The sequence below is a fragment of the Gracilinanus agilis genome, chromosome 2 (assembly GCF_016433145.1).
Source record: "Gracilinanus agilis isolate LMUSP501 chromosome 2, AgileGrace, whole genome shotgun sequence".
NCBI classification, from domain to species: Eukaryota; Metazoa; Chordata; class Mammalia; order Didelphimorphia; family Didelphidae; genus Gracilinanus; species Gracilinanus agilis.
In genome coordinates, this window is record NC_058131.1 from 378,602,100 (window position 1) to 378,668,105 (window position 66,006).

The following is a 66,006-nucleotide window of genomic DNA, read 5'->3' on the forward strand; positions in this document are numbered from 1 at the left end:
ACTGCTAGTGTTTCTAGTACTATGTTGAATAATAGAGGTGATAATGGGCATCCTTGTTTCACTCCTGATCTTATTGGGAAGGCTTCTAATTTATCCCCATTGCATATGATGTTTGTTGATGGTTTTAGATATATACTGTTTATTGTTTTTAGGAAAGGTCCTCCTATTGCTATACTTTTCAGTGTTTTCAATAGGAATGGATGCTGTATTTTTTATCTCACAGCCTACAACAAGATAAATTCAGAATGGGTGAATGACTTGAATATAAAGAAGGAAACTATAAGAAAATTAGCTGAACATAGAATAGTATACCTGTCAGATCTATGGGAAAGGGAAAATTTTAAAACCAAACAAGAGTTAGAGAAAATTACAAAATGTAAATTAAATGGTTTTGATTATATTAAACTAAAAAGCTTTTGTACAAATAAAAACAATGTAGCCAAAATCAGAAGGGAAACAACAAATTGGGAAAAGATTTTTATAACAAAAAGCTCTCACAGGGGTCTAATTACTCAAATATACAAGGAGTTAAAGCAATTGTATAAAAAAATCAAGCCATTCCCCAATTGATAAATGGGCAAGAGACATGAATAGGCAATTTTCTGGTAAAGAAATCAAAAGTATCAATAAGCACATGAGAAAGTGTTCTAAATCTCTAATAATTAGAAAAATGCAAATCAAAACAACTCTGAAGTATCACTTCACACCTAACAGATTGGCTAAAATGAAAGAAGGGGAAAGTAATGAATGCTGGAGGGGATGTGGCAAAATTGGGACATTATTGCATTGCTGGTGGAGTTGTGAACAGATCCAAACATTCTGGCTGGCAATTTGGAACTATGCTCAAAGGGCTATAAAAGAATGCCTGCCCTTTGATCCAGCCATACCATTGTTGGGTTTGTACACCAAAGAGATCATAGATAAACAGACTTGTATGAAAATATTTATAGCTGGGCTTTTTGTAGTGGCAAAAACCTGAAGAAGGAGAGTATGTCCTTCAATTGGGGAATGGCTGAACAAATTGTGCTATATGCTGGTGATGGAATACTATTGTGCTAAAAGGAATAATAAACTGGAGGCATTCCATGTGAACTGGAAAGACTTCCAGGAATTGATGCAGAGCGAAAGGAGCAGAGCCAGAAGAACACTGTACACAGAGACTGATATACTATGGTAAAATAGAATGTAATGGACTTCTGTACTAGCAGCAATGCAATGACACAGGACAGTTATGAGGAACTTATGGTAAAGAACACTACCCACATTCAGAGGAAGAACTGCAGGAGAGGAAACATAGAAGAAAAACAACTGCTTGAACGCATGGGTTGAGGCAGACAAGATTGGGGATGTAGACTCGAAACTACTACACCAATGCAACTAACAACAATTGGGAAATAGGTCTTGATCAATGACACATGTTAAAACCAGTGAAATGTGCATCGGCCATGGGTGGGGGGATTATGGGGGGTGAAGGGGAAAGTAGGAGCATGAATCATATAACCACGTTAAAAATGAATATTAATAAATGTTTAAAAAATACATTAGTGTACCTGTCCTATCAAAAGCTATTATCCAAAAACTTCTGCTTTTCTCTTCCATCTGTTATATATCTAAAATATATGAAGTGAAAATTTACAGTTGTTTTAATTATTATTTTTATTAAAGAATATGAACGTTTTCATATAATTTTGGATAGTTTACATCTCTTCATCTCATAATTTTGTTTATATCTTGAGACAATTATATTGCACTTTTATATTTGATGGATATAAGATCTCTATAAGAAATAGGATATGATTGTTTATACTGACTTTCTTCTTTACAAAATATATTTATTTTGCTTGGCCGCAGGCTTTTTTTCTTTAAAAATTTACACAGAATTGCACATATTATATTTATATCTAGGATCATTTTTGTTGTTTTTTGGTATAATGCATAATTTTAGAAATATGATTTGGTAACCTATTGTTAATATGTTATCCAATATTTTATAATAATATTTATTGGTCAGTAGTTTTATTTCACTACTTTATGTATCTTGTCTTAGTATGAGGGCAGCTAGATGGATAGAGTGCTCGATCTAGAGTCAGGAAGACCTGAGATCAAATCTGGAATTAGTCATTTACTAGCTATTGGCCTTGGGCAGTCACTTATCCCATTTCCCTCAATCCAATGGAGAAGGAATTGGCAAACTACTTTTTGTACCCTTGCCAAGAAAATCCCCAAAAGTGTTTTGAAGAGTTAGACATGATTGAACAGCAATAATCATAGGTATCATGACCATATTTCTTTTTAAGAAAGAAGTTAATAGGAAGTTTTCTAGCTTATCCCCATTAGAAGTAAAACTTGCTATAGATTTTACGGAGATTCTTTGTATCATTATAAGACTATGTTGTCTATTTTTTGTAAACTCTTACCTTTCATCTTGGAGTCAATACTGTGTATTGGCTCCCAGGCAGAAGAGTGATAAGGGCTAGGCAATGGAGGTTAAGTGGTCCCAGGGTCACACAACTGGGAAGTGGCTGAAGCCAGATTTTAACTTTAGGACCTCCCATCTCTAGGTAGGACTCTCAATCCACTGAGCTTGTCCATTTTTTTAAAGGAATACTGCTGTATTTTGCCAGACTTTTATTTTATATTAATTGATATAATATGATTTGTGTTACTTTTGTTATAAATTATGTCATAGTTTTCCTTATATTAAACCTTCCCTGCATTCCTAATATAAATCATATTTGGTCTCAATATACTCCAGTCTTAGTGCTATATTGTTGTATATAGCACTCCTAGCTATTAAATTATTTGGGATTTTTGCTTCGATGTTATTATATTTGTTGAAACAGTGTTTATTTGTGGGAAGGTACCAGTGATCAGTAACCTGCGGGACTCAGTCCTTCCCCACTGACAGGCTTGAGTGAAAAGGGAGGGGCACAATCTAGCTCAGTGCTCCTTTCTCCCCCCTCCCAACAAGCAGTTAGAAATCAGTTGGAAATGGTGGTTGATCTGATACCTTCTGTAGGGAAGGCTAGTCTCCTAAAGATGTTGACTTTTCTCAACTTATTTCCCCACAGGTTTGATTAGGGGAAATTAGGAGAAGCTTGATGTCATTAAATTATCAGGGACAGAAGGAGGATCTGACTTGTATGGGTCACACAGCTGAAGGAATTAAGCTTGAAAATGGTTGTGAGTATTCTCCAAAATAACAGCCAGGCACCACTCCCAAAAGATGAAGGTTTACTGATAAGTGAGGAAGGGAAAGGGAGGGAGGTTTTGTCAAGGATAGAATAAGGTCTGGGAAGCCCTAAACTGTTAGGTTGAAACAGCCCCTCCCCCAAGGAAGGAGAAGGTAGCCTTTATATCTAGCTTGCCCTCAATGCCTATAATTAATCTCTTCTACTGTCTATATAACTAGATAACAATTGTGCTGTTGCTTGAAAGGTCTACTTCAGCTAAACAGGCTAGCTGCTGGGAAGAACCAAAATGGCTTGTGTAGATTTAAGCCACAAAGCCTCCAAAGCAATCAGGAACTGGGATCAGCAAGCAGAGTGATCTGTTCACTTCCAACCCCAAGAACCAACTGCCGCTAACTGTCCCAAACTACCCTCTCCCCCAGAGAACTCTGGGGGGGGGCCTGGAATATGGGGTTGAGGCTTGACCCTGTATCTTGCAGGAATTCCACCCTTCCATCTCTATGTTAAAATGTTCATTAATGAAATTGGTCCATAATTTTTCCTTGTTTTTGTTCTTTTACTTTAGGTATCAGCAATTTATTTGTTTCGTCAAAATAATTTGATCAAACTCCTACTTCGTCATTTCATATAATTTACTCAATATTAGAAATAGTTGATCTTTAAGTCTTTCATAAAATACACTTGTAAATCTGTCTGGCCCCCATGCTGTTTTAGGAAATTCAGTTATAGCCTGTTCAATTTATTTTCTAAAATAGATTTATTGAAATATTTTTCCTTCTCTGATAATCTAGGCAGTTTACATTTTGAGTTATTGTTAAAATTTTTGGCATATTATTGAGAAAAATAACTTCTAATTATTTCTTTAATTGCATATTCCTTGGTTGAAACTAATTTTAGTGTTTCTTAATTATTTGCTCCTTTTCTGTTATAACTTCTTTTTTCAATTTTTATTTTCATAGATTGTGACAATCTATTTTTAATTATACAACCAATCTAATTCTGTTAATTTGAAACTTTCTCTTCCTTTTGTTGTCCTTTTATTGTTAGAATGTCTTTTGTGCTCATTTGCTTTTTAGTTTATTTTTCCTTTTTCTAGTTTATTGTTAGTTTTTTTTTTAACATGATAGCCCAAGTCATTGGTCTCTTATTTCTCTTCTTTTAAATGACGGTGTTTAGAAACGAAAATTACCCCCAAGAACCACTTTTACTATGTCCCTCCCATTTTGGTGTATTGTCTCATTATTACAATTTTCTTTGCTGAAATTATCTATAGTTTCTTTGAATTGTGTTTGGCTTTCCCCCATTCTTCAAGATAATCTTTTTAAATGGAATCATTTTATCATATTTCCATTACTGATGATAACTTTCTCAAGTTTAATTCTAGGACATATTTAATATTCTACTTTTATAATTTTTATATGTATTTAATGCTCAGACACATGCAGTTTTTGTGATGTTATGCAAATCTGATTAATACATATACATATACAATTTACCATTCACATCCAGTAATTTCCATTATTCTAATTTACCTAAGTTTTCTAAAATGATTTTTGGATATTTAACTTATTTTTTATCTATTTTGATAAATGTGGGTTAATATTTTTTATTCACTTGACAGAAGAAATACAAGTAATTGGCAAATGTAAGACCAAAATCTAAGTCTTTGGTTACTATGGAAGACCTCATAAACTTAAAACTGAAATTATTTAACATCTGAATTTAGCATGGTTCAAGTCATGGAAGATCATAGAAGAATGTCAGACCTAAAAGGAGCCATCGGTTCTGCACATATACTCCTCATTTTCTTATTAGGGAGCCAAGGCTTAGAGAATGAATTGCCCAAGATCAGAGGTAAAAAAATGAAGCTAAAGATAAATTTTGATCCAGGTCTTCTCAATCTAAATCCAATCTATTTTTAGTACATTGCAAGTAATCACTGGTGGAATAATTTATTCACTAATAATATGTCTCAAATTATTTTTCATTACCAAAAATAAGTGGAATACCTCCTACTTTCCAAGTTACTTCTTTCAATTCCCCATTTTCCTAAGCTAAGCAATGATCTTCTTATGCCTGGATATGCGTTTTTTGGGGTAGTGGCAGAGAGTCTTGTTGAAATGGTGTAGTTTATCTCCAAATGCTTTCTCATTATTAAGTAGGTGCTTGATAAATGCATGTTACTTTGCATTCCCTTACCTTAGATGTCATTCTGCTTAATCATTTTACTAGAAGCATAACAAAATAAGAGTTTTTTATTTTAAAATTTTGGGGGAAAAAAGAAGATAAAAAGAGACCTTTATAAGCAAAATATAAACTTTTAATGATTTCATTCTTATCACTACCACTTCAATAATTGTAGGCCATAGAATGGAGCATTTTTTCTTAAGGACAATTTAGTAGTATACAGTTGCATTCTTCTTTTGAATAGCGCTTAAGCTATGTACATATACATACATATTTTATGTTGAATGAATAATTCACATATATATACAAATGCCAGACTTTATTGAGGTAAAAGAGCACAACAAAGTTAAAAACTAATGGTTGGTCTGAATGCTGATTTCACAATGCAAGGGAAAGCCATTCTTAGCCAAAATAAAGGTCAACTCCATGCTAATCTTATGTATTGATAAATACTTAGGGATTATTTATTATTTTGGTTTTTTTTAAAAGAACGGCCAAAACTAGCACATTTAAGGGAAAATTTGGAGCTGTTAATATTTCCATACTTTTTATTTTGTTAACAGTGAAAAATAGTCATCAATGATAAACAAAATGTTGCTTTAAATGTCTTTTTTCTGCACCTCAGTTTCACTCCAATCCTCTAAAAAAAGTTAATTTTCTTCATTCTTTACATTTTGCTAGCAATATTATTTAGCATATAATTATCGTCTGCTACCCAAATTATATTTTTTAATTTAATTTGATTTTAAAAATTTGAGTCCCTATCCTCTATTCAATATAAATTATAGATACACTAAGTGTAGATACTAACTGTGAAAGTTATTTTGTCTGACAATCATTCAATGCTACTACTCACTTCCATAGTGTCTTTAGAAAGGTAAACAATCCAGTATACCAAGTTGAATCCTGCAAATGCCACAGGAAAGAGAATTCTGGAATACTGATCTATTTTGCTAGTACCACCAATGGCTGCTGGTGGTGGCAGTGGTGGCGGCATAGGAGACATCAGTTGTGAATTAGGCGTTCTGGTGAAAACAGTTTTGGCCTCTTGTGATTGAAGTTTTGGCAGGGTCAGAGAGTTCACTCGTTTCTTCAGATTAAAATTGGAATGAGGATGCTGTGGAAAAAATATTCAGTGGCTAGTGACATACTTATTAATATTGTGAAAATCTAGTTATTCACTAGGCTTTATGTTATGCCTTTTGCTTATTTTTAAGGCATAGGCAATGCTAAGATTTTCTCTGTAATAATCAAAACAGACAATCAAAACAACTTATCCAAAACAAATATTTCTTCTATTTTTCTCTAGAAAATAACTGACTGCTTACTATTTATTTTTTTTTATCACTTCAAGTTGTGATGATTCAACCTGAGGATTGCTCTCCTGATTGGTAGGTCCTTGACTGGGACTGTCATGTTCTGAGGAGCCTCAGACATGATATTTGCTTCTTTCCTACTTCAATACACTTTCTGGACTGTTTCATCTCCCCATCAGCTGTTTTGAACCACTAACACCCACTAGCTTGTGTATCTGCCATTCTTTATATGTTGTCTTCCTTTACTATAATATAAGCTCAAAGAGAGACCATTTTATTTCTAATTTTTCTATCCATTGTACTCAGAATATGGTAAGTTACTAATAAATTATCTATCATTTATTTATCACTGAATCATTCAATCAAAACACAAATATTTATTGAGCAAATCCTATGTGAAAAGACTAGGCCAAATGAATTGGTAACTACTAATAAGTTGGTGTCTGATTCCACAAAACACTGGAAGCTTTGAGATTTTGTTATTTTTGCCACTTAGACATGTGTAGCTAGTTAGGATTTAAGAGATACCATGATGAATTGACTGTATAAAAAATTAGATCTAGGACAACTTCATAAATGTATATTTTTAGTTTTCTTTTATTGTAAAATAACTTATTCCCCCATTTCCATGTTCTGATGGTAGACAGAGAGCCTCAGAACCCCAAACACTATTAATCCATGAAAATGACTCTCTTGTCTCTTGTATGATCTAAAGATAACTTGAGCAACCTTTAAATTTGTTCTCATTCTCTTGAACAAAACTTGTCAGAAGAAGGAAGGTGCACTAGTATAGCCACCTTTCAAGCTAAATATTTAATATATATCCTCCTCCTGAATTCCATGTAAATAGAAACGACCTCCAGGAATTGATGCAGAGTGAAAGGAGCAGAACAAGAAGAATCTCATACACAGAGACAGATACACTGTGGCACAATCGAATATAATGTCCTTCTCTACTAACAGCAATGGAATGATCCAGGACAACTCTGAAGGACTTATTAGAAAGAACACTATCCACATTCAGAAGAACTGTGGGAATAGAAACACAGAAGAAAGACAACTGCTTGATCACATAAGTTGATGGGGATATAACTGGAGATATTGACTCTAAATGATCACCCTAGTGGAAATATCAATAATATGGAAATAGGTCTTGATCAGTGACACATGTAAAACCCAGTGGAATTGGGTGTTGGCTATGAAAGAGGGGTGGCGGAGGGAAGGATAGAATGTGAATCCTGTAACCAGAGAAAAATGGTCTTAATTAATTAATTAATTAATTTAAGGCTTCCAATAACAAATTAATTAATTAATTAACATCCTCCTCCTAAAGTCCTCCTAAACTCACGTGTTACTCTGATAAGTTTCTCTTATCAGACTCTTTTGTGTCTATTATAACATCCTAGAGACATATCCTTGAAGAGGACACATATTTATGGCCCTTAAAATTATATATCTAAGGGGGCAGCTGGGTAGCTCAGTGGATTGAGAGCCAGGCCTAGAGACAGGAGATCCTAGGTTCAAATCCGGCCTCAGACACTTCCCAGCTGTGTGACCCTGGGCAAGTCACTTGACCCCCATTGTCTACCCTTACCAATCTTCCACATATAAGTCAAATACACAGAAGTTAAGGGTTTAAAAAAAATTAAAAAAAAATTATATATCTAAGGCTAGAAGGAAACTAGGAAGCCAACTAGTCTACTACTTTTATTTTATAGAAATGGAATTTAAGTTCCAGAAAAGTCTAATGATTTGCCTAAGATTACAAAGAAATTAAGTGGCAAAGCCATGATCATAACCCACATTGATTGATTCTGAATTGTGTATACTTTCCATTATAACATGTTTCCTCATTGTCACACCATTAGAAAGATCTGAGAAATGTCTGGGATCACAGAGGTTGCTGTTAAGATGAGTATCCTTTAAATAAGAATAGAGACTAGAGAAATGAAGATACATAAGACAGACTGAATTTGAGGGAATAAGAGAATAGTCTGCCTATTTTCAGGCCATCTTTTAACTGCATCTTAACAAAAAATATACTCACCCTCAATAAAAAGAAAAGTGTGTGTGTGGGGGGGACAGCCACAAAAGCAAATACATTTAAGTGTATTTCTAACCTATTTTGTTAAGAAAATAATATTTTCTGTCACTTTCCTGAGGACAGACTGCCACTCTCAACCTTTGTCCTAATATTATTGAATTAATGGTAAATGCTATTGTGGGCCCATTCCAGACCAGTAGTGGGAGTTTTAATTTGTGTGTGTGTGTGTGTGTTTCATAGAGAAGAATATAGGAATCTCATTTGGGGAAGGGTAACATGGGTAAAAAATTGGCTCTAGGAGGAGAAAGAGCTTAAAAATAGGAAATTATCCACAGATATTTCTGAGTAAGAAAACAAAGTTTGGCCATTATCATTCTCCTGATGTTAATAAGCATGAGATAATGACTATTACCCTTTCTCTAAAATGTACTTAAGTCCAAACTGGTGTTTATTTGATTCTCTTACCATATAATTTATTAAATGTACCCTTTTTTCCTTTTCTTCTAACTATAAGAGCTAAAATTGCTTAGCATAAACTGGGTCTTTAATATTCAATTCAAAGCAAGTTCAGGAAGATACTATGTTTCTTCTCTGTTCAGAACCATTGCTACCGAAGCACATTTCCTCACACTAATGATAAGCATACTATTATACTACTATCTTCAATGAATGATCTAATTTCATCTTCACTGTATTTTAAGTCCTAGAAGTTCATTGTCTTAACTAAATATATAGTAGTACTCTCACAAGGCCTCTCCATTGTGCTTGTTTCCCTTGATAAATGTGATTCCAGATGGATGGGAATCATTTGTGAGGAGCTTTGAGATAAAAATTCCAATAGAAAAAAAACTTTGTCAACTTATTTTCCTGCATTATATAGACTGAATTCTACATACTGGTATTCATGGTCTACAATTTAGGTTCTTCTTATCATTTTTTTACACATTTCTTACTAAATATATGTATTCATGTTCCAAGCAAATGATAAGCATAATCCACCTGTATATGTTTTAGTGAAATGACTTTTAAATATCCTTGAATGTTGACAAGAAAGACTTATTAAAAAAGCAACCCAAATATTTCCTTTTCTCTTTCACGATGGATAAAGGAAATCAGTTCATCTCCTGACCCTAAATAGTTCAGATTTTCTTCCTAAATCAACAAGGGCCAGAAGAGGAATTTTAGAAAACATCTTTGCTAACGTTATATCATAGATGAAGGAACCAAGCCCTTGAGAAGTTAAATGAATTGCCTTAGTGAAACCTGCTCTCCTCATGGCCAGTCTAGGTTACTCCCCAAGATGCCCAATTCCTTATTTGCTTTGTGATAAATTTGAATGTTGAAGGCTTTTTCACACTATGAGTGACATGGGCTAACAATCAGATTCTTTGTGTTTTAGGCAGTTTCCCACCCATGCTGTGAAAATCTCTGTGCTGTGCGTGTACTTTAGTGCCCATTTCTCAGCACGTTACTTGAGGCTGAGTTTACCTTTCAGCAGGTCTCTCTCACAACACGTTATACATTCTCCTCACTCTCATAAAATAGACTTGTTTACACACTGGCAGCAGAATCTGCACTTTGTTGCCTGTGGGGTGTATTTCTCACTTGGATAGACCCCATGTCATTCTGGCCTGAAAGCCAGCTGCCACCGGATAAGTTGAGCACCTCCCTGAGTGTTGGTTGGTCTACAATAGCAGAAGGACCTGCAGATTTGGTGACATTTGGACTATAGGTAACAACAGCTATTACAGTTTTTCTCTCTGAACTTTCTTCCTCCTGATGTCTGTCATTCAATTTACTAAAGAGACTTGGCTGCAATTATGAAAATAGGTTTCCTTGTGAAAGCCAAGATTCTCTTTTTAGGAAAAACATTTCTCTCTGTAGGTGAGCCTCTGTTCTAAGCATTCTAGTTCTTTTTCTTATAACCATTTCCTACACTGCTGGATCTTTTTTAGTTATCCTATGCTTTTCTGCTGTAGTTGGTGAGTCAATTCTTCTTCAAACATTCCAGGGTGAACTGATTCAAACCATTAAATCCAGACTTTGAAGTAATCAGCTCACATCCTTAAGCATTTCTTATAGATCTCCTATATAATTAAAAATATGTGGGCATCTTATCTCAATCAGTGAAGGAAAGACTGAAAGTGTCTTGAGGTCAATTATTAATCCATTCTTCCTTTGTTTTTCCAGCAGTTAGGACAATTCTGGAACTTAGAAAATGCTTTTTTGGTTATAGTATTATATTTGTCCAGCAGGTAGGTTTTGACAACTATAAATATATGTGTGTGTGTGTGTGTGTGTGTGTGTGTGTGTGTGTGTATAATAAATGATTGATTGTTTTAAGACCCATATGTTTTATAGCTGGAGAAGCCTTAAAGAAATAAGAACTATGAGAACTGGGTACAAGTTGCAAAGAAGCAAATTTAGGATTAATATAAATATAAAATATTGTCCCTTTGATGTGTGGACATTTTGGTTTCTGATGAGGATGACAGAGAATATTTCTCGAGATAAAATTGATAAAAATTAGATAAGAAGAAACATGGCCTTTCAGATAAAATATTGAGGAGAAACAGATTTTCCTCAACAGTTCATAGATAAGTGCCACTCAGTCAAAGTCCTGAAAGTAATCAAGAAACAGTAATGACATTAGTCTTTATTGCTACAGGGTGTGGTGGTTTATCACCTCATGCTCATGTAACTATTTTTAGATTTTTAAAGCTTAAAAGTGAAAACTGCAAATCAAATAACTGTTTTGATATTATGGTAAGATGATATAAGAACTCCTGACCTCATAACTAACATTAAGGTAGAATTGCTGAGTTTTCCCATCATCAGAGTTAGATGGGTGACTGCTGATTAAGATGCATTCACCTATAGCATTAGAAGTTAGAGAAGAAATTATAGGAAAAACAAACATAAAGAGAAGAAAAGAAAAAACAGATAGTTAATACAAACTTAGTTATCTGAGAAAGGCTCCATGACTTTCATAGTCCCTGAAGCTACTGGAAGTTCATTGGAAGAGATCTGAATCCAGCTTTTATGAGAAAAAACTATATGGACTTAGTGCTATCTAGAAGCTGAGAAAAGAGTTGCCTATGTTGTCTTTAGTGTCTTCTCTTCTTTGATGAAGTGAAATAGAATGGAAAAGATAGACTTTAAATTTGTTTTGCTTTTGGAAGAGACTTGGTTTTCTTGAGAGACACATGGAAAAAGCAGAATCCCCTCCTATGTGCATATCTGAGAAGTGTGGATGTTGCCTGGCTTGAGGAAATATTTAGTCACTGAAAAAGCGTAAATTTTTTTCAGCACACTACCAAGGATGAATAAGTAGCAAAAGGATGCGTCATTTCTTAAATGTCTAAGTGTAGGGGAAAAAAAAACAGCTTTGCCCAGCAGGTGAGTTTTGACAACCATAAAAAAAGCATAAAGAAGAAAAGAGATTTTAGCTAGCATGTGATTAATATTGAGCACTAATCTCTAAATAGACCAAGGTCTTCAAGCTTGCTTTCCAGCAGTATAAATTAACCTAAGTCCATGAATTTTCCTAGTTATGCACCCCTGTCAAGTTTCTGCAAGCGTGTACATAGTCTCTCCCACTATACATTGTGCAGTGGTGGGAGAATATGATCCAAGCTTATAGGTGAAGGAATTCCTGTTCTTGTCTCCTAATAAAGAAATATCATGATTTTTTGCTGCTTCTGCCTTCTATTGAGTGTATTCTAAAATTATTCCTCCTCTTTCCTCATATATGATTTAATGTTCTATGTTTAAAGTTAGTGATGTCAGAGTGACTGATCTTTTGTAAATGGGAAGCATACTGCTGGAGGTTAAGGAAATACAGTAATAAGAATCAGTAGGACTGAACACACACACACACACACACACACACACACACACACACACACGTACGTTATCACTAGTTCCCTGAGAGAAAGTTTTAATTGTAGTCTTGTGGATATGACCAGACCTAATGGTATTAGGTAAATTTGGGTAAGTAAACCAACACAGACAGAGAGGTGTTTTGTTAGGTACCATGATGGTGGGCTACCTTCCTAAAAGGGATAGTTTGGTACTATACAGATAAAAAATGGGGGGGGGGAGGATAAAATTCTTTAAAATTAAAACTCTTTAATAAAAATAGACATATCTCAGATGTAATAGAATTCTTTCCCTGCAAATATTCATTAAAGGGTTCCTAAAAATATTGCAAAGGCAATTAGTTTTGAAGTATTTGTGAGAATATGTAGTCATTGAGGTCCTATGCTTCTACAGTCATTTGCTTCTTCTAGATAAAGAAACCATGGTTACCATTTAATAGCTAATATGAGATTTTAATAAATTTGACCAAGATTACATTTTTTTTCTGTGTAGAGTTCTATGACAGATAAGAATACCAAACTACAGCTAGGAAGATGGCAGCTTAGACACAGCAAAACTCCAGACCTCTGAAAATCCTTCCACACCAATAAAACACAAAGTGCTTTGAGGGGACAGAAAACCAAATCTAACAACAGGACAGAGCTGGATGATCCTCCTGCTGGACTCAGCTCAAGAGGTACTCCAAAAAAAAAAAGCCTGAATTCTTGAACTGTCAAGTTCAAGGGAAAGGAAGAAGTAAGATCCCAGGACCCCACCCCCACCCACTGTGCTAAGTCTCTAGTGGTTCCTGGAATCTCTGGGTGGGCAATGGTGCTAGTCTGGAGGGAATGCCTTGCTGGCACAGCTGTGCCATGCTCAGGGAATTGAACACAGTTGGCAGGGAGGTGGCTGGAGGAGAAATGCAAAGAGGCAGTCAAGTTGTACCCAAAATACTCCATCTTGCCCCTCCCCCCTTTTCTTGATCCAGTTCTGCAGATCAACTCTGCTCTGACTTAATCTTATCAATAGGGCAGATAAGAAGTCTTCAATGGGCAGGGAAGCTCCAACACCCCTTCCCCACAGACTGTACTGAAAGTAGCTGTAAACTTCTGTTGCCAGCTGGGAAGATCTTACCTAAGAGCTCATTAAAACCATCAGCATAACCTAATAAATCAACAGAACAGAGAAGAAGCCCCTTCAGGACAGAATAGCCCAAACCTACAGATCCAGCAAATAATCAGAGGAGCAAGATTACAGTCAATTACAATGAGGAAAGAAGGAAAAAAATATGAGTAAACAACAGAAAAAGTAAAAAAGAAATTACAATTGACAGCTTCTATTTAGGTAATGAAATAGAGGAGGACTGAGGAACACCACATAAAAACACAGAAACTCCAGAGAATTGGATACAGGCTTTGGAAGAACTCAACATTCAATTAACTCAAGAATTCAGAAAACGATTAAGAAAGGTTGAAGACAACTGGGAAAAGAAAATGCATGAAATAAAACAAGAAAATAATGTCTTGAAAGCCAAAATTGACCAGCTTGAAAAAGAAGCAAAGAAGGTGAAAGATGACTTACAAAGAAAATCAGACCAGAAGGAGAAGTATACCAAAAAGCCAGGGATGAAATTCAGTTTTTAAAAATTAGTATCCAGCAACTAGAAGCAAATGACTTCACAAGGTAACAAGAATCTATAAAACAAAATCAAAAAAATGAAAAATTTGAGGAAAATATGAAACACCTCAATGACAAAACCTCAGATCTTGAAAACAGATCAAGAAGAGTCAATTTAAGAATTATTGGACTGCTGGAAGAGGAAGATCATGACAAAAGGAAAAGTCTGGACATCATCCTACAGGAAATTATCCAAGAAAACTGCCCCAACATTCTTGAACAAGAAGGAAAAATAGAGATTAAAAGAATTTAGAGATCACCTCCTACATTTAATTCCCAATTGACAATGCCCAGGAATGTTATAGCCAAATTCAAGAACTACCAAACCAAGGAAAAATATTACAAACTGCTAAGATGAAGTCATTCAGATACCATGGAAACACAGTTAGGATAACATAGGATCTGACTGTATCTACATTGAAGGACCAGAAGGCATGGAATATGATATTCCAGAAAGCAAGGGAACTGTGTCTATAACCAAGAATCAACTAGCCAACAAAACTGACTGTATTCCTGCAGGGGAAAGTGTGATCATTTAATAAAATTGAAGACTTCCAAGCATTCATAAAGAAAAGACCAGATTTAAACAGAAAATTTGATATCCAAACAGAGAACTCAAGAGAATCACCAAAAGGTCATTAAGAGAGGAGAAAAAAAAAAACAAAACAAAACACCAAAATTTTTTAAGGGATCCAATAAGTTCAAATGATTTGTGTTCCTATAAAAAAAGATGGTATTGGTAACTCATAAACATTGTTTTATCATCAGAGTAGCTAAAAGAAGTATACTTAGAAAGAACACTGACAAACTATATAGGATAAAATGTCAAGATATATATATATATATATACACATATATATGTATAAGACATATAAAACTAGAGGTAAAAAAGGGGATAATATTAAGAGAAATGGGAAAAAGGCAAAATGGAGTAAATTTATATTTCACAAAGAAGCGTATGGTGGGAGAGAGGGAGAAAAGCAAATCAGTGGAAGGGTAAAGAGTTTGAAGACAGGAAATACTTAATTCTTATTTGCATTGAAATTGACCCGAAGAGGTAAGAACAATCAGATCTGTTGGGGCAGTGAACTGATTTGTACCCTATAGAGAAGTAGAAGGGTAACAAAAGGACTGGCAAGGAGGGAAGCAATGCTAGGGAGGGAAAGTGTTGGGGGTAGCTTAAAAATACCTTAAAGAAGAATACCAAACTACAGTGAGGTTTATTTGACCTAATACTACTACAATAATTGAGGTAGAATGACAGAGATGCTAACAAGTGTTTCTGAGAATAGCAAGATATCAGACTAAGTATAGTTATTAGTTTAACTAATGGCTCTTTCCATATAAAACACTTGTCTAAAGTCAATAAGTTGATACAACGTTGAGGGAACTCTGCTATATCCATTTGTACATTGCTATTCTTTATGTTCAATCATTCTGTTATATCTAACTCTTCATGATCCCATTGACCATAGCATGCCAATACTAGCTCATGAATTTTCTTGGTAAAGTTATTAGAGTGGTTTGTCTTTACTTCTCAAGTGACTTAAGGCAAACAGAGGTGAAGTTACTTCTCCAGGGTCACACAACTAAGGCAAGATGTGAATTCAGATCTTCCTGACTCCAGGCCCAGAATTCTGTCCCATGTGTTGTTACCACATGTGTGAAAACAGAAGAAATAAAGAAGTCATATACTATGGGTTCAAAATTTTCATTTGATGATACATGTAAAACCCAGTGGAATTCCTTATAGGCTACAGGAGGGGAGAGGAAGGAGGGGAAGGGCAGAACATGAATCATGTAACCATGGGAAAATATTCTAAATTAATTAAAATTTAAAACATTTTAAAAATAAAAAATAAAAATTTTCATTTTAGGGTTGTGCAAATAAATTGTTGAAGTGGTTTCATGGTATTTTAAGAACAACAAGAAACATTAGTACATGGGAAATATGACTCTCTGTTTTCCAGTATCCCTGATGAACATAAATAGAAAAAGATGAGCATATTTATGGTATATATGCCAAATTAACATAAATAAAATTATTCTAAATTCCAAAAGCTTGAATTAAAAAGTGACAAGTTATTATCTCTGCAAACTTGGATGATTCTCTGATTTTCATTTTCTTCATCTCTAAAATAATAGGCCTTGGACTATGAAGTCTATGAAGTTCTTTCCAAAGCTAGATCTTTGATATTATTATCTCACATCAAGAAGTAGAAAATTGGGTAAAGTTCACCAAATTAAATTTAATATGGGTCTGGTACATGCCTAACCCATCTGAGATGGAGTCCTTCAGTGAGGAGTGGTTGGAAGCCTGCTTCTATGGTACTAAAGGAACTGCTTTAGGCTATGGTACATGAATGAACATTTAATAACTTGGGTTGATGGAGCATTCAAAAATGCATTATAGAGGCTTCTGGGTTAAGATGGCGGCAGAATAAAAAGCAGCTGTTTAACCTCTCCTAACTGAAACATATAGGACTCCTCAAAAGGACATAAAAACAAATCCAGATGAATGAAGGGACCCCAAAACAGGGCACAGCATTAAAGGTACGTGGGTTCGAGCCATTTCCATGATATAAGGGGGTGAAATAGCTCTACTAAAACACAAGCTGAGCAACCTCCTTCCCCCCCCTTACCACCTACAGTGCTAAAGCCAGCACCCAAGAGTTAGAGCAAATTTGGGGCACCCATTAAGTCCTTGGTAGCTACCTGGGGTCACCAGGGCCTGTTCCTGAGAGCAGCAAGACTCAAGACCCCAAGAGTCTTCTGAACAAGAGGACTTTGAACACAGACCATGAGCACAGGATCAGTTGCAGCTGCAGACATGGATTCTGAGCACAGGTGCAGACCGTGGGTGGGGACCCAGTGCAGAGGGGTGTATGACTGTGGAAGCAGCTCCCTGAGACTGTTAAAGGAGCTTCAGGTAGAGGAACAAGCAAGGGGACCACCAGGAGGCTTGACCCTGACAACAATTAGACCTGAGACCTCAGGAGCCTAAAGAGCACAGACAGATCCTGGGCGTGAAGATGAAGCTGAGAGGGCACTAGGCTAAAAATGGCAAGCCAGACACAAGAATCCCAGAAGAGAAAGATCAAGAAGAGATCTTTAACACTTGACAGCTTTTACTCAGAAAAAAATCCAGACAACAGAGCAAACAGCAGAGGAGAACAAACAAGTAATCATATCCAAACCTTCCCAAAAAATGAAAACTGTGTCACAAGCTCTTAAAGAGTTCAAATCTAAGATTATAGAAAGATGGTAGAGAACTGGCAAGAAAATAACAGTTTAAAAGTCAGAATTTTGCAATTAGAAAGTGAGGCTCAGAAATCAAATGAATTGATAAGCAAATTGAAGACCAGAAATGACCAACTGGAAGCCTAGAAGAACCAAACAGACCAGATTCAAAAGGAAAACCAAAAGATTACAACCGAGAACCAGTCTCTAAAGGCTAGAATTGGGCAATTAGAAAAAGATGCCCCCAAATCAAAAGAATTGATAAGCAAAGTAGAGACCAAAATCAAACAACTAGAAAATAGGATAGACCAAATCAAAAAGGAAAATCAAAAGAATATAGCAGAAACCCAGTCTCTAAAGCAGGGGTTGGCAATGTATGGCTCTTGAGCCATATCTGGCTCCACCTCCCTACCAGCCAGACTGGGCAGAGCCCCAGGATGTGCCCCAGGGGTCCCTTCAGCCCCTGCCCCATATTCCAGCACCTTCCACCTCCATAATCCTCCTTCCTCAAGTGTTTATGGCTCTCACAGCCAAAAAGGTTGCCAACCATTGCTCTAAAGACAAGAATTGGACAAGTAGAAGCCAATGATCTCTCAAGACAGCAAGAACAAATAAAACAAAGTCAAAAGACTGATAAAATAGAAGGAAACATGAAATATCTCACTGAGAAATTGACAGATCAAGAAAACAGGTCTAGAAGAGATAATATGAGAATCATTGGTCTTCCTGAAAAAAACGGAAATGAATAGAAATTTGGACTCCATACTAAAGGAAATCATTCAGCAAAGTTGCCCTCAAGTTCTACAAGAGGGTAATATAGACATTGAAAGGATCCAAAGATTGCCCTCTACAGTAAACCCTCAAAAGACAACCCCCAGGAATATAATAGTCAAATTCAAGAGCTTCCAAGTAAAAGAAAAAATTTTACAAGGAGCCAGTAAGAGACAATTCAGATATCAAGGAGCACCAAACAGGATCACACAGTATCTGGCAGCCTCCACACTACAAGACCGCAAAGCTTGGAATATGATATTCTGAAAGGCAAGAGAACTGGGCCTACAATCAAGGATCACATACCCATCAAAACTGACTATATACTTCCAGGGGAAAGTATGGGCTTTCAACAAGATAGATTTCCAAGTATTTGCACTGAAAAAGAACAGGACTAAATGAAAAGTTTGATATCCAACCACAAAAACCAAGAGAAACATGAAAAGGTAAATAAGAAACAGAGGGGAAAAAAGAAAACTCTTATTTTTAAATTTGCCTCTTTAAGGCCTTCAGTAAGATCTTAATTATTTGTATTCCTATATGGAGAAATGTTACGTGTAATTCTCTGTGTTAAACTCTATTCACTATTATAGCATCCACTATTATAGTAATTAGAAGAATTATTCACAGGGAGAGGTTGGAGTACTAAATGGTCTAAGATGATAAGGGGGTGGGTGGGAAAGAGGGGGGTGAATAGTAGAGGATACCTAGAGAAACTTGAATGAATAAGAAAAACAGGATATTCTCTTACACACAAAGAGGGCATGGGAAGGAGAGGGGATGAATACTATTATAAGAAGGAGAGAAAGAGAGCATTAAGAGGTAATATTTAAACCTTACTCTCAGTGAAATTAACCCTGAGAGGGAAGAGTAGCGATATCCATTGAGATATAGAACTCTATCTAACCCTATTGAGAAAGTCAGAAGGGATAAACCAAGGGGAGCAGAGGAGGGGGAGGTCAAAAAAGGGAGGGGAGAAAAAGGGAGAGGGAATTCATTAGGCCTTAAAAATAAAAAGAGGGGAATAACAAGGGAGGGGGTAGAAAGGATAGTAAATCAAGGGAGGGGATAAGGGCTACTGGTTTAAAACAAAGTACTGGTTTAAAACGAAATAGCCTAAGAAGAAGGGGTAGAACTAAGAGAGGATACCAAAATGTTGGGGAATACACAACTGATAATTATAACTCTGAATGTGAATGGGATGATTGATTATACTAAATTAAAAAGCTTTTGTACAAACAAAAAGAATGCAACCAAAATCAGAAGGGAAACAACAAATTGGGAAAAAAATCTTTATAACAAAAAACTCTGACAGGGGTCTAATTCCTCAGATACACAAGGAGTTAAATCAATTGTATAAAAAATCAGGCCATTCCCCAGTCAAAATTTGCCAAATGGCAAAAGATATACAAAAATGCACCAAAGAGAAAAACTTCTTTGAAAGACAGAACAGGCCTTTCGGAAAAAGAGGTACAAAAATTCACTGCAAAAAGGAAATCTTTACAAAATAGAATTGGCCAAATGGAAAAGAAAATACAAAAACACTCAAAAGAAATCATGCCTTTAAAAACATTGTGCAATTGGAAGCTAACGACTTCGGAAGTCGTAAAGAAATAATCAGTCAAAATAATGAGAAAATTGAAGAAAGGTGAAATAACTCATGGGAAAAGCAACTGACCTGGGAAGTAAATACAGGAGATCATCTAAAACCTATTGGACTACCAGAAAACCATGATCAAAAAAAGGAGCTTAGATATAATGTTTCAAGAAATTATCAAGGAAAACTAATGTGATATTCTAGAACCAAAGTACAAAAATAGAAATTGAAAGAATCCATCAACCTTCTCATGAAAGAGATCCCAAAAAGATAACTCCTAGAAATATTTAACCAAATTTCAAAGCTTTCAGGTGAAGGCAAAAATGCTGAAAGCAGTAAAAATTAACAATTCAAATATCACAGTCATAGGCAGGAAAGATTTAGCAGCTTCTATATGAAATTCCACAAGATTAAAAGGTCTAGAATATGATATTCCTGAGTGTAAAGGAACTAGAATTTCAATAAAGAATCACTTAGCCAGCAAAACTGAGCACTTCAAGGGAAAATATGGGCATTCAATGAAATAAAGGGCTTTTAAACTTTAATGATGAAAAGACCAGGGCTGAACAAAAAATTTGACTCTCAAATATAAGACTCAAAAGAATCATAAAAAGGTAAACAGGAATAAGAAATCAAAAGACAGTCAATAAGGTTAGACTCTGTACATCCCTACATGGGAAGATGATTTTTGTGACACCAAATAGCTTTGTCATTATTAGAGCAGTAAGGATAGACATAGACAGAGGATGAAGGTGTGAATTGAATATTATGCAATGATATAAACAATAAAATTAAGACACGAGAAAGAGAAATGAATTTGGCAGAACAAGGAAAGGAAAAATAGACTGGGATAAATTGTTGAATGTAAAAAAAGGCATTTGAAAGAGCGTTCATAGTGGAAAGGAAAATGGAGGATGAGGGAGAACCTTACACTCATCAGAATTGACTCAATGAAGGAAGAATATATGCAATAAATTGGGTATAGAAAGTTACCTTACCCTACAGGAAAGTAGGAGGGGATAGGGATAAGAAAAGGAGGGTGTGACTGATAGAAAAGAGGGCAAATTTGGGGAAATTGTCAGAAGCTAAACAGGAGCAAATAGAATGGAAGTTATATATAGTAAACACAACAGGAGAAAAAATTACTAGTCTCTCTAATAAAGACCTCATTTCTCAAATTCATAGAGAAATAGACATATATGGTCAAAGGATATAAACAGGCAGTTCTCAGACAAAATAATTAACTCTCCCTATAGTCATGCAAAAAAGTACTCTGTGCCTATATTATTTAGAGAAATACAAATTAAAACAACAAGAAATTAAAACAAAAATTGGAGGAGATATGGGAAATCAGGGACATGAATTGTAAAGAGATTCAATCTTTCAGGAGAGCAATTTGGACTTTTGCTCAAAGGGCTACAAAACAGCACATACCCTTTGACCTAGCAACACCATCATTAGTTTTGTATTCCAAGAGATTTTTAAAAATCATAGGGAAAATAACTTTTATGTACAGAAATATTTAAAGCAACTCTTTTTAGGAAAGCGAAGATTTGGAAAGCCATGGGATACCCATCAACTGGGTTATGACTGAGTAAGTTATAGCATATGATTATAATGGAATTCTATTGTGCTATAAGAAATGACAAGCTCAGAATAACCTGGAAAGGCATGAACTGAAGCAGAGTGAAGTAAGCAGAACAAGGAGAACACTGTACAGTGACATCAATACTTTGCAATGCATAACTGTGAATAACAGCTATTCTCATCAATACAATGATCCAAAACTAACCCAAAGCACTTGTGATTAAAAATGCAATCCACTTCATACAGAAAAAACTGAGTCTGAATCTAGACCAAAGGAAACTTTTTTCATTCTCTTACTTTTATTTTATATCTGAGTTTCCTTCCATAAAAGGGTTAACATGAAAAAATGTTTTACATGATTACCCCATGTAAAATCTGTATATGAGATTGCTTATGTTTTTCAAGAGAAGTAAGATTTAGAGAATTTGAGACTCAATATTCTTTAAAAATGTTGGAAATGGTTTTTACATGTAATTGGGGGGAAATAAAATAAAAAAGATTAATACAAAAAAGAGTGCTGAGGATAATTACAAAAAAATTAAAATATTCCCTTACAAAATAGCAAAAAAAATGGAGTCAAAAACAATTATTGAAAATATTTCACATAAGGTCCAACTAAATCAGATCATTCTAAGAGAATAGAAGACAACTAATAAACATGAAATGTAAATTAAAAAAACCTAATTCTTTGAGAGATTCTTTTGTAAGTATATTCTCATTAATAATATCATTAAGAGCTTTACATTTGGCTTCTTTACCACCTTATTTAAGGGAGTTGATATGGCTTTCAAATATATCAACTCCAGTAGAATGAAAGGAAGCTCCTTGAGGAAAGAGGTTGTATATTTTTCTTTGTATGCCCATTACTAAGTATCTACTAGGAAGTTAAAATAGGAGAGAAGCCTGAATTTGAACTACTACTAGGAAGTTAAAGAGGTTGTATATTTTTCTTTGTATGCCCATTACTAAAGTTAAAATAGGAGAGAAGCCTGAATTTGAACAAATACACACGGATAAACTTAAGTTGTAAAAACCAAAATGTTATAGTAACCTAAAGCTAGATTTTCAAAATATCTTAAAGAATTATTATAAACAACATCACAAATGTTACTGTTACCAAATAAAGATGACTGAGATAGCAGTATCTATTTACTCAAACCAGGACAGACTGGAAATGAATAGGTTAAAGGGCAAAATAGGGAAACCAACTTTCTCTATATTGTAGTTTAGAAGTTTCCCTTTGATAGTTAGGTCCTCAATTGTAGGGATTACACTTCCATTTTTGACAGCCAAGATCAGAAAGAAAAGAAAAAAAACTGTTTTTTTTAACAATAAGCATTTCTAACAAGGATCATATTTCTCAAATATAGAAGGAACTGAGTTAAATATATAAGAATATAAATCTACCAGGAAGTTGCATACTGGGAACTAAGATGGAGGAGTAATGAAGCCTCTGATCTCCTGAACTCTATGCCCTTTCAGGAAAAGAAAATTAATTGCCTCAAACCAAAGGAAAGTAGGAGGAATACATCTCAATAGTATGAGAAGAGAAAGTGGCCCAGGTAACACAGTATTTGTGGGAAATAACAGAAAGTGGACTAGTCAAGCATGCTGCTACATGTTGCCAGAGGCAACAAAGTTTAAGTGCATGAAGGAGCCCTTATCTGAGGCACTCAGCAAGGGTAAGGGAGGCAAAAAGGGCACAGACTCAAACACTCCCTCATGGCCTAAGGCAATCAAACAGCAGAGTTGGGGACCAGCTTAGCCCACACCATTTACCATGGGTAATAAAGGTGAAGAGGGCATGAAACCAATGTACTTCCATGTGACCTGAGGCAAAGAAGTGGTAGAACAGGGCCTGGCACAGTTTAACCCAATAAACAAGGGTAATGAAGGCAGAAAATGCTCAAAACCAAAGCACTCCCACATAGCCTGTGGCAGGGAGGTAGTAGAGTACCTGAGATAGTGAAGCAGGAGAATGGAAGACCAGTTCAGCCTAAACCACATGATAGCAAAAGTTGAGAGGTCAGCGAATCCAACTCACTCTCTTGTGAACTGCAACATAGAATTTGCAGAGTGCCTGAGGCAACAAAACAGCAGAGTGAAGACCAGAGTAGACCATGAGACAACAGTGGAACTGGCAGCATAAGGTGGAATCTATCTGGACAAAATAGCTACAAGCCTCCAAATGTAAGCCGGTAGGGTCACCCCCTCAATAAACACACTGCATAAAACAAAGGAAGCCAGTCCTACCCTATACAACAGAGAAAAGTATTTTGAAAACTTGGAATAGTGTTACCTCTACCCCAGGAGAAGAGAAGAACCTTAATAGATAGATATCATAATGGAAAAAAACAAATAACTAGGAAAAGTGAGCTAAATACAAAGAAAAATCTTGACCTTAGAAAGTTGCTGTAGTGAAAGAGAAGTCCAAAATGCAAAATCAGAAGAGGACAAGTATGCCAAAAAGGAAATATAGGAAACCTCAAAAAAGAGTCCAGCCCCAAAAGAACCCTTGGAAGAAATTGAAAAGAAGTTAAAAAATTAAATAAGAGAATTGACAGAAAACCTCTACAGCTGGGAGTTGAGGGTGGGTGGTTGGGAGGGAATCACTGAAGAATTAACTCTCTAAATACAGAATAAGCCAAAAGAAAATGGATGCACAAAAACGCACTAAAGAAAAAAAAAACTTCCTAAAGACTAGTATTAGCCAAATGAAAAGGGAAACAAAACAATAACAACAATAATAACTTAAGGAAGAAAATAACTGCTAAAAATTAGAATTGGGCAGATAGAATTTAATGAATCCATAAAACATCAGGAAACAAGAAGACAAAATTAAAAGAATGGGAAAAATAGAAAATATGAAATACCTCATTGTTTTCCAACAACTGATGGGGAAAATATATACAAAAGAAATAATCAAAGAAACAGTGAAATACTTAAAATCCATATTCATCAAAAGAGTCTGGACACCATATAACAGGAAATAATTGGGGGAAATCCTTGAACAAGAGGTAAAAATAGAAATTGAAAGAATTTACCCATAGCTTTCTGAAAGGGATAAAACAAAATATCCCAGTATATTCCACAATTCCAGAACTCCCAGATCAAGGGGAAAGTATGATAAGCAGTTAAAAGGAAACAACTCTCATATGATGGAGCCACAATCTAAATTACAAAGGACAGAACCGCTTCTCTAAAAAAGGACCAGAAGACATCAAATATATTTTGAAAGGGAAAGAATCTAGAACTACCAGCAAGAATCATATACTGAGTAAAACTAAGCATAATCTTCCAGAGGAGAGTGGAAATTACATTTGATAAAATAGAACATGTCAACCAAGAAAAAAAAAACTAAGGGAAAACTCAATGAATAAATTTGACATTCAACAGAATTAAGATACTTAAATTTATCACTAATAGGGTAATGAGAAGAAGTTTACATAGAAGGAAGGAACTGTATAGGATGGCCTGATATAAAAAGAATCAAGGGATGGGGAAAAGGAGCACAAGTGGAGACGAAAAAAGGAAAGATAGAAGACAGCAAATTCTCTCTCATGAGAAATCACAGAAGGTTCAATTCAGTGGAGAAGATGGGGGATGGGCACGCTGGGCAATGCTTGAACCTTACTCTCATTGGAATTAGCTCAAAGTGGGAATAACATCTGTACTCAGTCAGCTATAGAAACATACCTTAACGTATAAGGAAGTAGGAGTTTAGGGGGAATCAACAAAAAGGAGGGTGAATTGCAAGGTGTTGGTGGTCAGAAACAAAATATTTGTGAACTGAGAGAGGTTGAAAGAAGAGAGAAATAAGGGGAAACTTGCCAAGAAAGAAGGGTTTCAAAAATGGAACCAAGATGCAGAAACACACAATTTGCAATTGTTACAATGAATGCAAATAGTATGGACTTAAGCATAAAACAGAAAAGGTTAGCAGCTTGGATTAAAAACCAGAATCACACAATATGCTGTCTATGAGAGACCCATTTAAAGCAGGGAGACAAGACAAAGTAGAAGTAAGGAGCTGTTACAGAATCTACTATGCCTCACTTAAAGTTAACAACAACAAAAAAAAAAAGTATGGGTAGAAATCATAATCTCAAAGCAAAAGAAAATTGATTAAACCAAAAGGGATAAGGAAATTAAATATTAGTAAATGGCAACATAGAAATTAAAATGATATTAATATTAAGCTTATATGCATGAAAATTTAAAGACTCTAAATTCCTAAAGAAAAAGTTACACATGCAACAGAAAGCAATAGATAATAAAATATGTCTAGTAAGGAAATTTGACCTCCCCTCTCAAAAGCAGATAAGTGTAATAAAAAAAACCCAAGACAGGAGCTAAGGTATACAGAACTAAAAATACATTTTTGATATGATAGAACTCTGGAGAAAACTAAATCTGAATAGAAAGGAATATATCATTTTTTCTTGGCAATACATGATATGTTCATAAAACTGACCATATAATGGAGCATAAAACCTCATGACTAAATGCAGGAGAGGAGAAATAGGAAATTCATTTTTCAGATCATAATGCAATAATAATCATACCTAGCAAAAACAGCAGAAATAAAGACTAAAAAGTAATTGGAAACTTAATAATTCTATCCTAAGGAATGAGTGGAGAAAAGCACAATTCAGAACAACAATCAACAATTTCAGTAAAGAAAATTAAAATTAGAAGATAACACACCTAAAATTTTGGCATATACAACCAAAACTGTACTTTGGGGAAAATTAGTATCTATAAATTTTGCATCAATAAAATAGAGGGGGGGCAGCTGGGTAGCTCAGTGGAGTGAGAGTCAGGCCTAGAGACAGGAGGTCCTAGGTTCAAATCCGGCCTAGGACACTTCCCAGCTGTGTGACCCTGGGCAAGTCACTTGACCCCCATTGCCCACCCTTACCAATCTTCCACCTATGAGACAATACACCGAAGTATAAGGGTTTAAAAAAAAAATAAAATAAAATAGAGGAAGAGGAAATCAATGAACTGAATATGCAACTAAAAAAACTAGAAAAAGAAGAAATTAAAATTAATTAAAAACAAAATTGGGATTCTTGAAAATTGAAAGTGATTAATAAAATTTTAAATAAGAAAATCATTGAATTAATAAATAGGGAGCTGAGTTTTTTTTTGAAAAATACTTAGATAAATCATTTCCTAACTTAATTGAAAAAAAAACCAAATTGTCAATATAAAAAATAAAAAGGCAAAATCACAACCAATAAAGAAGAAATGAAAGTAATTATTGGAAATTATTTTTGCCCAACAATATGCCAGTAATTATGACAATCTAATTTAAATAAATAAAAATTTAGAATATAAAATACCCAGGTTTGCAAAAGTGGAATTGGATACTTAAATGAACTCTATCACAGAAAAAGGAATTGCATAAACTTTCATCAAATAATTCCCTAAAAAAAATTCCCAGGACTAGATGGATTCACAAATGAATTCCCATCACACATTCAAAGAGAAATTACCTTGAATATTACATAAAGTATTTTGGAAAATAGAGGAAGAAAGCATCCTTCCAAATTACTTCTATGACACAAAAATGGTACTGATACCTAGGCCAAGAAGAGCTAAAACATAGAAAGAAAATTGTAGATGTATTTTCCTAATGAACATTGATGAAAAAATGTTAAATAAAACACTAACAAGGATATTACAGCATGCTATCACAAGGATTATATACCATGTCCAGATGGGTTTTATGACGGGAATTCAGGGGTAATTCAATATTAGAAAAATTATCTGCACAAATGATTATAACAGAAACTATATAAACTTCTCAATAGATGCAAGAAAACCTTTTGACAAAATACAATACCAATACCTTATGAAAACATTGGAATAATTGAAACTTCATTAAAGTGATGAATGGCATCTTTATAAAACCATCAGTAGGCATTATCTGTATGGGTATAAACTAGAACTTTTCTCAAGAAGAACAGGGGTTAAGCAAAGATGCTCTTAATCACCACTATAAATTAACATTGCATGAGAAATGCTAGCTATAGCAATAAAAGATTAAGAAGAAATTGAAGGAATTAGTATAGGCAATGAGAAAACACAATTATCCCTCTTTTCAGATGACATGATGGTATACACGGAGAAACCATGAGGATCAACCAAAAAATTAATTGAATCAATTAACAACTTCAGCAAAGCTATAGGATACAATATAAACCAAATAAACCATTGGCATTGTTATTTACCACCAACAAAGCCCAACAGGAAAAAAAGTAAATTCCTTTTAAAATAATTGTAGACAATATAAAATACCTAGAGGCATACTTGCCAAAACAAACGCAGCACCTAAACAAACACAATTAAAAATGTTTTTCATACAAAGTTAGACCTAAACAATTGGAAAAAATATCAGTTCCTTACGGATAGACTGAACCAATGTAATAAAAATGAAAATCCTACCTAAATTAATTTACATACTTAGTGCCATACCAATCAAATGAACTGAAGATTATTTCCTAGAGTTAGGAAAACTTAATAAAAATATTCATCTGGAAGTCCAAGAATATTAAGAGAATTAATGGAAAAAATATGAAGGAAGATGTCTTAGTCATACCAAACTATCAAACTATCTTATAAATTAGGAATCATCAAAATAATCTGGTAATCAATACATGATAGCTAATGACCATCTCAACCTAGTGTCTGATGAACCCAGTAATCCAACCTACTGGGGAAAGAACTCATTATTTCACAAAAACTGCTCAGAAAACTGGAAAACAGTGTGGCAGAAACTAGGAATAGATCAACATCTTATATCATACATCAAAGTAATATCAAAATGGATATGTGATCTATCATAAACAAATAAGGGGAACATGGAAAAGTTTACCTGTCACACTTATGGAGAAGGGAAGAATTTATGACCAAACAAGAAATAGAGAAAGACATTATGAAAAATGAAATGGATAATTTGATGGCATTAAATTTAAAAGTTCCTATACAAACAAAATCTAAACAACCGGCCACCATGAGTGCCCGGACACGTGAGGCAGGGACTTCTCGGCCCCAGGTCCTTTGCTGAGAAGCACTTTTACAGATATCTGTTGATCCTTACAACGTTTGGAGGAAAACACTATTGTTATCCCCATTTTAGAGGCGATGCCGAACAGAATGCAACAGAAATAGATGCCTTCTTTAAAAGCAAACCCCTGGACCCAGCAGAACAGTACAAAATGAACCACAAGAGGAGAGGCGTGGCTTTGATTTTCAACCACGAGCGCTTCTTCTGGCACCTGACTTTGCCCGAGAGAGGGGCACACGGGCCGACAGGGACAACCTGAGGCAAAGGCTCTCGGATCTCGGCTTCGAAGTGAGTTATTTTGATGACCTTAAAGCCGAAGACCCGCTGATGACCATTCATATGGTGTCCACCTCTAGTCACATAGATGCTGACTGCTTCCTGTGTGTATTCCTGACTCAAGGGGAAGGAAACCACATCTACGCCTACGACACCAAAATTGATATCCAGAAGCTGACCACCATGTTTAAAGGAGACAAATGCCAGACCTTGGTTGGGAAACCCAAGATATTTGTCATCCAGGCCTGTGGAGGAGACCAGCACGATATTCCGGTCATTCCTCTGGACGTGGTTGATCATCAGTCGGACTAGGTGGACGTCAATGAAATAGAAGTGGACGCTGCCTTGGTCTACACCCTTCCGGCGGAAGCCGACTTCCTCATGTGCTATTCAGTGGTAGAAGGTTATTATTCTCGCCGGGAGACAGTGCATGGTTCCTGGTACATTCAGGATTTGTGTGAGATGCTGGAAAAATACGGCTCCTCTTTAGAGTTTACGGAACTCCTTACCATGGTGAATAGGAAAGTTTCCCAGCACAGAGTGGACTTCTGCAAGGACCCCAACGGCACTGGAAAAAAACAGGTCCCTTGTTTTGCCTCCATGCTGACCAAAAAGCTCTATCTCTTTCCAAAGCCTAAGTAACCTGCAGGCAGCCCCTTTGCCTTTGCTGTACAGGCTATGGGGGGGGTGCTGTCTCCTTTCCTCATTTTTTGTAGTATAATTAACCTCTTAAGATGGGGTCTAGTGCCTTTTAAATTTTTTAATCAGATGCCCAGTTTGGGACAGAATCTCTTCAGCTCAGTAGCGCAATTTTCAAGGGGGATTCTTTAACAGATACTTTTGTTAATCTTCATTTTGAGAGCTTTGGTCTTGCCTTTTGGAATTAGTATGTTGACAACATTCTCAGGGAATTGCCTTCCCTCAAACCCTACCCTAACAAACGTTTATCAATAATAGATCTTGTGAATCAGGAGCCTATCCAGATCATCAGGTGGTTCTGGCTTGTACTTGTAGCATCTTTGCTTCTTCACCAAAACCCATTGAATGAAAAATAAAAAGCAGCCATTCACTAACAAAAAAAAAAAAAAATCTAAACAACCAAGATTAGAAGGGAAACAACAAATTAGGAAGAAAATGTAAAGCAAGTTTCTCTGACAATGGCTTAATCCCTTGAATAAATAGAAAAATATCTTAAACTTATCTGAATACAATACAACAAATTGTGCTATATGTTGTAATAGAATACTGTTGTGCCATTAGAAATGATGAATTGGGGAGTGGGGCAGCCGGTTGGCTCAGTGGATTGAGTCAGGCCTAGAGACAGGAGGTCCTAGGTTCAAATCCGGCCTAGGACACTTCCCAGCTGTGTGGCCCTGGGCAAGTCACTTGATCCCCATTGCCCACCCTTACCACTCTTCCACCAAGGAGCCACTACACAGAAGTAAAGGGTTTAAAAAAATGATGAATAGGATTAATTGAGAAAAATCTATAAATAATTATATAGACTGATGCAAAGTGAAGTGTGTAGAATCAGGAGAATATAGTAACAGTAATATAATACAATGATCAGCTATAAAGGACTAAACTATTACCAGCCAAAGCAAGTTTCCAACATATCCATAGGGATCCCATGACTAAAAATGCTATACACAGCCAAAGAAGAAACTGTTGGAGTCTAATTGCAGATCAGAGTATGCCAGCTTCCACTATTTCTTTTATGAGTTATTATTATTATTATTATTATTATTGTATATGAGGTATGTATCTTCTGTAATGGCAGGAGCAGTACAGAAATATTTATTGCATTAAAGCACTGGCATAATATCTTTGAGATTATTTACTATCATGGGTAGCAAGAAGGGCAGAAGAGAATCTGAATTATAAAATATCAGAAAATAATTGTTAAAAATTGTTTCTATAAGTACTTGAAAAAATTTGAATCTTTCTCCAGTTGATAAATGGTCAAATGATATGAACATACATTTTTTTCCCGATTTAAAAATCAAAATATCTCTAGTCATAGAAAAAAATTCTCCATATCTTATTGATTAAACAAAGCAATTTAAAGTAACTGAGATACTACCTCATATGGAGCAGATTTGTTAGTTCTGACAGTAAAGGAAAAAGATAAATTTTGGAGAGAATATGAGAAATTTGGGACACAAGCACTGATGGAAGAGTTCTGAACTTATCCAACCATTCTGGAGAGCAATTTGGAATTATACTCAAAGGCTTATAAAACTGTGCATACCCTTTGACCTCTCTCCCTTCCTTCCTTCCTTCCTTCTTTCCTTCTTTCCTTCCTTTCTGTCTTCCTTCCTTCCTTGCTTGCTTCCTTCCTTCTTTCCTTCTCCTTCAACTTGCTAGTTATTTGACCTTTGGTTAATAAAGATCTGTGTACGTGAACCCCCAAAGAAAAAAAATATATAATAGCTTTCTAAAATGGAAAGAGAAGTCAATTTCTAAACCATTCTTCTATGTTTCAAATTAGGATCTACCTTCTAAAATACAAAGGAAGACGCTTCAGTCAGTGTTAAAATGGGCTTCTGTCAGAGTGCAGATGAGGGCCCAGCTTGAGACTATCACTGTTTAGAGGAGAATGAACACCCACGGTTTTGAGTTTGCAGAGGGCACACCTGCCACTGAGTGCCATCCTGCCATTTATATTTTTAGAAAATATTTGTTTTTGAGTAATGCCATATTTAAAAAGGCATCCTGCACAAAACTGACCATTATGACTAATATCCCTCAGGGGAAGAAATGGGGCACTTTATGGATGTTTAAAGGGACTTTTTTAAAGTTTTTCTATTCATAGAGAAAACATTACTCAGAAATATGTAGCAATTCCTTAGGCTTAAGAGTTTAAGAGAAAAAGACACTACAGATGCAACCCTCATTAACGGGGCCATCTTTAGAATTTATTTGGCAAGACATTTTGCACTGTATCTTCAAAAATAAACGATCTCAGTTCAAGACATCATATTTTACTTCTGCTACATATATGGCCTTAATAAAATCACATTTACTATCTAACTCTTAGTTTTCTTACCTTTAAAGTGAGGAGAGCGGACTATATATATACATATTATATGTCTATATACATATATACTACGTACACATGTACATTATATACTTGCATGCATAAATACACACAAAACTGTAAAACAATAGATTATTGATCCCCATTCACAAATGAAAAGGTTGAGACCAAGAGTTAGAGGGACTTTTGTTCAAGGTTGAAAAGATTACTTGAGTCTGACAGAACTAAGACTTAAAGCCATATTATCATCTAGCAAGTCATATGCTCTCTATTACTGTACCAGAAAATAGAATCATTTTTTTCAAAATACTGTGAAACAAATCAAATAGTATTTTTAAGGAAATGTAGTTCTGTTAATTTCAAGTTACTCTATTAATTGCTTACTCAGTTGATGCTTAATAAATGTTAAGGATTATGATACAGTCTATAAATAGACATGGACAAGTAAAATGAGAAAAGTTAATGAATAAGTTAACAATTCATCAAAAGTCCATGTCATGTGATTTTTACATTCTGAATATAAAATTCCTGATTCAGTTTCTTAGAAAATTTAATTATTAAGAATCATGTGTATCACATTCAATATTTCCCAATTGATGCAGTAATTTTAAGACTTCACTATTATTAGGTAGCATACGCTCATAGGAGTGGCTGTTTTTAATAGTTCATTAATAAAGTAATGTGCAGTGATAAGACCATTGAACATTTACATGATCTGGAGGCTTAAATCTAACATCTGTTCCTTCATATTTAGATGATCTTAGACAAATACACTGCCCTCTCTACATCTTGGTGTTCTTATCTGTACAATGGAAATAATAATATTTGCACATGTAACCTCACAGGTTTCTTGTGGATGAGAAGATGATAATGTAGTCAAGAGTGAATTGAAGTCTTTGCTGATTTGAAGGACTATTGGTGTGAGATAGTTCATATACTTTCTGATACAGTTGATTTATTGGATATTTTATTGAAATACTTTTATTCTCCTTTTTTTCCCTCTTTTGTTACAAGAGATGGCTACCTAGGATGGGCTGAATGTGATGTTAAAAAAATATCACAGAAAATTTCAAAAATAGCAGTGCTTAATAATTCAAGTTATTATATTACTGAAGGCATACCAAATACTTTGAGCCATCTTTATTATCTCAAAATATTATCTCAAGAAGTATGATGCATTTGTAATTATTTAAGAAAATACTGCTATAGAGTGCATTCAATATGTTTAGATCTTTAAGAAAAAGTTAATTTCTTATTAATCTTTGCTTTTAAATTGAAGGAACATTAAAGAAAATAATAAACACAATTGATTCAATGTTATAACAATTCTATGGGTTCAAAGTGATTCTTAGGCATACCAAGTTATACATATAGTCATACTTATTTAATGACCTGTTGATCTGGACAAGAATAATATGAACTAATTCTTCTCCCTTTCCCTTCTAATCCATCCTATGAAATTTCTAGGTTAACCTTTTATCACTTCCCTGGTCATAATACTTTCCTACTCAAAGACTTTAAGTAGGCTCCCTAAAATATTTATCCTGTCATTCAAAGCATGACATTATAGCTATGAATTATCTCCAATTATGGCCTCTTCAGCTTAGTCTCTTAATACCTCTACTTTATTCACCTCATTCTCCAAATAAACTAGACTGTTCATAATTTCTGTAGCAAGCCCTTCACCTTACTAACTTTGTTGTCTTTGTTGATAATAATTCACTTTCTCCCATCCGTCCATACCTCTGCTTATTCAGTTCTTACCCATATTTTAAGACCCAAACCAAATTCCATCTTCCAAAGACATTTCTGTACTTGTGCCCTTGATTTCAACCAGTTTCTCTTTCAGGAGTTTGTTTTCATTAATTCTTCTCCACTCGCTCTCTTATTTTCAGTTTCTCTTTATCTATTGGCTCCTTCCTAATTACTTATAAACAGCTAAAAATTCCCATTTAAAAATACTTGATATTTCCAATTCCTCAAGATATCTTATATCTTCCATTCAAATCCCTAGAGAGTGGATTTAAGGAGAAAATTTACTTTCATTAGCCTCCATGCCATTGTTTCCCACTCAATCTCAGTCCGCTATAATTTAACTTCTTAACCTTTTCATAGCTTTTTGACACTGTTCATCTCTACCTATCCCTGAATATTAGATCATCAATGATTTATTTTAAATGGAGCTATCATTCATTCTTAAATTATTTTGTTTCAAGATCATCTATATCCCAAACCCTAAGAATGTGTGTATCTCCTGAATCCATCCCAGATCCTTTTAACCTCTCTCTTTATGTCCTCCCAAATGAAGCAATACTATTTCTATACTGATGTCTCCCAAATCTACATATTTAACAGGAAAAGCTCTTCAGAGCTCCACTCTTACATTACCAACTACTTGCTGGGCAATCTCACAGTGGATGTCTCATAGACACTCCAGATTCAACAGTTTAATGGTGAAACACATTATCTTCCTTCTATAATTGCTTCTTTTCCCAACTCCCCTAAACACGGAAGATGTAAAATTCCAGCAATTCCAGTTCATAAATTTGGTGTCATCCTCAACTTTTCACTCCTTCTGATCTTCCATAATCAATGGATTAAATGTAGTCTTGCTAGTTATTCTGCTATAAACGTTATATCTGTCTCCTTTCTACTCACATGGCCACCACTTTCAGTTCAGTCCCTCATCTCTTATTTTGAATTTTGGATGAAACTTCTAAATGTTTTCTCTGCCTCAAGTATCTCTTCTCTCTAGTTCATCCTACATTTCACTACAAAAATGATCTTCCTAAAGTGCAGTTCATACTATGTCACGTTCTTATTTAATAAATTCCAGTGGCTTGCTGTTACCTCAAGGATCAAACAGAGAATCCCATTTGACTTTGAAAGACTTCATAGCTTGACTACTTCCAGCATTTCTATTCTTTTTACAACTTACTTTTTCCTTTCCTCTATGTATCATGTGACCCAGCAACATATGCCTCCTTTCTGTTCTTCACACAAAATACCCTCTCTCTTGACTTCAAGAATTTTCCCTTCAAGTCCTCCATGTCTGGAATAATTTCTCTCTGAAGGTATCTCCTGTCTTCCTTGGTTCCCTTCAAGTCTAAAGTAAAATTCTACCTTCTTTAAGAAGCCATTCCTTGTCCCTAACTAATACTAATACTTTTCCTTCATGACTCATTATTTATACATAGATTTTAGCCTTTTATCTCTTTATTAAACGGTGAACTCCTTGAGCTTAAGAACTAGTTTTTTTCCCCTTTCTTAATGACCTAAGCACTAAGCATAGCCTCCTGGTCCATAATAGTAAAGTCAAATTAAGTCCAATATTAGATTTGGCAGCTAATATTAGTAGATGATTAATAGATTCTTATTAACTAGATTTGTCACAAAAAATATTCCTAAAGCATAATCATGACTTCATTCAAGAAGTTTCAATGGCTCCCAATTCAGTGGTTCTCAGCCAAAAGACAAACCTCTGTGGCATTTTAACCCTTGACAACTTGGTTCCAACACATCTCTCTACACTCATTTCCCATTATTCCCACATATACTGTACACTACCGTCAAACTGGCCTGTAAGCAAGCTATTCTGAAATATTCTGTCTCTTGCTTTCATACCTTTTGCTAGACTATTCCTCATACCTACAGTACCTTTCCTCTTGATTCCCCTTTGGCTCAATTTGCATTTTTCCTTTCATACAAGCCTGTTTTTTTTATTATCATGTATTTTGCATTTCTCTATTTGTATGGAAGTTGTTTTCCCCAAGTAGATTTTAACTGAAGGGAATTTTTTTCTTTCTTTTCTTGCAGGTGTAAAAGGGAATATTTTTGTCCCCAGCATCTGGCACCACTTCTCACATTACTTACTGAATTAAATTGAATTCAATTCAATAAATCTTTATTAAGCACCTACAATATACTAGCCATTGTGTTAAGTGTTGGGGATACAAAAAAGAAGCAAAAGATTGTCCTTGCCCTTAAGGAGCTTTTAATCTAATTTAATTAAATGAAATAAGAGAACCGATCATAGCTTGATAGATCAGAGATTTTTGAGTTTAATAGAGGCTTTTATCTTACTAAGTTTAGTTCTCTCATTACAGAGATAAAAAGCATGAAGCACAAAATTTTAATGACTTGTAAAAATTTACACAGGCACTGAATGCCAGAGTTGAGATTCAATTCTGAAATCTGAATCAGTGTGCCAAAGAAAACAAGAAAACTTATGACTAGGACCTGGACCAAAGCCACAGGGAATCCTGGAAAACTGGGGATGAAAAAATCCTCTCTGTCAAAATTCTTTTAAAGCAGAAAGATATTTAACATAGCCTAGAATGTTCCTCTTTAAGATATTCTTTCTGTTATGAACTTTAACAAAGTGCAAAGGATACTTTAATGATCATTTTCAAGCACAAGTCATTGATAAAAATGACATCCTCTGAACTAAACCCATTTTAAGCATTGGAAAGGCATGCTCTCATATTTAGAATTGACAAGGACATGAAACATCCAAGTGCTTAATGCCAGCTAAATTTCATAATATCAGTTTATTTTTCCAACAGCAAACCTATCAAGTGTTGTTGTTTAGAGGATACTAGTCATTTTTAAAGAAATGTCATGATATTTGGGGGAGTAGAGAATCAGTTTCAGTTTATAATATATCCCTTGTGCTATTTAAAATATAAACAATTACTTTTTCTCATGCATTTTGATAAAACAAATCATGAGGGTTTTCAGTGAACAAATAAAGGATAAATGTTCTATTAAAAAATCTCAGCTCATTTCTTGTTATTCTAAGGGTGGCTCTCTTCCTTAAAATTTGATTTAACCTTTTAGAAACAAAACTTTTTTTTTCTCCATTAAAAAAAATCTTGAAATGGAATAGGACTCTGAAATGCTTCCATTTTTTTCCCAAAGGGAAAGGTTATTCATTTAAAACCAACCAACAAACAAACAAAACAGAATCATAGGATGCCAGAACAGGAAATGACCTTTAGAAATCATTTAGTCCAATCATCTCATTATATAGATAATGTCACTGATGCCAGAAAAAAGGAGAGTGAATTACTTTCATATGCTTTGAAAGTCATTTTCATTAACTTCATTAATAATAATAATAACTCCCAATAAAGTGCAACTATGTCATGATGGGGTGTCAGTGTAAGTGTGTAAATGGAAAATTAGGAGAATGTGAAATGTATGACAGGAATTTTAGTTGTGATGAACCATTACACTGGAGTTAAAGACCATTGAGGAACTTTAAAACAAATGGCTTCTTGAGCTATAGCAATGCCACTAGTTGAGGTGGCCCCCTGATTAATGTGATACAACTGCACCTAAATTATATTATAAAAAACATAGCTATAGTGTCAATATTTGGCAGGCTGTTGCTATACAAAGTTGTAACCATGATCAACTTGACACTAAGGAGAATGGAGTAAGTTCTGAGAAGTTATGTTTTACACAGCCACAAGGTACATGATTAACCACAAGAAGTAAAAAATGACAATACTGCAACTACTGGAAGTGCTTCAGTTCAAATGATTTTGATTACCAATGTATGCAAATGATGAGTGCTCATGAAAAGAGATGAAGACATGAATATTTTATTTTTTCTACAAACTCTGTGATACTATGTAACCAATACTACATATTAACAAAATTAAGAAAAAATCTATTTGTTTATAGGCAAGGGCTTCATATAGATATTTTGCCACTACAACCTTCAGCACCAGTTTACACAATAAAATATTGTGTCCATATTGGGGACCTGAGTTAATCATAAGAAATAATTTTAAGGGGGAGCTAGGAGTCTTAGTGGATAGAATCCCAGATCTGGATATAAGCGGTCTTGGGTTATAATTTGGCCTCAGACATTTTCTAGCTTTGTGATCCTAATCAGTGGCTTAGCTCTTACCAGTCTTTTGCCTTGGCACCAATACTTAATATTGATTCTAAGAGAGAAGGTAAGGTTTTAAAATTTAAAAAAAAATAACAATTCTTCTTTCTAGTTAAGAAGAAATAGGAGATAAAATTGAGGAGTTACTAAAATCTAGAGTGAAAAGAACGTAAGGTCGTTTAAGAACATAATTTCTTTGAAAACATGGTAGAATGAACTAGAACTGAGGAAGACCAGAGTTGAAATCTAACCTCAAGACTGTGTAGTTTTAGGCAAGTCACTTACTCGCTGAAAAAAGTGGAAGAGTTAAATAAGATCAATTTTGGTTGGTTCAAATCCTACAAAGTATCATTAATATCTAGTAGAGATTTTTACCAGCTTCCTCTCATATATAAGACTTGTTCCTTCTTTTTTTAGCAGAGAGCACAATGCAATTGCTATCAAGAGAGCTTATAGCAGTAAACTCTCCAAATATATGCCAATTATATTCTCATGTACTTTATAAAAAATATTTTCAAAATGTATCACAAATCTATACTTATAAGAAAAAATGTATTAACTAAAGAGCAAAAAGACTATATGAAAATATCTCAGAAGCATAAACACAACGTATTCCCTCAAAAATTGTTCAGTAAGTTGCTTCAGAGTTCTGCAGCATTGTCTTTATTGACTACTGCCAACCTTTGGAAACGTATACATGGCTTGTTCATGTACTCCAGATAAATAAAATAAATCCATGTAGAAGGGGAACACAAGAGTATTTGATCTTTATTTCTAAAGTGACTATAATATAATGTACTAGAATATTTTCATGGTATAAAAGTGACAAGCAGGATACTTTTTTTAAAAAATCCTGGAAAGACTTACAATGTAAGTTTACAGTGTTACAGTAAGGTTACAGTTTTTTGGCCTACTGCCCCCTTTCCAGAAAAAATATTACTTAGCCCCCTGGAAATTAATTTTTTAAAAATTTTAGTAGCAAGTAATAGGAAAGATAAATGCACCTGTCGTCATCACTGCCTCCCTGGATCGCTGCAGCACCCACCAGGGGACGGTGGTGCCCACTTTGGGAATCACTGACTTACATGAATTAATGCAAAATGAAATGAGCAGAACCAGGAACACTGTATACAGTAATAGCAATATTGTATAATTATCAGTTGAAAATAATTTACTTATTCCTAGCAATATAATGCTCTTATATAATTGCAAAGAATTCATGATGAAAAATACTATACACCTCAAGATAAAGAACTGAGGGAATGAGATGGTAGATTGAAAGATATTTTTTAATTTTACTTTTCTTTGTTTTTTTTAAAATTTTTGATCTGTATTTTCTTACACATAACTAATATGAAAATAGATTTTACATGACTTCACAGGTGTAAACTAAAATAAATAGCTTGCCTTCCCAATGAAAGTGTAGACAAGGAAAGAATTTGGAACTCAAAAATGTTTTCAATGTTAAAAATTTACATATAATTAGAAAAATAAACTGGTAAGAAATAAATAAAAAACTGGACCCTACCCAAATAACTATTTAAATCAAAACTAACACAAACATGTCAAGAGTTATTGATATGAAATTTGACTTTTTTCAAGAAAACTTTAAGCCCATTATAGTTTTGCCTGGTATTAAATTCACTAAACTTTATCCTAAATAATACTGAATATCACTTCCAAGAGAAAAAATATATCAAACCACAACTTATTAATCACTTTCTGTACAGAGATTATATTAAGGGGCATGACTCCTCCCCTCCCAAAAAATACAAACAAAATCCATTTAGTGGCTCCTTAATTTAGAGGGAATCTTTTTCTGAGGGCTATCACAATGTCATAGAGACTCAATAAATATAAAACTCTAATGTAAACCAAAGAATAATAAAAGCAAAGGGACTTGATATTGAATTCAGCAATCAATTGAACCAATATGATACTTCAAAATAATCTGATCTCCTCCAGGCAAGAAGTGAATATAAAACTATCAAGAGAAAGCCATGTACCAACTAATTGTCAAAGTGGTTACAATGATGGGATTGAAAATTCATTTTCCTAAATTCAAATATGACCTCAGACACTTAACTAGTTATATAATACTTATGGATACTTAGTTTAACTCATTTGCCTCTGTTCCTCATTTGTAATATAAGCTTCAGAAGTAAATGACAAATTGTTCCAGTATCTTTGCCAAAAAAAACCCCAATAGTATCATAAGTTGAACACAACTGAATCAACTGAACAGCAACAACAACATTATGTATTAAGTGACTTATTGGTATCCTATAATCAAGTCAAAAAGGAAATAATATATATGTATATATACATATATTTGAAAGCAATTAATGCTTACTCAATGTGAGATTACACGATCACTGTTGAAATGATAAAATTGATTATCAGACATCTGGAAAGGTTCCTAAGAAAAATCTGTACAATACTAAGAAAATATAGTATCTAAATACCTACAACAACTGCAGAAAAGTTTAGACTTATTTGCTAAAAGGGAGAAAGAAGATCAATAGACATTCTTAGAGTACAAATTTTATAGGCCAAAAACTTGAAAAATAATTTTGGAACAACCAGATGACACTTCACTGAAGTACTCAAGGCTGACAAAAGTTACATACTATTAAATAAGCCAAACATAATCCAAAGTTGTTTACTTCTATGTGGAACCTATTAAATGGCTTCTAGAGTGGAATCAAAACATTTTCCAACAGAAAAAATCTATATAAATTCAGCCTACAATGTAGCAACAAAAAACTCATAAACAAAAGGCTAAGTAATATTGTGTCATTTATGGAACTAGAGAGACTTATTATGACAATTTTTTACCTGGCTATTGTCATCAGAAATTATAAAAGAGTCATTCTTAAGGAGTTTAGTCTTAAAATCAATGGAAATATTCAAAGTGACCCAACATAGCTATCTTTCATGAACTAAATGATGACAAATAACATCACAGATGCATGCCTTAAAATAGCCTAGATAATTCAACCAATAAATTATACTGCAATTAGAACATTATGACAGACATAACTGTTGCCCACTCTTACATAATATGATACTATTCCATAATAATTTAAGAACATCATTTTAATAGTTCTCACTATTTCATATATTCATAAACAAGTCTAATGGAATCAAAAAGCTTTAATTTATAAAGTCTGAGCATAGGAGATCAAAATATATGGAAAAAGACAAAGGTACATATCTTTCCCATCATAATAGACTCTTTCACAGATAAAAAATGCTATTTATAGTTAAATAAAATCACTAGGACATAAAGTCACGTAAGATTACAAAAGAAATTAATTATATTGAAAAACAATCAGTGTAGTTTCTATCTAGAACTTAAGCTCATATTCTAATGATTTTGTTCAATGATAGCAATTATTTTGTTTACCTTTGAAAGAGTCTAAAGAGCATTAAATATAAAACAAAACTTATAGTACAGTGATTTACCTTATGGCCATTGTTATCTGACAACCATTAAAAAAAGGTGAACAGATAATAAAAATTAATAACAATAACTGAAAGAGCACTTTAAGGTTTGTAAAACATTCTATATACTTCATCTCCTTTGATATTATTATTACAACACATAAATTACTACATTCATTTCATAGAGAAAGAAACTGAAGCTCAGTAAAGTTGTGACTTTCTCATAGGCAAAGATGAAGTAAATATCAGAAATTGGATTCAAAGTATACTCTTTCCTGTCTTTAATTCCAATATTCTATTGATTGGTTGTCATATTCTATTATATTTAGTAGCTCAAGTAAAGTGTGAGGGTTCTTGGCCTTGTAATTCTAACTTAGTGATTTACTATAATAACCATTTGCGGTTTTACAAAATAATTACCTTTTTTTGAGGGGGAGGTCAAAAAGAAGAGAATTAAAAATTGTGTCTATGTCTGAAATTATTTGTTATTTAAAAAGCTAATTTAGTCCAGGTGATTACAACTTCAATTTTTTTCTTTCTATCTTTAATAGCTTGAAACTGAACTAAGAGTGTCAATATAATTAATTTTCTTTTTAATTATATATACAAATGTATATATATAATATTTTTTCAAACATTTAAAAGCATTATTCTTAGAAAGGGTCGATAAGCTTCATTAAAGTACTAAAGAGGTTCAACACACACACACACACACACACACACACACACACACACACACACATTTTAAGTGCTCCAGCCTTACAGACTGATAAGCCCTGTTCTCTCATTTAACAGTTATGAGAAATGAAAGAGAGAGAGGTTATATGACTTGTACATGGTCACTCATAAATATTAAGCATCTGAGATAATATTTGAATCCAAGTCTTCTCAACTCCAGGGCTGGTATTCTATCTATTACTCCATGGTGCCTCATTTATTCATTCATAATTTTTATCTCTTTAAAGAATAGCAAAGTTCTATAATATGTTCCTTCTCTTTCTTTTTTCACATGACCTATTCAAGATATATGTATAAAGGATAAAATACTTTGAATAATTGCTGAATAGCAAGAAAATATGTAAAAATGTGAAATTATGTTGGCTAACTTAGAAATTATTGGATTTTGTATAAAACAACCCATTCTCAAAAATTAAATAGTTTGGAAAAATCCATTAGGGATGAAAACTTTATTTTGGTCTCTTAAATCATCTGTGCATAGTCTGGAAAGAGACATTCTTTAAAAGATTTTGTGTGATCATCTACATGAAATTCCCAAAAGCAATCACAGAATCAATGAAGCCTTTTGTAAATAATTTTACTCCTATTTAAAAGTCAGTAATGTAGTTTCCTAGAGTCATGTGGAAATTGTATAGAGCAAAGGCCTTTTTATTACATTGATTCATATTTTATCAGTAGTCAAACATTGTAATGTAATGTAATAGGGAGTCAAATATAAGAATTGCTTCTAAACCAACTCTTCTCATTGGTTTTGGTAAGTAACAACACAGGTAAAATAGAGTGTGGAAGGTAGTTGATTATGTTGAGATAATATTAAAAAAAAAGGAATTGGTAAGAAAGAGTGATGACTTGGGAGAAAGAGCAAAGGAGAGGAAAAATGGAGAAATTACATGAGAGGCACAGAAAGAAGAGTTTGTAAAGTGTAGAGGGGAGTGTCAGAGGGTGGACATTGCCTGAACCTCACTCAAATCTAAATTAGCTCCAAAAGATAAAACACACACACACACACACACACACACACACACACACACACACACAGCAAAACAGACTTAAGAGGAGAAATAAGATAAAAAGAAAGAAAAAGAGGAAGAAATGAAAAAATATGATGGAGAAAAATATACAACTAAGCATTCTATAATTATGAATGTGAATGAATGAACTGATGCATAAAATAAAGCAAATAGAAGAATGGATTGACAACCAAAATCTAACAATATGCTGTTTATAGGAAATACATTTGAAATGAAAAGATACATACTGAGTTAACGTAAGGGGACACAGTAGAAACTATTATACTTCAACTGAAGTTTAAAGAAAGGCAGGGAAAAAGCATCTCCCAAATGACAAATAAGGATATAAACAGATATAGATTTTCAAGTGAAGAAATTAAAACTATCTTTAGTCAGAAAAATGTTTCAAATCACTATTAATTAGATAAATGCAACTCTGAGGTGCCCCTCACACCAATCAGACTAGTAGATATGACAAAAGGAATGTGATCACTGTTGGAGGAGATGCAGAAAAATTGGGATACAAATCCATTGTTATTGGGCCTAGAAATGCTACACCTATTCTGAAGAACAATAGTCAAAGGGCCATAAAAATAAGCACACTCTTTGACTCGGCAATATAACTACTAGATCTGTATCCCAAAGATATCAAAGAAAAGGGAAAAATGACATACTTGTATAAAAATATTTGTAGCAGATCTTTTCTGTTGTAGCAAAGAATTGGAGGCTGAAGGAATGTCCTTGAATTGAATAGTTTGCCATATATGATTGCAATGGAATATTATTTGCCACAAGAAATGATCACCCAGCTAATTACACACACAAAAATCCCTAGAGACATATATATGATGAAAAGTGAAGTGAGCACAACAAGGAGAACTTTATATACAGTAACAATGATCAATAATGCACAATGATCAACTGTGAATGGCAACTGTTGTCAGCAATGCAGGGATCCAGTAAAATTCCAAGGGACTCAGAACAAAAAAGGTCATTGACTGCCATAGAGGAAACTGATGGAGTCTGAATGCATATTGAAGCATACCATTCTTCATTTTATTATCTCCATGATTTTTCTGTGGTATATGTGATATGTATCTCTTTTTATATTATAATAAACTTGGTAATATGTATTGTAGGATAACACATGGATGAACCTTACTATATTATCTGCTGTTCTGGAGATGGGGCAAAGGGTGAAATAGAGGGAGAGAACACTCTACAAAACTACAAATGTCAGGAAATGATTATTGAATATTGTGCTGACATGGAAACTGGAAAAAACTTTTAAAGGCAGGGGTAGCAAAAGCTTAAATAAACTTAATTTTAAAAGGATGAACAAGGAAAGTATATTTTGCTAAAAAGAAATAATATACAATGAAGAAATAGCAATATAAAACATATATGCACCAAACTGCATAGCATTCAATTCTTTTTTTTAAACCCTTACCTTCCGTCTTGGAGTCAATACTGTGTGTTGGCTCCAAGGCAGAAGAGTGGTAAGGGTAGGCAATGGGGGTCAAGTAATTTGCCCAGGGTCACACAGCTAGGAAGTGTCTGAGGCCAGATTTGAACCTAGGACCTCCTGAACATTCAATTCTTAAAGGAAATATTAAATGAGTTACAGGAGGAAATGGTAAAACTATACTATGGGTGAGAAATTCAACTTTCCCCTCTCCGAACTATAAAATAAATAAGAAAGAAGTCAGAAAGATGAATAAAATGCGAAAAAAATTAAATATGATTTCTAGATAAAACTGGGGATAGGAAATAATAGATCCTTTTGTCAGCTATACATGGCACCTTCATAAAATCTTCACATTAAAACATAAGAACTTCACAACCAAATGTAGAAAGCAGGAATATTAAATGAACCCTTTTCAGATCAAAATTAAATAAAATTATATTTAGTAAAAGGTGATTTGGAAACTAAACAATCTAGTCCTGAACAATGAGTGAACAAATCATAGAAACAGTAAATAATTCATTAAGAAGAATGTCAACAATGATAAATCATTCCAAAATTTGTGGGATACTGAAAAAGCACAACTTAGGGGAAATTGTTTTCTTGAAACCTTTATATCAGCAAAATAGAGAAAGAGCAGATTAATGTACTGAGCATGCAACTAAAAAAAAGGAAAGAACAAATTCAAAATCCCAAATTAGACATTAAAATGGAAATCTTTAAAAATTAAAGGAAATATTAAGATAATTTAAAGTTTAAAAAACACTGATTTAAATAAAAATAGGAGATGGTTTTATGAAACAAGCAATAAAATAAATAAACCATTGATTCATTTGATTTTAATAAAGAAAAAATACAATTTACCAGTATCAAAATTGAAAAATGAAATTTAAATTTAAAGGTTTTTAAATGATTTTTTTAAAAATTTATATGTAATTGAGATATAATTGAAATAATTCTAAAAAATATTTCAGTGTTCATCTAGATATTCCAAAAAACTAAAGTAAAAAAATCAGGATATTTTTATGAGTATGAACCAAATGTTTGTACTTTGACTACAATTTTGCTGTATTATGTGTAACCTAATTCTTATATTTTGTTCAATTTAACTTTCTGATATATACCCTCATTCCAGGTCAATCCGTGTTGGCTTCCTTCAGACTGTGAAGATTCAGTCTATTGAACATCACTTGTTTCCTTTAATCCTTTGTAGTTGTGTGTTGCCCTATTTAAAGGAAATATCTAAAGAAAGCCTAAGAACGTCCTTACAAGCCCATCAAGGAACCTAAAATCTGCCAGAAAAATGACAGAGGCAAAATAATTTTGGGAAAAGTAAAATATAGACTTGCTGCCAGGTTTTTCCTCTCTAAAACTGTAGAAGTTTGACTACAATGAAATGAAAAGAAAAGATTGGTGTTTTGCTCACCTCTAACCCTGCTTCAAGATAATACAAAAACTAGAATGCATTACTCTGCCTATCTCTTGCTTTGGAATGTATAATATTAGAAAAATAAAGCATTACCAAAACAATCTCATCCTCCACTGGGACAGTTGTCACTGAAGGTAGGGCTGTCCTGGACACCTTCTGCATTGCTCTCTGGTTCTGAAGGTTGGTAAAGTAGTTGACAGCTGCAAACTCAATAAGGGCAGAGAAGACAAAGGCAAAACACACAGCTATGAACCAATCCATGGCCGTTGCATAAGACACCTTTGGCAAAGAGTGTCGAGCACTTATACTTAAAGTGGTCATGGTTAAAACAGTGGTAATTCCTAAAAAAAAGAAAAAGAAAGAAATGTAAGTTTTTAGAATTGGAGATCCTATAATAAGATAAAATGAGATAATGCTAATGAAAAGCATGAAGGAAGTGCTATATCAATGAATGATATTAGCAGTTATAATGGTGTTTTAAAATGCTATGGTGGGGAGCAGCTGGGTAGCTCAGTGGATTGAGAGCCAGGCCTAGAAACGGGAGGTCCTAGGTTCAAATTGACCTCAGCCACTTCCTAGCTATGTGACCCTGGGCAAGTCACTTGACCCCCATTGCCTATCCTTACCACTCTTCTGCCTTGGAGCCAATACACAGTATTGACTCCAAGATGGAAGGTAAGGGTTTAAAAAAATTTTAAATTAAAAAAAATTTAAATGCTATGCTAGTTATTGATTAAATTGGCAATAATTGTAGAAATTTAAGAACAATTATGTCTTCCTTTAAGTCAATTATTGCTGAAATTTCCTGTGCTTTCTAATCAATATTTAGGAATAGTACCATTCTTAATTTCAAAGAAGAGCAGTGACATCACTGGTGATGTCTTGATTTGTCTGTCAGTTGGATTTTAATGAAGTAGAGTTGCACAAAGACATCAGCCTCATTCTTTCTTCTACAATGTCAAGACAAAAATCAGGATGACTAGTGGTAGCCTGTGATACACTGGATGCCCTTGGGCTCTTTGATGTCTAACAGGGCTCTAAACACTCTACAACGCTTGTTTCAGCCTCATTCAATGGCCAGCCATTGAGCTAGAGAAAGACTTCAGATGCTCAGAATAGGAAATCCCCCAACTCACCTGTAAGTAAACCTAGCCAAAACTCATATGCAGATATGGTTTTACCAAGCTGTGACCACTACACATGCTATACCTTCTCAGAGAAACAGGTGAGAGAGTTGTATAAAAGGTGGATGCCAAAGGTGGATGAAAAGCCATGAAAAGGCTCAGCAAGCCTTTGCATCAGAGAATCCTTCTCAAACACATTCCACAATCCCATACATAGAAGTACATAAAGGTAAAACTATGCCATTCCATTGGACGAGATATCCCTAAATTATTATTCATTGGTTTAAAGTAGCCTTGAAAATAATCATTTGATTTTCATTCATGATGACAAAGGCTCTATTCTAATATAGTTTAAAATATATTAATCACTTTTCTTAAACAACTCTGGGTAGTATGTGCTATTATTATCCCCATTTTACAAAGAAGGAAATTGAAGGAAAGATTAAGTGATTTGCCCTGGGTCACAAAGCTACAGTCTGAGGCTAGATTTGAACTAAGATATCCCTGATTTCAATTCTGGAGTTCTATTTACTACCCCACCTAGATGAAGTATACCTAATAGTGAAAATTTAAAAAGCAACAACAAAAATAACATTTATATGGTTCCTTATACTTTGCAAAGTGTTTTACATATATCTGATCCTTAAAACAAACAAGTGGAGTGTTATTATCCCTATTTTATAGAAAGGGAAACTGAAGCTGAGAAAAGATAATTGACTATTGGTCACATAGCTGATTCCAAGTCTAGTCCCCTTATTGTCTATAGTCAATAAGTAAACAAGATAGGAAAGAAAGGAAGGAAGGAAGGAAGGAAGGAAGGAAGGAAGGAAGGAAGAAAGAAAGAAAGAAAGAAAGAAAGAAAGAAAGAAAGAAAGAAAGAAAGAAAGAAAGAAAGAAAGAAAGAAAGAAAGAAAGGAGGGAGGGAGGGAGGGAGGGAGGGAGGAAGGAAGGAAAGAAAGAAAGAATCCAAACACGGGGAAAACAAAAAATACTTCAAACTGGTGATTTTATTATTAAAGGACTAGTTGAACAACTGAACCTTATGGAAGGAAAGAAAGAATCCAAACACGGGGAAAACAGAAAATACTTCAAACTGGTGATTTTATTATTAAAGGACTAGTTGAACAACTGAACCTCATTTCAGACTATTGGAATATCACTAAATTGTGTAGGTATGGGATGCACATTTTTATTTTACTGAGGAAACCCATACGTTCACGAGTAACAAATCTAAGAACATAGTTTGTAAATTCCCNGGAAATGAGTAAATTGAGGAATTGATAAGTTATTGTGTTTGAGGGAATAGCCATATGCATGTTGAAATCCCGTAGTACAAGGGTAGATACAGGGGAAGAGAGATTGTGATCCAGGCATTAAACTAATTGAGGAAAGAAGGAGAAAGTCTCCAAGTTCAGCAGACAAGAGTTTTTATTGGATGATATTTATTGAATGAACTTCAAAAGAAAAGAATGATGATGTTGTGATAATATTAAGATGTCACTGAATGACGGTGTTAGTAAAATAGCCTGGAAATAGCAATGGTGAGCATTTCTTCCCCAACTATTGAGTCTGGGTGGAGCCAAAAGTGCAACCAGTGAGGGAAAAGGGATCTGGGAAACTGCCTTTAGGAGGGAACCAAGAGTCCAAGAAGATGGAGGTATCGAGAAGTGAAAAGGTCTGAGATGAAATCTTTCTGACTTATGGAGCAAGCATTCTAGAAGGCACAGTGGAAAGGCTGGATTGCTTTTGAATGGAAGTTTTGGAGAGATTGAGGTGAGGTGGATAGGAATAAGAGAGTGGTCACTGGAAGAAAACAGGGTTTGAACATTGGTAATTGGACATTCAGAATCCTGGAATAGAGTAGAAATATGTTAATCATTGAGGTATGAACCTAGGTAGATTGTTATCTAAAGAGTTCCTTCTTTCCTTCCATTCCTCCTTCCATTTTTTACCTCAGACATTTCCTAGCTGTGTGATCCTGGGCTGGTCACTTAGCCCCCATTGCCTAGCCCTTACCATTCTTCTGTTATAGAACTGATACACAGTATTAATTCTAAGTTAGAAAGAAAGAAAGAAAGAAAGAAAGAAAGAAAGAAAGAAAGAAAGAAAGAAAGAAAGAAAGAAAGAAAGAAAGAAAGAAAGAAAGAAAGAAATGGGAAGGAAGGAAGGAAGGAAGGGAGGAAGGAAGGAAGGGAGGAAGGGAGGAAGGGAGGGAGGGAGGAAAAACAAAGATGAAAATTTCAGTCCTTAATTCAGCCATATATCAGCATTATATTATATATCCATTTTAAAATTTGCCAATTTGGAAACCAATAGCACTATTAATGCATGAACTATGACCTTGGAATAATTTATATTATTTTCTTTTGTAGAATGTTAATTATCAGTACTATTATTTAAAGACTTTTTTGGTGGAAATTTATATAAAATGAAGATGAAGTCCACTTTATTTTCTGAGTAACTCAGGTGAATCTAATTGGTATAGTTGAGACTTTTATTTCCATTGAATTCAACAAGGGCTCATCATATACCCATTAAATACTTAGGCACAGATGGAATAAGAAAAATTAATATATGTTACTGAGCCCTTATCTCAAGGAGTTTGTAAGATATTAGTGTAATAATAAGATTAATAATAGCATCTGCTCCCTTATTCCATTAAAAAAAAAAAACTTGTTTCCTTCCATCTTAGGATCAATACTGTATATTGAGCGGTAAAGGCTAGGCAATGGTGGTTAAGTGACTTGTCCAGGATCATACAGCTAGGAAATGTCTGGGATCAGATTTGAATTAAGGACCTCCTTCTCTGATTCTGGTTTTCAAACCATTTAGCCACCCAGCTGCCCCTCAGTTTTCCATTATTGATATCAGGTTACTCCTGGGCCCTGACTCTCTTTTGTACTGGGAAAATCCCATCTGCAAAATTTTTTTAGAGTATGGATTTTCTTTAATTTCTTTGCATTTCAGTTTTAATGTGAAAAAATTCTACTGAGTCACATTCCAAATCATGTGAAGATTTTAATTTTTATAATGAATTTTAATACATCTTATGACAAAACATCAAATTAATAGATCCTCATAGAAAAATCATAGGTTCCCTGAGCTTTGGTTTTTCTCATCTCTAAAATTAAGGGGTGGGACTTTATAAGCCTTATAGTTTATCAAGTTCTTCATCTGTGCCTTGGTTAAAGAGTGACAGGATATTATTTCCTTTTTACTCTAGGATGTCAAAAATAAAGTGACCTTGGGACAAGTATTTGCTCAAATTCTCCATTTTATGGATGACAAAACTGAGTGCCAGAGAGAGTAATTAACTTGCCCAAGGTTACCCAGGTTAGGAGTGAAATCCCCAGGATTCAAACCTAGCTCTTTAAACCCAGGCCAGTGTTTTATATCAAACCATGCTGACATTTAAAAAGTATTATATTTAAGTGATTATATTTGCTTCTCTCAACAAAATCCTTCTCAGTTACAACTTTTTTTCAGTGGTTCTTTTTACCAGTTTTATTATTGAATTAGATTAGGATAAAATCATTCTGGTACCTGTGTTTGCAGCCTTGTAGCTAATGTTATTTAGCTTTCTGATTCAGGTATCCATCAATCAATTTGATTCTATATTGTGTTTTTTAATGAGAAAAATATCATTCATCTATGGACCTGTCAAATGGCATAATAACTATGTATTGTGTTAAATTGAAATGATCCAAATTTGTATAATTTGGACTAATTTCTAACTCAAACAGTTTTCCTTTGTTTTCCTCAAGACAAACTAAGATAAACTTTAGAATTTAACAGGACCTTTGAAGAGTCATCAAGTAAACAAAGAAAAAGAATCTCAGAGATGTCTGTGACTTGCCCAAAAGTACACAGTTCATAAATGAAAGAGAGAAGATTCATTCCTAGGTGATCTAATGCCAGTGATATCTCCATTTCTTGAGGTTTTTAATTACATAGGACTGAGAAGCTTGGAGTTGACAACTGATCACTTTATTTAAAAAAGTAGACATGAAAAATTTTATTATTTTAGGCAACTATTTTAAAAAAATGAAAGAATGGAAAAATTTGGCAGTGTCAAAACTTAAAAGTCCTTATATTCTAAGAAACATGTCAAGACAAGGGCTGTGGTGGAAAGGACACTTATTTTTATTAATAGGAATCTGAATTCAAATTATTCCACCAAAATGTAACCCTGAGCAAGTCTTTATTTCCTTCTGGATTTCTGTACTCTCGTCTGTAAAATGAAGATTAGACTAGGTCATTTTAAAAGTATCTTATATCTCTAAATATTGTGATCGTAAATTCCATTTTTATAATTCCTTTGTGTTCTTAACAGTAACAAAAACAAGAACTGCTCATATCCATTTTCAATTTTAAAAATATTGCTACTTTCATTGACTCATTTGATCAACATATCAACCCTGTAAAGTAGGAAAGACAAGGACTATGATAAGCACTTAAAGTGAAACAAACCTGATGCTATAAACTAGATAAAATATATTCCTCAGGGTCAAATATCTAATTAATCAACAATGAACCAATTTTTCAATAATTTTTCTGAGTAAGGCTGAAAGGACTAAGAAGATATTTCTATAATTTTATGAAAGCAGCATGATAGCTTGTACACAGTAATAGAAATAATAACAAGTCCTACTCATGCCATAGAAACCTTTTTCAACACTGATATTTTATCTTAACTTTAGAAATACTCTCAAGAAATTCTGCAAGCCTAGAAATAAGAATATTGTCAAAGGATAAGAATGTTTGCTATTTAAATTCTATGATGATATATTGTATGGGGTAAAAAAATATACCTTAAATGAACCAACAAATCTACATATGTATACAAATATATTTGATATATATATACACATATATATATGTATATATGTACTTCTTGTAAATAAAGATATTGAAAATCAGTGAATGGTATATGTCTGCCTGTATGCTGACAAATATATAATCACATGAGAAATAGTAGGGAATGTGGGTTAGACTTCTTCAGACACTTAGTCATGTATCCATGGCAAATTCTCTTTGCTCTGAGTCTCAGTTTCTTCCTCTGCAAAATGAGAGGATAATTATACTTACTACTAAACCTCACAGGGTTTTAAGGAAAGCATTTCCCAAACCCTAAAACATTTTTGCCAATGTGACTTGTGATTTTTATTGGGTATTATTATTATTATCATTGTTGCTCTTGCTGCTACTGCTGTTACATGCAATACTACATTAAATCATTTTACACTATCAGATCTTTCTTTTGGAGATAACATCGTACTGCAAAAACATTGAATTCAGAATTAGAATTAGGTTCAGGTATCATTTCTGTAATTAAGTAGTTGCTTGATCTAAAACAAATCACTTCACCAACCAAAAGATTAATTTCCTCATCTAAAAAAGGCAGTGTAACAAATTGAATAGTCCAAAAGATTGGAGTCAGGAAGACCTAGGTTCAGATTCTACCTCTGATTCTTACTAGTTATGAGTAAATTGTCTAACCTTTCTGAGACTTAGTTTCCCAACCTATAAAAATCAGTATAATAATTTCTGTAGTGGCTATCTCACAAGCTTATTTATAAACTCAAATTAAATAATTTGTATGAAGTACTTAGAAAAATTTGTAGTATTCTCAGACTAATTATAGCTTTTCTTGATTATCCCAGGTGCTAGTGCCGTTTCTCTAATAACATACTATGTATTTTTGGTAAAAATATGATATGTAGAGAGTTATATATTCATATGCATATTGTATCCCCTGTTAGAATAGGAGCTCCTCTAGTGCAGAAATTCTTTCATTTTAGCCTTTGTATTCCCTGTGCCTAGCACAGTGTATAGAACACTATAGGTGTTTAATATAAATTTCAATTTGTTTTTTATTTTAATCTCATTCCCTTTCCTTTGTTGATTATATCTGTTAGTCTATCTTGTTTGTAACTGGTTAATTTCATGCTATCTCATGTATTAAAATATGAGTTCCATGAAAGTAAGAACTGTTTTTTGCCTTCCTTTGTATCCTCAGTTCTTAGAATAGTGCCTGACACAAAGAAGGTGCTGGATAAATGCTTATTAATTAACTGATTTGCAGGCTTACACTGAAGATTAAAATGACATGTCAGATGTCTGTGAAAGAAACTCATAAAATCAGTGTTATGGAAATTTAGGTATTATTAAATTTGAGCATTACATTTGTATTTATATGCATTTATATATTTTGAGCATTTAGAAGTAAAATTTATTATTCCAATTTTGGATATTTTATTTATGTTAACCTCATTTTGCTCTTTCAGATGCAACCAATGGATATAACCTACATACTGTCTACCTACAGAGATGAAGTTGCAGAATGGGATGGGATGTTGGGAAGGGGAGGTAAGTATCTAAGAACTATATTCCCCATATTTTGATATGTTACTTGGGACTTTTTTAATCTGAGGGACTTTTAAATTCCATATTCAGAGCTATCTCCATTTGTTGCATTTATTCAAATCCAATTTCATATACAAGTTGGAACCCAGGAAGAACTCCAGCCACCATTCCTTCAGAAACAGTCCTTTAGTTAGTCAAGAACACAATATGGATGAGTTTCATGATGGATGGGCTTCTTCTTTGAATAATAGGAATCAGTTTTTCATTAGTAGATGAAAAAAAGCAAGTTTCATGAATAATTCAATTAAGATATACAAAGACTATGAGATGGTGATGGATAAATGGTATGAGGGCAGAGAGTAAGGCATACCAAAAACAGTTCTAGCAGGCACAGACTCCTTATTAATCCAGAAAGACACCTGAGATAGAATGACCGTCATAATGCAAGGAGTATATATCTGTATCATGAAATATCCCATCTTCCTTTGCAAGTGGAAATAAACTGTCATGATTACATATTCACCTGCAAAGAGACAAGTATGTCAGAATTATTGTTGTTGAGATCATGCAAAATAAGGAAGCTTCAAGTAAATGAAACAGGATTTTAAATTAGTATATTCCAGGAGGGAAAAAGGAAAAAAGAAAAGAACAGGAAAAACTCAATGAAAACTTAGTTATTTGATAGATCAAAGAAGCAAATACATTTATACTTTGAATATTTGTCAGGTACTGACAACAGCAGCATCCTTCAAGGTCAATCCAGACTGTATACATATATACGTAGTAGAAAATTTTAGCAAACCTTTATGGAACTTTCTGGAAGGCAAGTTCAGTAGGGAACAATAAACTAAATGATGTTAACAAAGTAAACTACTGGAAAACTGTGGGCTGGTTACCAGGTGGGGGTTGCCACCTGATGGTTGACTGTACAATATGGTCCAGATTCTTACCTGTGTTGGACTTTATTATTTCACTAGACACAGTCTGCCCAATCAAATCATATTGTAGGAGGCTCGAGGATTCTTGAGGAACTTCTACAGAATAAAGAGGACCCTTTTTCCATGTATAGATGATCTCACTTTTGGGGTAAGCATCTGAATTTTAAAAACAAATTAAACATAGCAATGAATCTTATTACTTTTCTCCTGTCGATAAAGGCAACTTTTGTTTTACTTTGAGTAAGGTAGAATATGCAGTTATAGCAAACAGAGATGCAGTCATTTCATCTGTGTAGCTAAAAGCAGAATGTATCTTAAAAACTGCATCATTATATACACGTGAAAGATGTGGCGAATTAACTGTGTTCTCTAAATCATATTGAGAATCACAAGTAATTGAAAGTTGCATGTGTGTTTCATAGTGATGTCATTTTCTAGTTTTTGAATAAGCTATTTACATACATGAGATTTTTGAGACTTACAACTCCCAAACTTCAAAGGACAAGCATGGCCATCCATGGGAAAATTAACCAGTCTCATGGGACAGTCAGCATTGATGGTTAGTCTAAAACACATTTAAAAAGAAAATGATGTGAAACTGTTAACTAAAATGCCAAGGATGCTGAGAAAATATAGCCTTTTGAATCTTACCTCATCGTGTAGAGAATAGTTCCATTCTGCATGATACGGAAGAGTTTATTTGGGGTTGTCATATTATGAGCTATGGACTTTTTCCCATTCCTAAAAAAAGTATCAGGTGTCCAGATTTTGCTAACCATCAAATTATTCAAACTTAAAATCTTAGAAGGCCCTCTGAACTTCAGCCTCTCATCGGTCCATGTTTGACGAAAGAAAACATCCATTGTATATTCCTGTAATAAGGCAAACAGTCACAGATCTGCCTCCTGATTTGTTGAACGCATTTTATTCACTGCTTTAATTATCAAATCTTATTCCTTTAAGAGATAACTAGAGGATAGCCACTCTTTATGGAAATAACGTTTTCAAAATGTGTTCTTATTGTATTAATATTCTTCCTGTTTCTTGGAATATTTGTTATATTATTAATCCTGCTCACATGCAGTGACACATAAGCTAAAATGAAAAGAATTCTCTTGAGTAAGCAACTTCTCTCTCTCACTCTCTCTCTCTCTCTCTCTCTCTCTCTCTCTCTCTCTCTCTCTCTCCATCTACCCATTCAAATGCCTAACCCCATCCACATCCATATCTACATATTTCTATGTCCACTTCCATCAACATATTTATCTTTATCACTATCACTCTAATGAAGAATCTAACTTAAAATTTCTAAATTTCTATTCTATTCTAGGTTTAGAATATTCTGATTTATCTAATCTCAATATATCTTGTAACTTCTTTTGGCATTTTATCCCCTATTAAACAGGTAAATGACTGTAGTCCCACATTCAGTGATGCCTCCAAAATAGCTAACCTTTGCTTGTCAACTGCCTTACTATATCCAGTTCTAAGTTAGGTTATGTAACTCTTAAAATGCATTATTAACTCCAATGTTCTAATGTCTAGACAAGAGATGGTTTCACTTAAATCTTAAGCTAAAATGATTTCTAACAAATATGTAGCTCTTATGAAAATTTGCCTTCAAAAATTTTTATGCCAAATGCTTTAAAAATAGGTAAGTGTAACATATTAGAACATTTTTACTAAGATAGATAATATTTCTCTTTTTCATAGGACTTTGGGAACTTTTGTAAAGTCTGAGTTAGGGGACAGTGTTGGTTTCTGATTTCCCATCTCCCTTTTGGTTTTTGTCTTTTATTGCCGGAAGTTGTTATTTAAGTTAGACAATATGTAGAACAGATAGGGTCTGAATCTGAATCTAGGGCATAGTGCTGGGATTCAAGAGGACTTATGTGATTTTGGGGGTGGGAGTGGGCAACCAAGTGAAGCATTCAAGGTCTCCCCTTTCACTGCCCCTTCCTCACTCCTCAGCCAGTTGGGTCTTCAATAATAGGATTATAGAAATGCACAGCAATTGAAAACATTAGTAATATTCAACAAATATATACTGGATTTTCATATTATTTTAAAAATTGGTTCTGGATGATGCAAGTACCCCATACTCATGCAAGCAGGCAGTCCCAAAGTGGATAGCTCTGAAATCTCAGATCCTTCTCCTTCCCTGTCTCCAAATGTTGAAGCTAAAGAAGGCAAGTAAAGGAAGATAGCATTGGCATTTTCACTATAAAAGCTGGCAATGGTTGGGCAATTTGAGAATAACTTTGGGCGGTGATTGATGTTGTTTCAATGGATGAGTTAAAATGCTACCTGAGGACATCCAAAGAACACTACAATGTACTTAGTTCTGTGAGGCTACTTTAGAATTTTAATGCCATTTATTATAAATATATCCTTCTATTACTACTAGTATATCCACAAAGTGAATGGTTGATTGCATCATGCCTTGCTATGGGTTCCCTATGCCATTTAGTAAAATATTTTGTATTGGATTTCAAAAGGTATTTATATCACAAATATTAAATGCTTCCTCAATCTCATTATTATGCCCTTGAATCCCCACTATCCATCACCGGATCTGGTAATTACCACCTTTTCACCAAGAAATGATCATTTTAACTATCTATGTTTGTTTATTTGTTACAGTAGACCTGAGATCCTGAACCAAGGAAAAAGGACTGAAGTTCTTCTAAAGGAATGACATATGAATTAATTGTTCAGGCTCAGCCCCATAGTGAAATGTCTATGAGATTAAACTCAATAATCTACTCTAAAAACAGCTTTCCCCACCCCATGGGATGGGAACTAATTCATTGTAATTCAATTTAACAAATATCTATTAAGCAACTACTAAATGCTAGGCATTGGGCATAAATAAATGAATCCCACAGCATGGACCTAGGGCCACAGTTAAGTGGAAATACTGTGTATTACATGAATCCTGGAATTCATTCCTACTCTCTGAAGAATAAATCCTCTAGCAGGGGATATCCTTGAAAACATAAAGCTCCAAGTACACTTACCATCTCCACATCTGACACAGGACCAAAGCTTGTCACATAAATATCTGTTTTCACTTCAGTGACAGCACCTGAAATAAGAGAGAAGAGGAAATTTGCTTTTTTTTCCCCTTTTACTCCAGCCATCTGAAGAGGGTAAAGAAATACCTTTAGGGCTACAAAAGAAATTCAGTTACCTCCTACACTCGGTATGTCTATCATCCTTTTTTTGTCTTTTACTTCCAGGTAATCCTTACTTTCCATTCAATTTTGAAAAGTCACTCAGGCTAGCCCAGGTTAAAAATTTTCAGGTGAGCCTTACTCATAGATTAGCCCAATGCAACTGCCTAGGCATTTAAGATGGGGCTAAATAAAGTGAGACTTGAAAAGAAATCAGTTAATGCTCTCTTGAAAATAGTCCAGATAATGGAAGGGCACAAAAGGAAGAAAGTAGTGGTTATTTGAGAACAAAGAATTACCAAAGGCCATCCCTTCTTACCTCCAAAGCCTGGACGAAGTCTGTTGTCATAGCCATCTAATAGGTTGTCCAATATTCTGCTGATATTCTTTGAGTAGAGGTTTTCTTCATACATCGGGTCACTCAGGACATCATCCAGACTGCAGATAAAGGGAACATGCTACATGGCCCAATTGCCCGACTCCCACCCCATCTCTATCTCATTTGATTTGGAATCCAGGACATAGTTTTCTCCTCTGTTCCCTTAATGTAAGGAAAGAAAGGAATTGGGGTAGGGGAATCTCTTACCATACAATAAGGTACAGCCACTTCAGAAGTGATAACATCCTGTAATGCATTGTACTTCCCCCTTATCAGCCCCCTTCCTTCAAGTCTACTGTTCCGAAAACCTCACATATCCCTTTTCTTAGTATCTTCAATTTAGAAATTCAATAGATAAACTACTTAAGGAAGAGTTTGAAGACAGTGTACAAGGAGGTATAACTCTCCTTCCTTCCCCCCCCCTCTCTTTTTGGGAAGTTAGAGTGCAATCTTAGACTTCCTCACCACCACACAGGCTTTTCTGACTAGCTTAGCTTAAGAACAAGGGTTTGAAGGGACAGTGCATGGTGAGAGAGCAGTGACAATAATAGAATAAGGCATTAGGGGAGATTAAAAGGAAGAAATCCACTGCCAGTTTTGGCAAGGAATTAGCAGGCCCCCATTAGGGAATCTGGAAAAGCAGAGGCATCTTGCTGATTGAAATTATGTTCAAAATGGGCTCAATATTTATTTTTATGATCCACAGAGAGCTCCCTACTCAGATCTTACTACATTAAAATATACATTTTTAAATAAATGGTCCTCCTGTTAGCTCTCCATTTTGATTATTTGGGAAGATTAATTAGTGATATATCTGCTACATATATTTTTAATTGCTTTAATTACCTATCTACGAGCACTTAAAAACATAGAAAAAGGATTCCTGAATTTTCTTAGTGTATCTTTTGGTTTTGGGGGGTTTATTTTATTGTTTGCTTTCTAATGGTAGGAAATCCTTCCAAATCAGCCCCTCTGCACCTCTGTTTTATCTTAATTTATTTTAATTTTCATTTCTAACTTCTGTTCCATACTCAATCTCCTTCCCATCCTTGAGAAGGAAAGAAATAAATTACTCTTTACATAGAGGAAGAGATACAAAACATTTCCACATATACTTTCATTTTAGACATGAATCTCTTCAAATTGAGGTTTAATGTGTCTTAGCCCAATATTTAAAAGAATGATAGATTTGGTTAGACTTCTGTAAGTGACTTAGATAAACAAGAATAATCACAACAAAAAGGTCAAAAAAACCTCAGTTATTACATGAAGTACTAAGCCAGGGGTCGGCAATGTATGGCTTTCGAGCCATATCTGGCTCTTTTGAGGGCCAGATATGGCTCTTTCTGCAGAGCCATAAAAGTCAATTTTTTTCAGGTATTATTACAGGAGTGCGCACTATTACAGGAGTGAGCCCTGTACAGCTCTCATGAAATTACATTTTAAATAATATGGTGTTTATGGCTCTCACGGCCAAAAAGGTTGCCAATCCCTGCACTAAGCATTCTATTTCTTTACCAATCATGATGATGGAGTAGGCTACAACAATGGCTTAATGTAAAAGGTAATTTGTTAAATATTATGACATAGGATAATAAAAAGATTGTGAATAATATTGCTTCACAAGAGAGTAGAAAGCAATCAAGGAGAATAGAAGTTTCATATAAAATTGACTTAAACCCTTCATAAGAATACTTGAAGATGAAACTAAATGCAGGACAACAAGAAAATGTAGAAAGAAATGTCTGCCACCATTTAAATGGTAACTTACAGTTGGTATTTCTCAGTTCCCAATATATATTAATCCTTTGAACATGAGAATTAAAAATCAGAATTCCATGGAATTTTGGAGAATTCCAGAACTAACAAGATAGTCTGTATTTTTCATGATACTTTATTTGCTTACATAACAATGAATACACATAACAAATGGCAATTTTTTTCTGTTTTAAAATTGCATAGTAAATTTCTGTACAAAACTAATATAATACTTTATTTTTACCCTGAACCAATACATTGTGATGGTTATTTAAAACATACCTAGCATCCCAGCTTTTGGGACAAAAATCCACTATTTGACAAAAACTGCTGGGAAAATTGGAAAACAGTATGGGAGAGATTAGGTTTAGATCAACATCTCATACCCTACACCAAGATAAACTCAGAATGGGTGAATGACTTGAATATAAAGAAGGAAACTATAAGTAAAGTAGGTGAACACAGAATACTATATTTGTCAGATCTTTAGAAAAAGACAGATTTTGAGACAAAGCAAGAGTTAGAAAAAATTACAAAATGTAAAATAAATAATTTTGATTATATTAAATTAAAAAGTTTTTTTTTTTGTACAAACAACAACAATGCAACCAAAATCAGAAGGGAAACAACAAACTGGGAAAAAATCTTTATAACAAAAAATTCTGACAGAGGTCTAATTACTCAAATATACAAGGAGCTAAATCAATTGTATAAAAAATCAACCCATTCCCCAATTGATAAATGGGCAAGGGATATAAATAGGCAGTTTTCAGATAAAGAAATGAAAAGTATCAATAAGCACATGAGAAAGTGTTCTAAATCTCTAATAATAAGAGAAATGCAAATCAAAACAACTCTGAGGTTTCACCTCACACCTCGCAGAATGGCTAAAATGATAGCAGGGGACAGCAATGAATGTTGGAAGGGATGTGGCAAAACTGGGACATTAATGCACTGCTGGTGGAGTTGTGAACTGATCCAACCATTCTGGATGGCTATTTGGAATTATGCCCAAAGAGCAATAAAAATATCCCTGCCTTTTGATCCAGTCATATCACTGCTGGATTTATACTCCAAAGAGATCATAAGGAAAAACACTTGTATGAAACATATTTATAGCCACACTCTTTGTTGTGGAAATTGGAAAACAAGGGTATGCCCTTTAATTGGGGAATGGCTAAACAAATTGTGGCATATGTTGGTGATGCAATACTACTGTGCTCAAAAGAATAATAAACTGGAGGAATTCCATGTGAACTAGAATGACCTCCAGGAATTGATACCGAGTGAAAGGAGCAGAGCCAGAAGAACATTCTACACAGAGACTGATACACTGTGGTAAAATCGAAAGTAATGGACTTCTGTACTAGCAGCAATGCAATGATCTAGGACAATTCTGAGGGACTTATGGAAAAGAACACTATCCACGTTCAGAGGAAAAACTACAAAAGTGGAAACCCAGAAGAAAAACAACTGCTTGAACACATGGGTTGATGGGAATATGACTGGGGATATAGACTCTAAAAGGTAACCCTACTGCAAATGTCAATAATATGGAAATAGGTCTTGATGAATGACACATGTAAAACCCAGTGGAATTATGCATTGGCTATGGGAGGGGGGGTGGGAGAAGGTGAGGGAAAAAATGTGTATTCTGTAACCATGGAAAAATGTTCTGAATTAATTAATTAAATAAATAATGCAAAAACCCCCTACAAATATCTAGCAATGAGGTGTCTAATTTCCTTTAATTTTCCTAAAACACATCCAACATTATTCCTACTACTTAATCATTATTATGGGTATGTAAAATGTTTAATAACCAAAGAATCAGTAAGTTTAGTAGCACTTACAAAGAACTGTACAAAAGTCAAACCCTGGCAAATAATCATAAACATTATTAGTTACTACTGTAAAAGAGAATTCTTAATCTGTTTCTTTAAATTTAACTGGGGACCTGGAGGTCCTTTTACCATAGAGATGTGTAAAGATATACCAGCCCACAGTGAAAGGAAGTAGAAATCAGAGAGACAGGAAGTGAGGCAAGAAGGGGTTATAAAAGGCCAACGCCAAAACTGAGATGGACCTTTTGACCTTTTTTGTTTGGGAGGTGGTTTGTGGTTGGTAGTTGGTTGTTGGAGGTGTGGTTTGGTTGTTAGTTGGTGGTTGGGAGATAGATAGATAGACAGAGTTATTGATTCAGCCTGTTGAGATGAGCTGAAAGGTGATCAGCTGAACTTTCTCTAACAGCAGTTATAGGCAGTTATAGGTAGTTATAGGGTAGCTAGTTAGGTATTAGGCAATTTCCTTCTCTACCTCTTTCCTATATTTTTCTCCTTTATAATATTAATTTTACTATATTCTTTTGCTATTTCTATTTTCATAAAATTAAATTTTTAAGTATTAAAAACTGCTAGAAGTTTTCTCTGGCTTAAAGGGATAATATTTATTTATAACTCCACTATATCTCAGTAAAACTTCTGTTAATAAAAGCTGCTCTCTTATTTTGTCAAAACTCGTAATTTAACCCTTATACTAAATAACTTAACAATATATTTCCTAACAAGATTAGAAGCAATAGAGAGAACCATATATACAATTGCAGTTTGAGAACTCATTTTGCTTCCAAAACTTGTAATAGCTTGGAACGCCACTCAGATGATTTGCATAAAATGTTTTTTAAATGTTTAAACATATTAATATTTATTTTATTTGCAAGAATGGTTCACTGACAAGGCCCTGAACATATGCTTATAATATGGCAACAGTTAAAATTAAGACTGACTGATTAGATAATTGCTTTGACTGCTTCTATGTGTCTTCCTTCTGTGGAGATAGAATCACTCCAGAGCAATGGTTGGCAACCTTTTTGGTGGTGAGAGTCGTAAAAGCCTGCAGAAGGAGGAGGATGGAGGTGGAAGGTGCTGGAATATGGAGCAGGGGCTGAAGGGCCCCCTGGGGCACATCCTGGGGCTCTGCCTGAACTGGCCGGTAGGGAGGTGGAGCCAAATATGGCTCCAGAGCCATATGTTGCCGACCCCTGCTCCAGAGGTTCATCCTCCCCAAGCTCATCCTACCCCACATCTCATTTTTCATGCATATGTTGCATGATGCAGGGGGACAGTAGGGAAAAAAGTGTGGTATGGGATGTGGCATACTCTCTCAGAGCTGGCACTTCAGTGGAACATGGTCGAGAGCGGGAGCTCTGGGGCCTCTTGTGCATTTGAGGACTTTTGCAGGCTTTGGCAGCTTGATGGGCTTCAGATTTACGCTTCCTGATTTGGCTTAGGGTATTTTAGTTAGGTGAAATTTTCTATTTCCTTCCTACATTTCCCTCTTTTTTACTTTATCTCCATTTTGATTAAAACTTAATTGTTAAGAGCTACCAACAGACTTGTTAGTTGAGAGTTAATTTTATAGACAGCAACCACAATATTTTTTTCATTAATATAACATTTAATATTTTACTTTCATTATTACACTTCCAACTTCCCAGAAATGTCTACTTAACTTTTAACTCACAGGATTAATAATTCATAACCTTAGTTTCAACTCGGTCAGTGAAAGCCTTCAAATCTCTACTGTCTCCAAGTTTATTGGCAACCTTTTATTCTCATTGGAGGATTCAAATCCTGAATTTTAAACTGATTTTTGCCAGGATTCAGGTTTCAGAAGAAACACTAATTTTCCCCAAAAAAATAAATGCTAGGAAGAATCTGTCACATGGAAATTGTACATGTGTTCGTCAGAAATGAAAATGGTTTTACCATTTTTCATTCTAACACCATATCCATTGTACTATCTAAAAAGTAGCACAGATGCTCACTGATATGAAGCCAGGAAAACCTGCTGAAACAAACTAAGTATAGATTGAAGAAATCTGTACTCCAAATACCATATTAAAGTCTACTAGTAACTTCTTTGAAGAAGGAAAGATTATAGAAGTGAAAACGATCACTAGGGCTTTATTTGTGGAAGAAAAAGAAAGTGGTACTTGACATAATAAAACTACCCGTGCTTGCAAATACCTATTTGATCATCTGTATTTTACATGCATAACAATAATAAAAAAATTGACATTTACAAAAAAATTACCACTTTAAGGTTAACAAATGTTTATCTCATTTTTTGTGAAAGCATGAGTAAATAATAGACAAGCTTTTCAACAATCAGATTATGTTCACATTGTCTCAAAGTCAGAGACTGAATTACAATGAGAAAATAAGGTCCCACTATATCTAATGTTTGCCCATTTCCAGAAAAGTTTTAACTTCACAGAATATAATACATTGCTGAAGACCTTGCTAAATAAGATATTATACCATCCACATATGTAGAAAGCATACAAAACTCTATGCCAAATAGCAATAAATATAATTTTATATAATGCTCTTTTGAGTATCAGTATAGTGAAGCATAAAAGAAGGAGATATATGCTCTCCAAAGGTGTCTGTTATTTTCATGCAAGATATCTTACACAAATGAAGAATTGAGAATTCTCTCCAACAAAGATTAAAATATAACCACAAAATGATTATAGGAGTGAAAGAACCAACAAGGAAACAGAGTGAAACAATATTCAAGAAAAGAAAAACCCAAAAGGTAGGCAGAGAACATCTGGAGTACTGGGAGGAGAAGAGAGCAGAACCAAAAAGAGGTTGTAGCAAGGAGTGAAGAGCAAGCCAAGAGAAAACCACACACCCCTACCCCACATCTGCTCTCACAGGTTCCAAATCTAAGCTCAAGCCAACTTTCAGACCCTGAGATACTGTTTGGTCAAATCGTGGCAAAAACCAACCCATACCCCTTAAAATTTCAAACCTGTGGAGAAGTTTGGAGTCCCAGCCAAGGGAAATCTGGGCTGAAGGGGACTGATCTGTGTGGACCAAGGGTGAAGACAGAAATCCCAGTCTGGGCTTGGGATGTGTTATGTTTATAATAACAGGATTGTTGGGAAGCTGATGGACTGGCCTGGGCTAGGAGTCTGCAAGACTCCCTCACCTCCTCCACAAACAGGCTTGAGTGAGTAAGGAGTGGGTAAGGTAGTCCTTGCTCACAAACCCCTCCCCCCAAGCCGTTGGTTTTCAGTTGAAAACGGAGACAGGGCAGTGTGTCTTGAAGCAAGATTCAGCAAAGGAATTCTTAAGATTGACTGAATATTGATCACTGTTTCTACAAGATGTAATACTCCTCTTCCTTCAAATTATCCCAGGATATGATCGCATAGCCCCTAGGATTCCTGATGAAGTTCAAGTCAGATAACCAATATATTCCATTCTGTGTTTCTTTAAAAGTTTATTAACTTGGTTCCGGGTTAAGATGGCGGCAGAGTAAAAAGCAGCTCTTAACCTCTCCTGACCAAAACATACAAGAATCCTCAAGGGGATATAAAACAAGTCCAGACGAACAGAGGAACACCACAACAGGGTGCAGCGTGGAAGGTATGTGGAATTGGGACATTTCCATGCTATAAAGGGGTGAAACAGCTCTCACTAAATCGTGGGCTGAGCAACCAACCCCCCCACCCCCTTCACACACAGCACCTATAGCTCCGAAGCCAGCTAAAAAGAAATAGAGCAAGTTTGGGGCACCCATCGAATCATTGGCAGCTCCGGGGCCTGTTCCTGAGAGCAGCAAGATTTAGATCCCCAAAAAGCTAAAGAACACACACGAACTCTGAGGGTGGGTGCAGAGTATGGGTACAGAGTACAGGCTCAGGTGGAGGCAGACACAGCCACAAGCTAAGGCTCTGAAATCCTGAGTGGGGAACCAGTGCAGACAGGTATATGACTGTGGAAGCAGTGCCCTGAGACTTGTAAAGAAACCTCTGGCAGAGGATCAAGCAAGGGGGTCCACCAGGGCGCTTGACCTTGGAAAAAATCAGACCTCAGAGCTCAGGAGCCAAAAGACTGCAGACAGTCACTGAGCAAGAGGAAAAAGCTGAGAAGCTACTGGGCTAATGATGGCTTACCAGACTCAGGAAGTTCAGAAGAGAAAGATTAACAACAAGAAAAAGAAGTCTTTAACACTGGACAACTTTTACACAGAGAAAATCCAGTCAACCGTGCAAACAGAGGAGGAGAAGAAATAAGCATCCAGACACTCCTCAAATAAGGAAAACTGGTCACAAGCTATGGAAGAGTTCAAAACAGAGATTTTGAGGAAGATGGAAGAGATCTGGCAAGAAAATAACAGTTTAAAAGGTAGAATCTTGCAATTGGAAAGTGAGGCTCAGTAATCAAATGAACTGATAAGCCAATTGAACACCAGAAATGACAAGATTGAAAAGGAAAACCAAAAGATCATAGCTGAAAACCAAAAGATTATAACCGAAAACCAGTCCGTAAAGGTGAGAATTGAGCAATTAGAAGCTAATGATCTCTCAAGACAACAAGAACAAATAAAACAAAGT

General features: G+C 34.6%; 1 protein-coding gene and 1 pseudogene across 1 annotated transcript; one reads left to right on the top strand and one right to left on the bottom strand.

Annotated features, from left to right (window-relative positions):
* Positions 1 to 6,213: 6,213 nt before the first annotated feature.
* GABRA6 (gamma-aminobutyric acid type A receptor subunit alpha6) lies at positions 6,214 to 58,093 on the bottom strand. The gene is made up of 9 exons (XM_044661728.1): positions 58,044 to 58,093; positions 57,777 to 57,895; positions 57,302 to 57,369; positions 54,933 to 55,153; positions 54,764 to 54,846; positions 54,294 to 54,437; positions 53,714 to 53,866; positions 45,947 to 46,194; positions 6,214 to 6,495 (listed from the first exon to the last, which is right to left on the bottom strand). The coding sequence occupies exons 1-9, from the start codon at positions 58,091 to 58,093 to the stop codon at positions 6,214 to 6,216; spliced, it is 1,368 nt and encodes a 455-aa protein (XP_044517663.1).
* On the top strand, positions 23,012 to 29,464 carry LOC123236597 (annotated as a pseudogene).
* Positions 58,094 to 66,006: the final 7,913 nt, after the last annotated feature.

What these genes read in the sequence shown, in the direction of transcription:
- GABRA6 (XM_044661728.1), bottom strand. Translation starts at nt 58,093, where the DNA reads ATGCATTACAGGATGTTATCACTTCTGAAGTGGCTGTACCTTATTGTA. An exon ending in ACTATTCTCTACACGATGAG is followed by an intron (nt 54,847 to 54,932) that starts GTAAGATTCAAA and finishes AATGTGTTTTAG; the next exon opens with ACTAACCATCAATGCTGACT. An exon ending in AATAATAAAGTCCAACACAG is followed by an intron (nt 53,867 to 54,293) that starts GTAAGAATCTGG and finishes GTCTCTTTGCAG; the next exon opens with GTGAATATGTAATCATGACA.